A 72089-nucleotide genomic window follows, 5' to 3' on the forward strand; every position below is an offset into this window, starting at 1 on the left:
CGCACCCTGCCCACAGACAGGCCTCTGCAGGCTTTACACCCTTTGTGCGAGGAGAATTCCCAGATGCCCAGTTCCACTCCCCAGGCTGCCCCAGGACTGGAAGAATGGAAACTCTGCAGCGCATGCAAGAACCAGGGGAATTCATAAACTGGTTATCCTGAGAAAGTTGATTTTGTCCACAAGTGACTTCCACCCTGTGCTGGGCATGGGACGAGGGCAGGGAACAATGGCAGGTGGCATTTATATTTTTCTTTGTTTACCAGGAGACTTATAAATGGAACTCTTCCTTTCTTATATGCCATTGTTAATAAGTACAGACCTCGGAAAACAGTAGCTTAAGGAAGATAGAAGTTTATTTCTCTATCATATAATAGAAGTCTAGAGGTAAGCAGTCCAGGGCTGATATAGCTGCCTGTGGTCATAAAAACCTCAGGCTTCTTCTGCTGCATTATCCTAGCTCTGGCTACCATCTTCAGGGTCACCTCTTATTCCTAGATGGTGGCTGGAGTTGCAACTATCACATTGCATTTCTGATGGAGAAAGGGTGAAAAATCCACCCCTCCCAATTGAGTCAACAACTTTTAATCATCCTTTCTGGAAGTCCCACACATTTCTTATTAAATCTCACTGGCTAGGACTTTCCCCTGTGACTGCACATAGTTGCAAGAAAGTCTGAGATGTGATGAATTATCCCTTCCCCCCACAAAAAATAAGGGTTCTCTTACAAAGAAAGAGAAGAGAACGGATACTGGATATTAACTCACAGTCTCTATTATATGCCTTTCCCCTCAAAAACAAACAAACAAACAAACAAAAAACAGGGTCTTTGAAAGGGAATTGGTTAGAATCGAATGTAGAGGTACATACCTGTGTAAGAGGCTGTATAGTGGGGAAATTCAACCTTGTTTCATCATAAATAACCAAGTAAATAAGTTTCCATTAATATCTTTAAATAATTAAACAGCAATTAGCAAAGTCAAAGATTTCAAGTGTATTATATATTTATGTATTTTACATATGTGTGTGTATATATATATATAATATATATATATATATACACACACATATGTCTATATGTGTAGATTAGCACATTCTGTGGCATCTATCAGTGTAAAGGAATAAGAGCTACCTTTCTCATTTCCAAATGTAAGTGAAATGTACTTTTTTGGAAAGCTTTAAATTTTTTTCCCAAGTGATTTTTTTCTTTTTGTAGGAGTCTTATTTTTGATGTAAGAAAAAAATCTTAATTAACATAAATCTTGGATGGAATTGCAGCACTAAATAGACAATTCAAATTGCTATAGTCTTATTTAATGGAAGAATAAATTCCTGTGAGTGGCATAAAAAATGTGCTAATCTATACAGTATATATATATATATATATACATACATATATACACATACGTAAAATATATACACACTCTGTGGAAGAAGAAAAGCATGTGGTGTGGAAAGACACTGAAACACATTTTGTTGGGAAGCCTGTAAGTAGCCCAGACACCTCTTCCAAGACTGTGGATGGTGTTGTACAGGGACATCTTGATTTGTGTCTAAGCAAAAAGAGCTGCTTTGCCAATGGCCTTGGGAGAGATCAATGTCCTGGCATCCAGAACTAATTTACCAGCTCCAGCGAGAAGTTGGAGTGAATAACCTGCAACATTTTTTAGGCAATTATAAAGGATGTAAGCAGCAGTGACTAAGAATCATGGATATCACTGTATCCAGGGAATTAATAATTAATACTTATAGAGTGTTTACTATTTGCCTGGCCCTGTTATGACCACTTGACTATTTAATAGGCACAGCAACTCTATGGGAACGTACTATTATCACCTCTCTTTTATCAGTTAGGAAACTGAGAAACAGAAAAGTTTAGTAACTTGCCTATGGTATGTTGCACAGTTAACCTTGGCAGGGCCAAGCATTAAACCAGGTGGGTGCTCTGTGGGCTGCACTCTGAACCACTGCCTTCTCGTTTTCCTAACACAATCATCAGGATGGTGCTGACAGTGGAAAAACTGAAATGTCTGAAAATTTTAAAGAAATTCATAAGCATTATTTTAAAATGATGTCAGAGAGACCAATGAAATACTGCTTTTCTGAGTGGTGGGCCATTTCTATTCCAGTTTCAGAAATTTCCAGTTGCTTCAATGTGATATATGAACCCCCATGTTTATGGCAGTACTGTTCACAATAGCCAAGATATGGACACGACCCAAATGCCCATCAACAAATGAATGGATAAAAAAGATGTGGTTAATATACACAATGGAATATTACTCAGCAGTGAGAAAGGAAGAAATTCTGCCACTTACAACAACATGGATTGACCTTGAGCACGTTATGCTAATCGAGATAAGTCAGACAGAGAGAGACAGTACTGTATAAGCTTACTTATATGTGGAATCTAAAAAAACCAAACTTGTTAAAAAAAAAACAAAACCAGAGAGTAAACTGGTGGTTACCAGGGAAGGGGGGTGGGGGGATAAAACTGATGGTGTTTAAGCGTACAAACCAGCAATGAGTACTAAAATAGGCATAGAAATTTAATTTATTGTTTATTGAACATAGACAATAATATTGTACTATAAGTATGTAATGTGATGAATATCATTACAATAGTAATTATATTACAATATATAAATGTACCAAAGTAACACAGTGTACACACCTGAAATTTACACAATGTTATGTGTCAAATTTATCTAATAAATAAATAAAAATGGGAGGGTCACAATTTAAAATCAGGTAGAAAGCACACTCATTCCCACATCCTAAGACAGAGGGATTCAGTAAACTTCAATTTTTACCAAATTAAACAACAAGGTATGACTCTTAAGTATCAATATTTCTATTTTGATGCATTAATATAATTACTAACCAAGTGCCAATATATTTTTTCAAAACAGATTTGTATTATAAATTTCATAGAATTTACAAAGGAACCCTGCATGCCCTACTTCATCAAACTCTGTGGAAAGCTCCAAGGTGTTTTTCAAGGACGTGAATGCAAGTGTGTGCATGGAATTTTTTTATGTAGCTTCTAAAATGAAAGAGATCAGTTCACATATGGGAACAAATTGCACACAGCAGAAGTCTAAATGTATTAAAGAAAACTTTGCTCAGCATTTAACATTTCTACACATGGGCCTGAAAAAAAAAAAAGTAAGAGCAAAGTTGAGAGAAGAAATCTTGGCCTTCCATTAGACGGTAAGCATGCATCCAACTATGGAAGAGTTATTATGGATCCAGTGGTTTTTGTGAGAAAATAGAGACAAAAATTCTTGGTCACTATTATAGCCCCAGTGCCATCAGCCTTCACTGTAATAGAATAAGTTGTCAAAGAATGCTTGTTGATAAATGTACTAGAAAGCCTGTTTCACTATGAAAAATTCTGAGATGGACAACAACAAGAATACTATTCATTCAACAAAGCAATGATATCCTTAGTGGAATCTGTGTGGACATGCGTTGGTACCTTCCAAGACATTCCTTTGCTAAAACAGCTTCCAAGCCATTGGAAAGGAAAGTTTGGTAGAGAATTCTGGAGCTAAGATTTGTCTTTTGTTGTCCACACTCCTCATCCATTCACTTTCATCTCTAATTTATCTCCCTCCACCTTTAAATCCAGACCTTCAGGAGGAAACAGTTTTCATACTGCATCATGTTATGGATTTCTTAAAATGCATTTTCTGCCAAAATTTATGAAAATTTTAAAAGGGTTCAAGCAGTTTTGCTCCTGGCAAGTAAATGAAAATACCCAAATCTGAATCTTAACATTTTCCAAAACAGTTTCAGGAGGCCCCAGGTAATTCCATAATGCTGAATATTTGGGTGTCTGGTAGTAACTCCTAAAGCATGTGACAAAAAGAATGCTCCAGAAGCCTTCTCTATTCATCCACTCCTAGAGAGCCCATAACCCCAGGGTGCCTAGGTGAGGCCCATTTGGGTGAGGCATGATAAGAACAAAGAAATATCATTCAGGGCTTCCCTGGTGGCGCAGTGGTTGAGAGTCCGCCTGCCGATGCAGGGGACACGGGTTCGTGCCCCGGTCTGGGAAGATCCCAAATGCCACGGAGCAGCTGGGCCCATGAGCCATGGCTGCTGAGCCTGTGCGTCTGGAGCCTGTGCTCTGCAACGGGAGAGGCCACAAGAGTGAGAGGCCCACATACCGCAAAAAAAAAAAAAAAGAAATATCAGTCAAACCATAACATGTTCCAAACACAAAATGAAGGCAATGGTATTTTAAGAAACATAGATGACGAGCCCACCATGACCCTGACACCAAAAGCAGACAAAGATGTCACAAAGAAAGAAAACTACAGGCCAATATCACTGATGAACATAGATGCAAAAATCCTCAACAAAATACTAACAAACAGAATCCAACAGCACATTAAAAGGATCATACACCATGATCAAGTGGGGTTTACCCCAGGAAAGCAGGATTCTTCAATATAAGCAAATCAATCAATGTGATACACCATATTAACAAATTGAAGAATAAAAACCATATGATCATCTCAATAGATGCAGAATAATCTTTTGACAAAATTCAACACCCATTTATGATAAAAATCCTCCAGAAAATAGGCATAGAGGGAACTTAACTCAACATAATAAAGGCCATATATGACAAACCCACAGCTAACATCGTCCTCAATGGTGAAAAACTGAAACCATTTCCACTAAGATCAGGAACAAGACAAGGTTGCCCACTTTCACCACTATTAGTCAACATTGTTTTGGAAGTTATAGCCACAGCAATCAGAGATGAAAAAGAAATAAAAGGAATCCAAATCGGAAAAGAAGTAAAGCTGTCACTGTTTGCAAATGACACGATATTATACATAGAGAATCCTAAAGATGCTACCAGAAAACTACTAGAGCTAATCAATGAATTTGGTAAAGTAGCAGGATACAAAATTAATGCAAGAAATCTTGCATTCCTATACACTAATGATGAAATATCTGAAAGAGAAATTAAGGAAACACTCCCATTTACCACTGCAACAAAAAGAATAAAATACCTAGGAATAAACCTACCTAAGGAGACAAAAGACCTGTATGCAGAAAACTATAAGACACTGATGAAAGAAATTAAAGATGACACAGATAGAGAGATATACCATGTACTTGGATTGGAAGAATCAACATTTTGAAAATGACTATACTACCCAAAGCAATCTACAGATTCAATGCAATCCCTATCAAACTACCACTGGCATTTTTCACAGAACTAGAACAAAAAATTTCACAATCTGTATGGAAACACAAAAGACCCCGAATAGCCAAAGCAATCTTGAGAAAGAAAAACGGAGCTGGAGGAATCAGGCTCCTGCACTTCAGACTATACTACAAAGCTACAGTAATCAAGACAGTATTGTACTGGCACAAAAACAGGAATATAGATCAATGGAACAGGATAGAAAGCCTAGAGATAAACCCACGCACATATCGTCACCTTATTTTTGATAAAGGAGGCAAGAATATACAATGGAGAAAAGACAGCCTCTTCATTAAGTGGTGCTGGGAAAACTGGACAGCTACATGTAAAAGAATAAAATTAGAACTCTCCCTAACACCATACACAAAAATAAACTCAAAATGGATTAAAGACCTAAATGTAAGGCCAGACAGTATAAAACTCTTCAAGGAAAACATAGGCAGAACACTCTATGACATAAACCACAGCAAGATCCTTTTTGACCCACCTCCCAGAGAAATGGATATAAAAGTAAAAATAAACAAATGGTACCTAATAAAACTTAAAAGCTTTTGCACAACAAAGGAAACCATAAACAAGATGAAAAGACAATCTTCCGAATGGGGGAAAATATTTGCAAACTAAGCAACTGACAAAGGATTAATCTCCAAAATTTACAAGCAGCTCATGCAGCTCAATATCAAAAAAAAAAAAAACAAAAAAACAAACCCAATCCAAAAATGGGCAGAAGACCTAAATAGACATTTCTCCAAAGAAGATATACAGATTGCCAACAAACACATGAAAGGATGTTCAACATCACTAATCTTTAGAGAAATGCAAATCAAAACTACAATCAGGTATCACCTCATACCAGTCAGAATGGCCATCATCAAAAAATCTACAAACAATATATGCTGGAGAGGGTGTGGAGGAAAGGGAACCCTGTTGCACTGTTAGTGGGAAGATAAATTGATACAGCCACTATGGAGAACAGTATGGAGGTTCCTTAAAAAACTAAAAATAGAACTACCATACGACCCAGCAATCCCACTACTGGGCATATACCTTAAGAAAATCATAATTCAAAAAGAGTCATGTACCACAACAATGTTCATTGCAGCTCTATTTACAATAGCCAGGACATGAAAGCAACCTAAGTGTCCATCGACAGATGAATGGATAAAGAAGATGTGACACATACATACAATGGAATATTACCCAACCATAAAAAGAAATGAAATTGAGTTATTTGTAGTGAGGTGGATGGACCTAGAGTCTGTCATACAGAGTGAAGTAAGTCAGAAAGAGAAAAACAAATACCGTATGCTAACACATATATATGGAATCAAAAAAAAAAAAATGGTCATGAAGAACCTAGGGGCAGGACGGGAATAAGACACAGACCTACTAGAGAATGGACTTGAGGACACGGGGAGGGGGAAGGGTAAGCTGGGACAAAGTGAGAGAGTGGCATGGACATATATACACTACCAGATGTAAACCGATAGTGGGAAGCAGCCGCATAGCACAGTGCTTTGTGACCACCTAGAGGGGTGGGATAGGCAGGGTTGGAGGGAGGGAGATGCAAGAAGGAAGAGTTATGGGGATATATGTATATGTATAGCTGATTCACTTTGTATACAACAGAAACTAACACACCATTGTAAAGCAATTACACTCCAATAAAGATGTTAAAAACAAACAAACATAGATGACGAAGGAGTCCTGTCACAGCCTTTTTTATTCATGTTGCTTCTCATATTAGGCAACCAGTTATGCTGAAAATGGTAAAACACAGAAGGAAAGGGACAGGTTGGGCAACTCGCGGTTCCTTTTCCTTTCAGGCCTTCCCTACTCATCAATAAGCCAAAGACAGAATGTTGGTAAGATGTGCATGTATTAAGAAATGGAAGAAAAACAATTGAGTTAGGTTTGTTCAGAGTTTCCACTGTTTGGTAAGAACAAAATATCTGTGCACATATGAGTTATGAAATACAAAGCGTAATTTTGGAGATTTGTCATATGAGTTAAATACTCATATTTGCATTTAAAATGGGCATAGTACAATATAAAGGTGAAGGCTAAAATTTATCTTAATAATTTTAATTTTTATTTTTTACTTAGAATGACATTAAGTAGCAAATTTTAAAAACAAATTATAAGAAAGAAAAAAGCTTTATATTTTAGTATCTATTATTAATGGCACTTTCTTCCTGTTTTGTAAACAGCAGGATCTGCATTTTCACTTTGCGCTGGGCCCCACAAATTACATAGCTGACTGTGGTCTTAAGGATTATGAGTTAATATATATAAAATCACTTGGACTAATTCCAGGCTATATGCAAGTGTTTTATGAGTGTTTGCTTTTACTGTCATTATTGTTTAAAAGACACAGACATTCAGATAATTTCTTTTTACAAAGGTAAAATTCATCCCCATGCTGCTTATAAAGGTATTACCTGTAATAATATGCTGAAAGAGGGTTTATTTTAATAAATGCAAATATTTCCTAGTTATTTGTATTTCTTGAATGGCTATTTTGATATACCATAATATCCCTTGCATGTAACTTCACGCGTTTGCCCATTTTCTGGAAGTCATATATTTCTTTTACCATTTTGTTTCCTAATTTCTAACTTATGTTAGGTAAACATCCCTGCTTTGTACCATTTGTAATACAGAAATGTTGGAATGGCTCAAATGTACAACTGGAAATTTAAGAATTCTAAAATAACTTATGATCTTTCCTCTAAACATGTTAGCTATCCTTGAGCAAATATTTTTTAAGGTTTCTGAAAATAGAGTTTTTTCACCCAAATGTCTATTAACTGATGGATGGAAAAGTGTATATCTGTACAATGTAATAGTATTCAACAGTAAAAATAAATGAAGTGCTGACACCTGCTACATCATGATTAAAATGTTTTAAAATTGATTGTGGTGATGATTGCACAACTCTGTGAATAGCTAAAAACCACTGTATTGTATATTTTAAGTAGAGGTATTGTATGGTATATGAATTACATCCCAATGATGCTGTTTTAAAAAGGGTAATTCAGCAAAATAAGGCCCATATTAACTTTTTCCAATCCTACATTTCATCAAGCATGATCAGTATTTTAAAATTATCAATCAAAAATATTGTCAAACAAGCAGAATAGTATTAAAAATTTTTGATATTTTAAAGAAAAGATAACTCTAAAATAAACCCTTCTGTTTCCTGAAATGTTTCAAGTGTCCTCAAACATTTAGGTTTTTCCAACAGATTCTCCTATTGTTAGATATTAAGGATGTTCCACATAATCTCCTTTTATGAAGGGGGAGAAATTTACACTGTTGCACCTTAACTCATTTACAAACTAAAGAGAAGGAATAACTGGATTCAAAGAATTTAAGATACAAATGCAACATAAGTTGTAGAAGACTTCACTGTCATTGGGCTGTCTACATGAAAATGGGGAGATCTATATATATGACCCAGGAATTTTATTGCTAGCTATTATCTTATAGAAATACATCATTATGTACAAAAGATCAATGATATGAATTCCAGGACAGCTTGCAGTAACCAATTAAAAAAGAAAAAAATATATTTCTTCAAGTAGTGTAATATTTAAATGAATAATGACATGCTCACACTATAGAATACAAGATCATTAAAAACAATGAAGTAATGTACAAATACAGGGTGGGGGAAGATCCTAGTACATTGGTTAAGAAAACAAAGCATACCTCAATAGGTATAGTGTGATGCCATTTATAGAAATCATGTCAGTTTCAGTTCGGGCCACTGTAACAAAAATACTATAGACCTGGTGACTTAAAAAACATTTATTTCTCACAGTTCTGGAGGGTAGGAAATCCAAGATCAAGACACAGTGTACGGTGACGGCCTGCTTAGTTGTTGGTTCATAGATGGCCATCTTCTTGCTGTGTCCTCACCAGAAAGTTCTCAGAGGTCTCTTTACAAGGACACTAATCCTTTTCATAAGGGCTCCACCCTCAGAACCCAATCACCTCCCAAAGGCCCCATCTCCTAACACTATCACATCCTGATAGAATTAGAGGGGGTTAGAATTTTGACATATGAATTTTGGGGAACTCATTCAGTCCATAACATTCTGCCTAAATACAGGTGTACCAATAAAGCCTATATATATAAATATATATATATATATATGGTGTGTATGTATACACACACATACATACACACAAGAATAGAAAAAATAGGCACATCAAATTGCAATGAAATATACTGCGCATTGCCAAATTGTTCATGAAATAACTATAACAACAAATAGCTTATGAGTGTGGCATTAATATAATTTGACAAGCAAAACATTTTTGGATTATATATATTTTGATTTAGGAGAGAAAAGTTTATTATTTTTTTCAAAATACTAGAAGAAAGGTTGACAAAATTGGGTTTGGCTGGGGTAAGCAGAAGAAAGCAGTGGTTTACAGTAAGTGTCATAAAGATCCCCCAGGGTAGGCATCTGTGAGTATTCATCTGTTTATCAATAAGGGCCATGGGTTCTACAAGGTTGAGACCCACTTCTCTATTCTTGCTTCCTGAGAAATCTCATCCATTAACCTGGCCTCAAATACACTTGGTTCTAACTTTTTCTTTGGTTTCAGTGTCTTTGAATGATTTCCCATTGCTTATGCATTATATGGCAGAATAAAAACCAAGTTCTTAACTGAGTATTCAAGGCCCTCCTCCAATAAGGTGCTCTTCCCACAGGACCAGACTCAATCCCCATCCCGCATCCACACATCATCTTTACTCAGCTGCACCCAACATAGGCTATTCTCAGATTACACTGCAGGCTTCCTCACTTCTGGTTTTGATCTCATTGTCCATCTGGGAATGTCTTTCCCTTTCTTCCTCTTTCATCATGCAAATGAAGTTCCATTCGAATGCCACTCATTCTGTAAAGGGCCCCTGATCAGAATGAACAGTCCTTCTTTCACATTCCTATGGCATTTCCAAGTGGACCTCCAGTGTGTTACTTGTTTTATGACACCTCACATTCACTTATCATTGCTATTTTTTGCCCACTCCCAAAAGAAGCAGTGAAAATGTTTGAGCGCCAAAGTAGGCAACCAAAAGCATGGATAGAAAGAAATTAACCAAGATGCACCTTCGTATTTATAGGTATCTTAAGCTAAATTTCTACATCATTCACATAAGAGGTTGCTGGTTATTTACTTACAGTCTGTTATCCCCAGACCCCTCATTCTATCCTTTGCTCTGTAACTGTGATTAGGGGCCAAAAACCCCAACATTTCCTAGGCTTTTTTGCCATCTGGCTTCCAGTTAGATTCTGCTAATAGGACACACTGTTAGGAACTCACAGGGCAGGGAGATGGGAGGAGCCAGTGTTTATTCTCTCTACACCTCTCTCCTTCCTTTGTAGAGAAGCATTCCTGGGGGGGGCGGTGTCCATTCCAAGTAAGGTTGCCCGATTTAGCAAATAAAAGACAGCCAACTAAATCTGAAATTAAGGTAAGCAATGAATGCTTTTTTATTATAGATATATCCCATATATTTGGAACACTCTTATACTGAAAAGTTATTGTTTATTTGAAATTCATGCTTATCTGGGTGTCTTGTATTTTAACTGTCAACTCTAATGACGAGGCCACAGCATTTTGTGTAATTATCTTCCTTTACCCTAGTTTCTGGTTCGATACTGTCCATTTCTGAGTCTTTGAGGATTGATTCTGCTGCATGAAGGAAGTAGGTTTCCCTTTTTAGCTTCCCTCATTGACAGCTTAAGATTCAGCTTTCTCCAGTGTATTGGTTACCACTTGTCTACATGCCTTCTGATTTCCAAAATTTTATTCCTGTTTTTTCTCTTTGCTTATTCCTATCCTTGTGGTTTTATGACTAAAACAAACAAAAACAATTCTACTGTCATTTTAATGAGGTTTTGGGAAGAAGTAAAAGTAGATGTATATATTCAATCAACCACCTTTATATTTATTTAATAGATTCCTGTGTTTTTTTTCTATCTGTTTTGGCCATTTTTCTTATATCAGCATGTTTAAATCTACTTCATTTTTTTTAATGGCAGCATAGTAGTCCCTGTGCCACCATCTCCATGCACCAGAAGTTACTACTAAACTAATTTTTATTGAATGAACTTCGAGCTCTCTTCGAGAGCTGGGAGATAAAGACACATGTGGAAACGCTCTCCGTGAATGTGTCTGGATGTGGAACAGTTATGTATGAGTGAGGAAATAACTAATGGATGTGATTATCTGGTTGATATTTTCTATTTTGACTGGAAGTAGTAGTTACATCCAATGAAATGGAAAGTAAAAGATTTACCTTAGCTTCTACTTTATACTCCTGCTAAGGGTTTAATGGATGTCATTCTAGATTTATATCAATACCTATGTTTTATTAAGATCATGCTATATATTCTGTTCCTCACATTTTCCCCAATATTCTGTGGCTATCTTTCTACATCAACATTAATGTCTACTACATTCTTTTTAAAAAAGGCATGTTATTTATTTGGTACTGAAAAATGTGTTAACCAATCCTCTATTCATGGGAAGATGCTCTGTATACCAAAGAATGTACATTAAAAGAGTGTATCATCTAGCATCAAAAAGAATAAAATAAAATATTAGGAATGCATTTAACCAAGGAGATGAAAGATCTGTACACTGAAAACTATAAAACATGGATGAAATAAATTGAAGAAGACAAAAACAAATGGAAAGATATACCATGTTCAAGGATCAGAAGAATTAATATTGTTAAAATATCCATACTACCCAAAGTGATATACAGATTCAGTGCAATCCCTATCAAAAGTCCAATGGCGCTTTTCACAGAAATAGAAAACACAATTCTAAAACTCATATGGAACCACAAAAGACCCCAAATAGCCAAAGCAACCTTGAAAAAGTAGAACAGAGTTAGAGGGCTCACACTTCCTGATTTCAAATCATGTTACAGATCTGTATTAGTCAAAATTATATGGTATTGGCATAAAAACAGACACAGAGACCAATGGAAGAAAATAGAGCCCAGAAATAAACCAAAATATATACAGTCAACTATTTTCAACAAGGGTGCCAAAAATACACCACAGGGAAAGACAGTGTCTTGAATAAATGATGCTGGGAAAACTAGGTATCCACATGAAAAGAATGAAATTGGTTCTTTATCTTATATCATAAACAAAAAAGGTAACTGTGAGGAGATGATACATGAAGTACCTGACTGAGGTAGTTATTTCACTATGTATATATATAAAATATGTATAAAATAAAATAAAATCATCATATTGTATGCCTTAAAAAAAAAAGTGTATCATCTACCCAAGACCCTATTCCATTTCAGAAGGTATCAATGTTTAGTTTCTTAAATGTCCTTCAACATACATGTCATAGAATTTATATTAATAAACTTTACATTTAGATAAGTATAAATAAATCTTAGACTAGTGCCCAGCTTTTTAAATTTTAATAAAATACTGGGATTTTTCGATATCAGAGCCCTACTAAATTTCCATATATAACTATATCTGTTTCTGGGCTATCTATTCGGTTCTCTTGACTTGAATTTTTATTCCTGCATTAATAAACAACTCTGACATAACTATATGTTTTTTATACCTGGTGCCCCTACCTCTCGTGATTCTGATCTTTTGAAAGTTTCTTAAATATTTGGTATCTTTTATTTACAACATAAACTTGACCATCAATTTGTCAAGTTCTTCCAACAAAACTCATTGGAAGTTTGATTGGGATCATATTAAATTTATGTGTTAATTTTCATGGAAACAGCATAGTTAAAAGTGTCTTTTCTTCCACGGTCAAGGTGTGCATTTCCATTTAAAAACCTTCAATCGAGTTTTACAGTTTTTCGTTCCTTTACATAGAGTTTCCACATTTCCTATTAAAGCTACTCTTAAATATTTTATAGGTTTTGTTCATAGTGTGAAAGTGGTTATTTTGTAGACATGAAACAGCTAGCTCACTGCTGTTGTCAAGAAATACTAATTTTCAGGTCCCATATTCATCTTGTATGGAATCATCTTATAAGGCATTTTCACGTTTTAACAGATTTTCTACCTGCTTCCTTTATATGCCTTACCTACAAATCATTACAATTTGACTTTTCTTTTCTTATCCTGTTAAAACTCCCAGAAACATACTGAATTAAAAAATGAGTGCAGATATCCCTTTATTATTCCTGTGCCTGCCTCTGTGTTCCACCACAAAGAATAATTTAGTATATTAAATACTTCCTAATAATTACTCTTTAAGAAATTTTGACATATATCCCCATTCTTTCTCTCAGGCCTGGTATTTTTCTTGAATTCTGTCAAATGACTTTTCTGCATATATTGGTTGATAATCTTGTTTATCTGAATTATTTACAATAAAATGTTGTCTGACATTTAACCAGTTTTCAGATAATTCTTTTTCCAGATACATAGTTGACTCATCTGCTAGTAAGTTTATTTCCTACTTCCCAATTATTATACTTCAATTTCTTACTTGAATCTAAATGTAGTGGAAAGTTCTTTTAAAAAAAAGTTAAAAGTAGTGATGGTGGACATCCTTGTCTTGTTTCTGATGCTAATAGGAATGCTTCTAGTGTTTCCCAATTAACAACTGAGGTAGTTATACTTCATCAAGTTTTAAAAGTATCCACCTGTTCCTATGTTTAGTAAGTTTTTTATTTAATGAAGAATGGATTTTAAATACTGAAATGCCTCTATCTTCTATGAAGACGCTCATGATTTTTCTCCTTATATAAAACAATGTGGTGAATTACATTAATTTGTTTCCCAATAGGAAATTTTTCTAATGAAACCTTCCTTGCACTATCAGAATAACTTCCACTTAGATATGTGAAGCTTGATTTTTTTATTAGACTTTACTAATGATTTTTGCATCAATATTCATAAACAAAATCATAATTTCCTTTGTGCTTTATGGAACTTGGGTATCTTTGTTATACTTACATTTTAAAACATGAAAGCTTTCCTTCTTTATCTAGGTCCTAGAAAAAATTAAAGTGCATTGTAATTAGAATTTCATTCTGAATCTCCATGAGATTTATGATGTATGCAGGTGGTTTTGGTAGGAATTGACAATTCTATTTCTTCTATGGTAATCTATGTAGGGTTTTTTGCATGTTCTGCAGTCATAGGAATTTATAAAAATAAATTTAAGAAAACTTAACCATTTTATTTGACTGTTTAAATATAATGACATGGATTTGGACATAATTGTCTCCCCTCTCCCCTTTATCATTTTTATTAGGATATCTATCATTCTTCTGTTGTTTTTTTTTGTTGTTGTTGTTTTGTTTTGTTTGGCGGTACACAGGCCTCTCACTGTTGTGGCCTCTCCCATTGCTAAGCACAGGCTCCGGACGCGCAGGCTCAGCGGCCATGGTTCACGGGCCCAGCCGCTCCGCGGCACGTGGGATCTTCCCGGATCGGGGCACGAACCCATGTCCCCTGCATCGGCAGGCGGAATCCCAACTACTGTGCCACCAGGGAAGCCCCTTAATTGGTTTTTATTTACTTTATTTTTGCACCAAAAAATTAACATTTAGCTTTATATACTAACTACATCTTTTTTATTTCACTATTTCTTATCAACTTTTATACTATTTTTTAAAGTTTCTTCTCTTTTTATAAGACTTATGTTTAACACATTTGTTTTCATTACTTTTGGATTAGTCAGTTAAGAGAAAGGGAAGTGAGGAGTCAGAGATGAGGTTAGAAGGTTATAAAAGGGAACAGAGAAATGGTGCATATCTAGAAGGGAACATTACATTTAGTGATTTTTTTTTTAGACAGTCATATTTAAAAACATATATTAAATACTTATTTAAATACAACATATTTGTTGATGAGAATCATTTGGCAAAAAGGGAAGGAATTTATGGTGCAGAAAAGAAAGGGGGGGGGTTGTGGAGGCAAAGTTCTTGAGTAAGCGAGAGTATAAGGCTACGATTGTACACATAATCAGCAAAGTTGTTCTTAGGTGGGTAGTTCATCCTTTGTTAACAGGAGGCAGAAGGCGTAACTATGGAAATGTGTGTGGTCACTGTTGATGGCTTACCTGAGGTGTGTGCTCATAAGCCAAAAATGAGTCCAGTTAGCACAGCTGTCTTTCTCTAACATTATTTTACAGCTTGAGTGTACTCAAGGCATAGGCAGAGTAAGAAATACTTGGGGTTCTGCCAAGTAAATTTTCAAAAGGCACATGCATGAAATTCTGCTTAAAATTTCATGGGGTTCATGACCATACATGGTGGATGAACTTTTTGCAAGAGGATTCAAGAACACCATAATACAGGACAGCATTAAGCAGGGAAATGGATTTTTTCATGCTCTTCAGAATTTGATACTTGTGTCTAACAAACATAATAGTTGAAGTTCTGCTAGGCAGGATAACAGGAGCTATCATTCTCACCACCTTGTGCTAGTAATTTCTGACTGGGCTTTGGGATACTATTCACCTCTATGATTTTTCTTCTTTTAGAAGGCATATTAGAATCTCCCAGGGATGCAAGTCTAGTGGGGTTTTCTTCTTTATTTAAGTTTACAAAATACATGCTTATAGAAAATTAAAACATTATAGAAATATATAAAGCCAATCATGAAAGTTCTCCCATAATCCCACTCTCACAAAGCCACTGATAACAATGTGGTGTTACTTCTCCAGTATTTTTTAGAGCATTAACAAGTTACTCTACCAAAAAAAAAAAAAAAGAAAGCTTGCACAGCTTCCTTATTATATATAAGGGTAAAATTTGGACATCTTATTATTCCAGAGATATTTCTTACTCTTAATGGAAACTGCATGAAGATACCATAATCTGTTATACCAGTCCCTTATTGTTAGAACATATGGGCTAGTTTTAATTAAAGACAAAGGTGAAATAAGTATGCTGTGTACAGTTGTCAGATTATTCCCATTAGGCAGTTTCCTAGTAATTTCATTTCTAATGAGGAGTTAGCCAAAGATTCCAAGCATCTTCAATATACTCTGGAAAACTACCCTCCTAAAGGTTGTAACAACTACACTCCCACCTACAGCATGCAAGATGGTTTATGTATATTTGGAAATGCTTATTCAAAATTATGGTATAATTTCTTAATTTGAAACAAATTTTAAACTGATCTTTCCTGTAATTTTGTTTTCTAACTGTAGAAAGTGAAGTGTGACAAATTTTCTTGCCTGATAGGGAATCAGGATCCTAAGGACCGGGTTTGTAAAACTCGGTATATGCTAGAAAGAGGCACAGGCATCAGAAACCTAAGTAACACTTTTCTATGAAGTCTTCACAAGAGACTGCAGCCCTTGCTATAGCTTCAAATACGTCCATTGGTATCTCCAGTTATTTGTCCAGGGTTTGATACCTATATTGGTAACCTACTGCTTGTGGAATACAATTGAAACTCAAAACATAAGCTTTCCCTGCCACCACCAGCTGTTCTCATTCAACTGCAGCAGACAACTCTGTACTCCTGGGACACACACCTCTCACATGTCTGGCCTGTCACTTCACACCTCATCTTAGAGTACACTTTTTCTTCTCTGACCTCTTTCAAGGCTCAGCTCAAACACCGCTGACTCTTAAGAAGTCTTCCATAATCCTCCTCAGGGAAAATAAATGGGCTTTTCCTCTGTGTTGTCTATACCTCTATAACAGCATTTCTGTAATAAGCTACTAAAGTGGAAGTCTTAAAGCAGCGGTCTCCAACATTTTTCGCACCAGGGACCAGTTTCAAGGAAGACAATTTTTCCACGGACTGGGGATGGGGTCAGAAGGATAGTTTTGGGATGATTCAAGCGCATTACATTTATTGTGTACTTTATTTCTATTATTACTACATTGTAATATATAATAATTATACAAGTCACCATAATGCAGAATCAGTGGGAACCCTGAGCCTGTTTTCACTTGACACTCACTGATAGGGTTTTGATACGAGTCTGCAAGCAATTGATTTATTATGGTCTCTGTGCAGTCAAACCTCTCTGCTAATGATAAACTGTATTTGCAGCCACTCCCCAGTACTAGCATCTCCCCCTCAGCTCCACCTCAGATCATCAGGCATTAGATTCTCATAGCGTGCAACCTAGATCCCTTGTACGCGCAGTTCACGGTAGAGTTCGCACTCCTATGAGAATCTAATGCTGCCGCTGATCTGACAGGAGGTGGAGCTCAGGCGGTAATGCCAGTGACAGGGAGTGGCTGTAAATACACATGAAGCTTCACTCGCTTGCCCGCTGCTCACCTCCTGCTGTGCAGCCTGGTTCCTAACAGGCCACGGACCTGTACTGGTCCGTGGCCCAGGGGTTGGGGACCCGTCTGAAAAGACAGACACATCTCATCTGTCTACTTCCTGAACAGTATCTAGTGCAGAACTTTACAGAACACGCACTCAAAAACTGTATGTGGAATAAACATACAGAAGTTAACGCTTCAAATCCTTTAATCCCAAATTATCAGTCACAGACACCAGTTTTTAAAGGATTAAAAAGAAAGACTGCTCCCCTCAAAACATGTCCTACTACAGTAAGCAGTTCTGTAAGTTAAAAAAAAAAAAAAAAGTGTGTTTTAATAAAAGTGATAAATCATTCTATCTTTAGGATAGTTATGTTCAACAAACCCACATATGCTTGATATCTGCATCTTACCTCCTAGGATCTCAAACTGTTTATTTTAGAAATAAAAACATGGGGAGAGGACAGTTCATTGTAAAATATGAAAAAGCAATGATTCAAGCATGTGAGTTTTTGCTTTATATTCCTAGCCAGAGCACAAATGACTGGATATTCCCATCAACACCAAGCTAAAAAAAAAACAAACAAAACTGGAACCACCATGAAGACAACGCCACATTAAAATCTCTTTCTTTTGATAATTTCTGGCTTCCAGCTGACTGGATGAGTTTCTTCTGTCTAAAAATAGAAAAGTAAGTAAGTTAAAGTATTTCTGGCCTGCTTCATATTTAATAGGTTCCTTTCTAACAAAAATACGGCACTTATTCAAAATTATATTACTTAGCATTATATATTTAGCAGTTCTTTAACAATTTTAAGATAAGTGACAAACTTTTGGCATTATCTGAATCTAATAAAGGATGAATGCATTTGCTACAAATTCAGTTTATGGTTTTTCATTTTAAATAAAATTGCTATTTAGACATTCTAATAACACCAAAGCTTATGATTCTAGAATTAATTTGCATAGTAATCAACTTATTTGCTGTGATTCTTAGTGTAAGATTTTCCCAATAACTCTAATAAGGAACGTTGAGATAAAATCAAAACTATTGATTTGCTGTCATCAATGAAACCAATAAAGAAATCTATGAGCAGACACTATTCAAGATGACAAATACTTTAATATTATGAAGATTACTTTCCCTTCTGATAATTTCAGTAACTTTAAAATGAGAAAACGCTTGCAAAATTGGCATGGCTGATTTTATTATACTTTACAATGTATATGAAACAGAAATCTTACCGCTGTATCATCCTCTCTGTACACTTTAATGGTTTTATCAGCTTCAGCTGTTAATAACCGACTTTCAGACTGATCAAAAGCACAAGCAAATATTCCCGACTCACTGTCCAAAGACCCAGGCTGCACTGCTGCATGAACTCTCTGGAAATTGTAGCCAGTTCTCCAGTCCCAAAGATGCATAGTGCCATTGTCAGCTTAAAGGGAAAGATATAGTTAAACCTGGTGTCCTCTCAACAATTCAGCTTGACAAATGTTTATTAAGCACCACAGTAGTAACTGCAGTCACTACTACAAAGATATATAAGATGCAGGCACTCAAGCTCCTCTTAATATCAGTTTGTCTACTTTCATCTGTACTTAATTCAGAATTTATTATAGATCTCAAAAAGCACCACAAAACGACATTCAACTCCAGAACACACAACCAAACTTTAGGCGATTTCTGGCATAAACCCCTAACTTAGATTTATCAATGTGGGAACTTAAAGAGAGCTAAACTATGAAATATGCTACGTGCATTATGAATATGCATGAACACACGTGAACATTCAAACAAACGTTAAAACAGGCAAGTTCTGCTATAATACTTAGGTGTGATGACTTAGAAATTTTACTCACTAAAAGAAAAAGATGACAGACTAAAACATATTTATCATAAAAATCTTATTTTACCTCCAGATACAAGCACTCCATCAGAATTTACTGTCAGTGTATTAATAATAGCATTGTGACCAGAAAGATTTTGAATGAAACTTCCATCGGGGAATTTCCACTGTTTTATGTTATCTGGAGAACCAGATGCAAATGTGTAACTGAAATGAGATAAAGAATTAATGATAAAGTAAACCAAGTTAAATACAATGGTGGATTTTATAAAATCTGATTATGGTTGTATTTTGCATGTGTAGTCAGGATCTATGCAGTTTTAGCAAAATATTATCATCATACCAAGAGATAAAAATATCAAGATATTTGTTCCAAGTTAAATCAGATTTTTAAATTATTTTAAATGTACGTTAAGTCCTAGGTTGAAGTTTTATTTTCCTCTCATTTCCCCGATGCTCTACACTAAGCTAAAGCAATAAACATACAAACCCCTAAACTCACATAAAGGGCAAGGGGTGATGTAACTATTTTCAAGAAAGCAAGAGAGAAAGCCAGAGAGAGAGGAGAGAGACAGAACAAGAAGGGAGAAAATGGAAGAAATAGAGGCAAGAGGAAGAGAGAAAGGGAGGGGGAAGAATAAAAGGAATGAGGAAGACAGGGAAAGGGAGGAAGGACAAGAGTGAAAATAAAGGTAAGGGAGAGTGGGAAAGAGAGGAGGAGAGGCAAGATATGACTTGTGACCAGAAAGTGCCAGGTGATATAGTTTCATAGACAACAGGGTGTGATATTATGCTCCATCTCTTGGGATACTCTGACTATAACGTTCATGATCACTACTATTTTTTCCGATTATATTAACTTCCTCCTTAAGAATTAACTATTCTATGTATAGCTCAGTGCCTAATAATATTTATGTCCAAAACATTAAATATAGCTACTATTAGCTTCGATTATGACATGCAACTTTTAACCATGATTTATTCGTGTTATCTCATTTGACATCATTTTCACCATGCAGAAAGCTTTCCTTGTCTTATAGAGGCCATGAAGCAAAATACTACGCAAGGAAAATAAAAGAAATGCATGTTCATATGTGGCACAGGTGAAAAAATGACAGTGGCTAAATGACTACCGAAGTAGTATTCATGTTGGTATTTCTGTATTATACTAAGAACTGAAGAAAGAAGAGAAGCTACTTAGGAAAACATACTTACTGTCTTGGATGTAAAACCACAGCCCTAACTGATTTTTTGTGATTTGTTAATGTGACTCTTGTTTTTCCAGCCACCAAATCCCATAATCGTATTGTAGTGTCATGGCTTCCTGTAAGGAGAATACACACACATCCCCAAGATACACATAGATCAGAAAAAAAGAATGTGAAAATTAAATATAATAAAATTGGAAGCATTCCTCCACAGACATATATATATGAAATAAAAGTCATATTAACCCTTGGCTAATTGTTTTCTATAGTTCCAAAATATTTGGTTGATTTTAAGTTTAATTCTTAAAAGAATGTAATAAACGCTTGTTGCACTGTCATCTGAATAACTAGAACAAATGTGAATAACAAATAAAACAAATACATGATGTCATCCCCTAGTGGAGAGGAAGAAAAAAACTCTAATAATCATTTAGTTAATGAAACATACGGGAAGGAATTATTTTCTAGTCTTGAAGATTCAATGATATTAACCATATTTTAAGCAAAACAAGACTCAAACCAGCTCTAAAAGTCTGAGAGTATTTTGTCTTCTAACTTTAATTTCCTAGACCGGTAATTTTGATACTATAAAACAATGCTTAGTTGTATCTAATAGCACTATTTTCTAGTCAGACATTACCTGATACAAAGATTCTAAGATATGTAAAAAGTATGAGATAAAAACAATGGGATGAAATGTTACCACAAAAAATTTCAAGTGCACACAGAAACACTGTATATACAACACAAAGCAAGAGTCATAGTAAATATGAAAAGTATATAATCATAATGCACTCTGATATGAATATACTGTAAACTTGAAAAGTATCAATCGTACCAGTAATAATTTGTGGTTCCGCAGCTTGACACCTCACTGTAGCCACCGCATTAGTATGTCCAGATAACGTGTGTACACTGGCTTTAGTTCTCACATCCCAAATCTGTCAAAACACAACAGACATACCATCAAAGAGAACAGGTATTCATATCTCAGGCAGGTAACTAGATCAATGCAAGCCTGGGAATCTACTCGACAACTTTGTGTGCCTGCCTTGAATATAATGAAGAAAGTGAGTAAATGAAATAATCACCTGTAAGCTGGCTGGGGAATGTATATAGGAGGCAGCCAATGGGGAAAAAAGCTACAAGATCAGGGGACCTACTGACTACAATGGGTATAATGGGGCTACTGAATGAAACAGCTAATGGACCTCAGCTGTGGTGACAGACTGGCATGCGAGAGGTCGCATATCAGGGGCGGGGCCTCCCAATTATAGACATAGTGGGGCCACAGAACTCAGAAGATGAAGACTAGGTAGAGCATTGATGGGTCAAGGCAACTATCTTTAAATTCTCTATCAAAAAATACATGACTTTAGGACCAAATAAGCATACTGTAAGATGCAATATATGTACAGATCAGCTCTATTCCATTTACCCGTGCAGTTGAGTCTCGGCTACAGGTCACCAGCACATCGATTGTTGGGTGCAGATCTAAACCATACACTGCACTCAGATGTCCATGATAGTGCCTTATAACCTAAAAAATAAGAAAGTTAAAATCTCTACAATTAGGAAGATAAACAGGGGCCCATAATGTCTCCAATCCTTAACTTCATGCTTACCTTATTATACTCAAGATCCCAGCATTTGACTTGTTTGTCTTCTCCACAGGAGAACAGGTACGGGCTCCTCGTGCTCACTATCACACCACGCACCGTACTGATGTGCCCAGTTAATGACAGTTTTAACTTGCCACTAGCCAAGTCCCAGATCTGCAATCAAAAAATATTTAATTTTTCTTCTTTATTATTCCAAAGCAAATTTTTAGAATCTTGATGTTAAAATTGTCTTCAAAAAGTGAAAGATAAAAACACATAAAAATATAAAAGTTTGCAAAATGACCCCATCAACAAAAATAAAATCAGGGAAAAGAGAATTAAAGGGCATGATCAAACTGGGAAAATATCTGCACAGATTACAAAAAGTTAATATTCTTAATATATAAAGGATATCACTGATAGTAAAAGTATGAATACTGAGGTATTAAATTAGTCAAGGATGGCATCAACTTAAAAAAAAAAAAACCTAAACGTAGCAAATAAAGGTATCAAAAACTTCAACATCACTATAAATTTTATATACACAGTTTTTGAAAGATTAGATATTCACTTCTACTTATCACAATAGTAAATATTTTTTAAAAAACACAAGCAATGTGCTGAAAAGGATCCTCTCACATGCTGCAAGTATCAATTCACCGATTTTGGAAAATAATTTTTAACTTTGGGTGTCAACTTCAAGAATGCCTGACCTTTAATACTTTTTTCTGGGAAACTATCATAACAAAACACTTTAAAATACAGAAAAAGCTTTAGGCACATATTAACTACAGCATTACTTATGTTAGTGAAAAATCAGGAAACTAAAAAAACTTTAATGCCTAACAGAAGGAAAATAGATTATAGAATATCTAAATGACATAATACTATGGAACCATTTAAAAAAATGTTCAGGAGAGGAAAAGATAGGAGTTTGGGATTAGCAGATGCAAACCATAATACATAGAATGAATATGTAACAAGGTCCTACTGTATAGCACAGGGAACTATATTCAATACCTGTGATAAACCATAATGGAAAAGAATATGAGAAAGAATGTATATATATGCATAACTGAATCACTTTGCTGTACAGCAGCAATTAACATATTGTAAATCAACTATACTTAAAATAAATTTTTAAAAAAAGATGTTCAGTTTTTGACAGGAATATGCCTTTGACACAATATTAACTGAAAAAAAGCTGGGAACAAAATTACATATCAAACATGATTTTTAAAAGATACACATTTATATACACAGGAAAAAAACTCAGAAGAAAATGCAGATACACATACACAGAAATAAATGTTAAAAAGAAAATTCAAATAGCTGACAGTGGTAGGATTATGCATGGGTCTATATTCTTTTTCTTTTCTTTCTTTCTTTCTTTTTGGCTGCATTGGGTCTTCATTGCTGCACGCAGGCTTTCTCTAGTTGCAGCGAGTGGGGACTACTCTTTGTTGTAGCGCGGGGGCTTAGTTGCTCTGCGGCATGTGGGATCTTCCCAGAACAGGGCTCGAACCCAGGTCCCCTGCAATGGCAGGCAGACTCTTAACCACTGAGCCACCAGGGAAGCCCTGGGTCTATATTCTTTTATACTCTTTTACATTTTCCACATTTTTTATAGATAAGCATGCTTTAATTTTGTAACCAGAAGGAGAAAAAATATGAAGAAATTAGTTGTAAATAGTCAGCATGTACTGTTTGGAAAAAAAACTGTTGCTTAAATACCACTTTTCAAACAGATATTTATTTGAGACTTTTTTTTTTAATTTATTTATTTTATTTATTTTTGGCTGCACTGAATCTTCATTGCTGCACGCTGGCTTTCTCTAGTTGTGGTGAGCAGGGGCTACTCTTCATTGCGGTGCACGGGCTTCTCACTGCGGTGGCTTCTCTTGTTGCAGAGCATGGGCTCTAGGCACACGGACTCAGTAGTTGTGGCTCGTGGGCTCTAGAGCACAGGCTCAGTAGTTGTGGCACAGAGACTTAGTTGCTCCACAGCATGTGGGATCTTCCCGGACCAGGGCTTGAACTGATGTCCCCTGCATTGGCAGGTGGATTCTTAACCAATGCACCACCAGGGAAGCCCTATATGGGACTTTTAACTGGTATAGATAATAAATTTTACTCCACACTCGGGTCTAAGAAATCAGAGAACTAGAACAGCAATTCCCACCAGAGGAAATAAAACATTAAAATTACACGGCAAACACAAAATCATGTTTACATTTTTCTTCCTTCCTTATTACCTTTATAGTTCTGTCAGCAGATCCAGTAACAAACCACTGGTTTCCAGGTTCCACAGCAATACATCGAACCCAGCCAAGATGCCCACTGATCACCTGTATTTAAAAAGGTAGAATGAGCAGGCTCACTACACAGAAGCTAAAGTTTATTCAATTTCAACTCATCACACTTATGTTAAATATGATACAACTGAAAAGTACAACTACAGTGATCGAAAAAAGATGAATGGTTGGCAGGGGTGAGAAAGGATATGATTATAAGAAAACAGCACAGGGGTGTTTTTGAATCAATGGAACTTCTATTATCCAGATTGCGGTAGTGGTTACCCAAATTTATATATCTATTAAGATTTATTAGATCTATACATCAAAAGAAAGTCTATTCTAAGGTATGATAATTTGTCTAGCTGTACGTTTCCTACTATTTACATTTTATTTTAGATTTGGTACATTTTGAATCATTCCAATTTACTATAATTAAAAAGATAACTGGTAGGGCCACAGAAATGTCCTGACGTATGGATTTTCTCCTTGGCCTTCGCATAGAACACCTCGAACACTTTCCTAAATTTATTTTGTCTGCTCTCCATTTAGTAGCCTTCTATCAATATTTTATACTGTATCTTATACAATATACAAGTATAACTTCCATTTAATGAAGTCTCCTTCCCAAAGTATCTTTTAAGATACTGTCTAAGCCCCTCCCTCCACCCCACCTCAGATCACTCTACCAGCTCTCATATTCACTGTTTCCTCCTTATTCCATTCCTCGGCTCTTGTTTAACTGGAAAGTAGTGATCATGTTTCATGTAGTGGAATAATATACAGATTCACTCACTCTGTAGAGTTTCCACGGTGGGTGCCACTGAGGTTTCGGCATTGTAGGGGCTTTTTTAGCCATCAGTGCGGAGTTCTTGGCATTGCCACTGTCCATAACAACCTAGATATGGAATAGATTAATTATTAAAGATATCTTACCTAAGGTTTCATGTTATCAATTCAAAAATGGAAAGTCAAAGGGATTTATGAAAGTTCTTTTCCTTAAGTAAAGAAAAAAAGATATCTGAAAAATATCTGCATACCTAGAAAATGAGTCTAAGACTTCCAATCAGAACTATATTTTCCGTATGTTAATTTTAACTTTAAAAAACAATTAAAAGACCTCAGAGAGGCAGAACCTTAACATTGAGAGCACATATCACTGTGCACGGGTTCAAAACCCAACTCTGTCCATTACTAGCTAATGACCTTGGGTATAAATTATGTAACCTCTGTGCCTCATTAGTAAAATGGAAATAACAGCAACTATCTCATACAGTTATCATGAAGACTGTAACAGAGTAGTAAATGCTAAATGTAAGCTCCCATTATTATTTAAGTAAATATATGTGGATTAATGCCGTTGCTTTTGTCATATTTTAACATTATTGATTTCATACTACAAAGGAGAAACTGAAAGTTCCTTCTATTTATCTCCCACAAAAGTATTTCAATACTATCTTAAAGGGTATACTAGCTGATATAACCATATACTGATAGCACCCACCCGTCCAAAAAACACTGAGGCCTGTAAAGTTACTGCCCTCAAGAAGCTTATGTTATATCCTAAGGAGGCAGAAAGCCTGGGCAGATGCTGTGAATGGAGGCTAAAGACCCTGGTAGGAGGACTACAAATTCATTCACTTCACAAAGCAACTGCATAATAAACTGAGGAAGTAAAGACTGCACTCACTTCAAGTAACAGCATAATAAAGCAAACTGCATATTTTCAGTTATTCTTTCTATAACTACTTTCACCAATAACAACAGTAGCTGCCATTTACTTACAAACAAATAATATATTTCTAAATGCTCATTTGTAAGATGTTAGTTGTATAGCCTGTGAATATTACGATACTAATAGCACTCAACTCTAACTGTACAAACCAAATGAGAGTTTAATAAAAAAACACTTTCATATCTAACATGTACTAATAGAAGCTTCAGAATAACCATGCTTGCATTTTTAATAGTGGGTAATAAAGAGCATCATCACATTATCTTCATCAAAATAAATGTTATGTCCAACGTGCAAGTAGACACAGAATTAACAGAACTTTAAATTATTCTGTCAATCCACTAGCAACTTAAATTTTAGGGCTATGAAATATTAGCAACTAGCTCAGGCCGCTATTTACTTGAACAAGTCCAAGGAAAATGTTCATTTATTAATATTTAAGGTAAGAATCTTGGAATAAATGGAAATAGGCAACATGTTAAAGTTAGAAACCCACAGCGTGATGTGATTTGACACAGACAACTTACCGCCCCTGCAGGCTGTGACCGGTCAGAAGCCCCAGGGTGTCGGTATTCACCTCCAGCAGGTGCACTACGGTTTGCATCAACCCTGAGGCAAAAGAAACACCATATTCTAAGTAATTAATGTCTCCAGTCAGGTGTTCTGCAGGACTGACTCTATATTTTAAGTTTTTGTAAGCACTGGTAAAGGAAAATGTCATACAATACGTAACTACAAAGAAACAAATTTAAAAATGAGAAAAAATGTGAACAGTAAACTATGCTTTCAAAATCTTTGTTATTTAGAAGCATAGTATCTCCTACCTGGCTTGAGAAGTAGGTAATGCCACAGCTAAGGACTGTGCAGCTGATTCACTTGGCATTCTTTGGATCTTAGTGTCCGCTGTCAAAGCAACCCCTGTTGAAATAAAAAAAAATCAACTCCTTTTAGTATCTATCTTTGCTTCCATTTACATGCATTTACAATAAAATAGTGGAGGAAAACATAACAAAAAGGTAATGGTGATTATCTCTAGGTGGTGATATTACAAAAATTTTTGTTACATTTTGTAGGTCTTTTGTTTCTAATTCTTTTACAATAAATATTGCCCAACAACATATATCTCAAATTTGTCTCATATATTTAATCAAAACAGCTTAATATTAACATAGCCCAAGATAGTAAAGTTAAATTTCTATTATCTTGGGATATTACCTTCAAATATAAAAATTAAGCAGTTCCCCAAATACTACCAGAATGTTTCGAAGGGTAAATGTAAATTCCTACAACAAGAAGCACCAATTCATCTATACTTGAATACAGTGAATTCCGTCCTCTAAAATTACTAGAACCTGGATATACTAAGCTTTTTGTCCTCCACCCTGTTATACTGGCCACTCCATTTGTGTGCTAATTCCTCTTCACATACAACACACCCAGGATATGTTTCTATCATACCTGCTTCAATACTAACACTTCTAACACTTTTATAAGCTTCATGATATTTATGTGTCCGACTAAACTTCCAGGTTTAATAAGCTTGTCTTAGCCTGGAGCAGTCTTATTGTCTTTGAATTCTTAGCACACTGCCTAAAAAAAATAAGTGCTTAAGAATGTTTGCTGAATGAATGCATGTGAAACTTAGTTAATTATCATCTAAACAGCTATGCCTGGATGCTTGGTTATTGAGCTTATCTTATATTTTACAGGCAATGGGAATCATATTATTGGCTCAGTCATGGAAACATAAGTGACAATAAGACATTTTCAAATATAACAGCTACTTACCAGGTCCTGGTGGATACGGATGTGTACCTGTCACCAAATATTCAACTTCTTGTCCTATTAAAAAAAGGGAGAGAGAGAGAGAGAAAATTCATTTGTGGCAAAATTACCTTATATACAAGTATCACGTCTTTTAATGAATTAAATAATATTAAATTATCAACTGGATATCTCAAATTTTCCCAACTAAGCCCAAGCCTCAGAAATAAGGTAAGTTGATCATTTTTGCTTTGCCTTCTGAAGACCATGTTCACAGGTAGTTCTTTGATCATTTGCTGATGTGGTGTCAAGAAAGCTTGTACATTTGCTATATAGCAATGGTGTGTAGAGAGGTCATCTTATCAAGTAATAATCCACTCAGGTTTATCTTCCAAACAAATGGTTTTCCTGTGGAATCTTGGATTATCTTTATTCACTACAATTTTAGTACTTAATATCATCTTTCTGAATTATAGCCAAAACAGATAGATGAAAGAAAAATTCCCCACAGGTTAGGAATTTTTCCTTTAGTCTCCACTATGACTATCTCCATATCCTAAGAATTTCTGCCATCATTATACCACTGTTTTAATTTCCTATAAGGGAAAAATCCACCAACCAATAATCTCACTCACTACTCCAATGAGGAAATCAAGCTGTTAAATAGGGTATGGCTCTAATAAGTCCTTCCAGAAGAAGCACTAATAAGACATTTCATTTTTCTATTTTTAAAATTCACATATAAATCCTGACATTTCTGACAATGCCATACTCACCTTGATTGGCAGGATATTGTTTGTGTCCATATGAATCTGATGCATTCTGAGGGCCTTTCTCTTTAAGATTTTCTTTTGAAGTAGGCATATGCAACACAGGACCATACTCATTACGCAGCTTGATTGCCATTTTTCGTTTGTGACTATTTAAAAATTATAAACATAAAAATGTATCTTTGAGTACTTTAAGTATATTTACCAATGTAAATATATTCACAGATATCCAGAAAACAAGAATTTAAGTAGCTTAAGTTTGCCTAATCATGTAGAAAAAGTTACTATTAAGATTTTAAAGTTAAACAATATTTTAAAAAATTTCCAAGTGCATTTCCACACTTTTGTTCACAATCTACCACATAGCATCCATTAAGTAATAGTTTAGTTTGTTAACCAATTATATAAAAACTTTCATGTTGATTTATCAAAGGTCTAACTCATTTTAAAATATATAGAAACTAATATATCCTTTAAAAAAAAACCTCAAAGTCAGTATACTTTCCTTCAAATGTCTAAATATAAAAATACAGTAAAAGCTTCTATAGTAACCTTTCCTGGATATACCTAGAAAGATTAGTTCAAACTAATCCAAGTACTTAATTCAGCATTTTAGAAACAAATGCACTTATTATGCTACTTTTAAGGATAGTCCACTTGGTAAATTAAATATAAATGCTTGTTTGAGGAATTAGGTAGATTTTTAAAGAAGGGTAAAGGACAAAGAAGGAACACTGCACATAATGCAATCCCAGACTGGAGCTGGAGATGTAGAACCAAAAATATGCCACCACTCAAAAATCTTCATCATACTAACGAGAAAAGATGGGAGTAGAGGTACTGGCCAGGTACAATTTCAGCTCAGCAAGGCTCTGAGAGCAGCAGGAAGCTGAAAGCACATACAAAGTGATTGATTATAAAATATAACGCCTAAAAGGGACTCTCCTAATTACTGGGTATTTGTAAAATGCAATTAATTAATGGGACTTTTACTGTAAAAGATAAGGCCAAAAAAAATAAAGTTAACTCAGCTTAAATTATGCCCAAACACAACTCATTACTGAATAGATATCCTATGAGTTAGTATTACTTACTAATCTTTAAACCTTCCCCTCTCCCTGCTCTCTTCCCCCAATATTATAAGTTGAAATATTCTAGCAATTGAAAAGGAACTATCCCTACCTCTCTTCATCCAAAGGCACAGGTTTTCCATTATCAGCCACAAACATGTCATGGGTTCTCTTCAATGACCTGAACACAAGTGTGTGCACAGAATGTTTCTGTACCTCCTAGAACAAAAGAGTATAATTACATAGCTAGCTACAAATTATATATACCATAACCTAAATTAAAGTGAAATTAGTTATACACTTTACATGTTTAAATATGTAAAAAGCTTTGTACCACTCACCACAGCTATCTGTAGCAAGCTATAGGAGTCAAGTTCAGAGAAGAGGAAGAAGCTCCTCTTGGGCCAGAGCCCCAGGTATACCAGCTGAGTGATGCCTGAGATTAGTCATTTACTCAATAAATATTTACTGAACTCCTACTAATTCAGTGGCAGGTATTGTGCTAGAAACTAACAACAGAATGATGAAAGGCAGCCACAGTCCCTGTGCTCAAGAGGAAACAGGCAAATAAAAACAAACAAAGTAACTCCACATTTTAATAAGTGCTATGAAGGAAACAAGCAGGGGGCTGAGACCGAGGACAGAAGAAGACCTTAGGGTGGTAATGAAAGATCTCTCTGAGGTGGCAGCTAAGCAGAGAGGGAGTTAGCCTTGCACAAAATAGAGGTAAGAACAATCCAAGCAGAGAGAAAAGGCCATGTAAATACAAAGGCGTCTGGTAACCGAAATAATGCCAGAACCTGCAGTACAGCTGTGTATGTTCGGTGAAAGGGTGGGTTGATGATGCAAAATGAGGTTGTAAGGATAGACAAGGTCCAGATAAGTTTTTTTTTATACCATTGCAACGGTCTGCATTTTTGCTCTAGATACATAGGACCACTAAAGGGTCTTAAGCAAGAAAAGCTCGAACATCCTACGTTTTAAACTGATCAATTTACTGGGGGTGGGGGAGGGGTGACAGAAACAGAAGCAAGGAGACCACCTAAGAGCTAATGCATCAGCGTTGGTGGAAGATGATGTGGTCTGAATTCAGATGATGGCAGTGGGCCTGGACAAGAGTCAAGAATTTTGAGATAAAACGAACAAGGCTTGCTAATAGTTGGTCAAGCTAGCGGAAAATGCAAAAATTCAAGAATGGCAGGTTTTCCCGGGGAAGAGCTTTAGTAAGACAAAAAATGAAGACCAGAGAAGACCGCTAGTTTTGTAAGACACAGAATCACCGACTCGACCCAGCAGGCAGCGAGTACCACTGGTCGAACATCGACAGAAACTCCGCCTCAGAGGACAGTGCAGCTCAAGTGCCCAAGGGCCAAATGAAAACTGGAGGAATTATCTCAGGCTTCCCGCCCAGACAGAACCTCCAACTTGTGCTCTCATCCGGCTTCTCTGCCTCCCTAAAAACCTTAAGAGACTACCCGGCCTCGGCCAAACAGCCTCCCCTCGCAGCCGCTACTCTCCCCTGACTCCCAGCACCCTCGATCCCTCACGCCCGCCGCCAAAGAAAAATAATCCAGAACAGATGGTCCCTGGGCACCCAAGTGTCACTTTACCTCGACCATGACGCCGCGGTCTACCCAGTCGCTCCAGCAAGGACGAAACACCAACCAACTGGACGGAAACCGCCGCCACAACTACTCGGCCGCTTCCTGAATCGGGCGTCCTGGCGCCGGATGTGACGTAAGACTCTGCGCACGCGCGCTGGTGGGCCGCAGGCAGTCTGGGGCCAAAGGGCGGGCCTTTCTCCTCGGGGGCCGCCTGTGGGGCGGAGCTTCGAGACTGCGGGGCAGAAGCTGTCGGAATCGCGGGAGTAAAGGTTTTACTCGCTTCTGCAGAAATCTTGAGATAATATCGTTTTCTACCTTACTCTCAGCCTTAAATATTTTGGTTTAGGGCTGTGGTTGTTTGCACTCTGTTCTCTGGAATCTTAATACTTTTTTTTCAGACAACCTCAGTAGTCAGTTCTAGGGAAGGTACGGAGAGCGCGAAGGCTCTTACCCCTCCTTGCCTTCTTCGGGGGTCGCCTCCGTTATTTTTGTCGCCTGATTCCGCTACTTGGCTCAATTTGGCTGGAAGCATTTAGAAATCTTTTTAGTCTTGGTGCCTAAAAAGCAATTCCACTTACACTGTCCATGAAACACTTGTTGAGTGAATATTGCGGAATGGTTTCAATTTGAGAGATTTTGCAAAAGATTTTGGCTTTAACAGCATATGGCAAAATCTCAAATTTATTTTCAGCCAGCATAGTTTTGTTTTTTTTTTCAATATCCCAACAATGGCATAACTCTTGGCCATTTCCTCGTTGTCTGATGATGAATGTGGCTTCAACAATGCCAGGGTACAGTTTGTCAAAGCTGGTGGAAGAAAAACACAACTGAAGACTTTAGCCATTTTTGTGTGTATACAGACTGGTGCCAAAGGATTGGCATTTTGTTTTATACCCAGGTAAAATCTGCAGTTTGTGATCAGTCGTGCCTATTTTTCCACATAAGAAGGAAAATGGATGAAACTGGACATTTGCAAACTTGAATAGACAAGCATTTTACTGGCTCTGCTTGTTCTTTAACCATAGTCAGTTTCCACAGATCTTGTCACCAGAGCATGTTGTGTATACTTTGAGAGGGAGAAAAATCTATCAAAAGTATAGCAATGTGAATTTATCATCTCATTTAGGAATTAATTTTTAATTCATTACAAAAATTAAGACCATCCTTCTATTTGAAAATACAATCATCTCTGAATTTGAGTGTAAGTTTGGCCTTAAGAATTGATTTTCTATAGCAGTGGCCACTGGTGGTAGGCCTTGCAAGGAAATGCCATAATTATAAAATATGTACTTGGGAAAATAAATCAGAGTATACCTTACCTATAGATAGAAATAGCTATACAAAAGAATGTGACCAGCAAAGGGCAATAAAATTATAGAAAGATAAGCAAGATTCTAATATATCTATGGCAATATAGATAAAGATGTGGTACATGTATACAGTGGAATATTACTCAGCCATAAAAAAACAAAATAATGCCATTTGCAGCAACATGGATTGTCATATTGAGTGAAGTAAGACAGAGAAATACAAATATCGTATGATATCGCTTATATATGGAATCTGAAAAAGATACAGATGAACTTATCTACAAAACAGAAATAGAGTTACAGATGTAGAAAATAAATTTATGGTTACCAGGGAAGGGGGAGGGATAAATTGGAAGATTGGGATTGACATATACACGCTACTATATATAAAATAGATAACTAATAAGGACCTACTGTATAGTACAGGGAACTCTACTCAATACTCTGTAATGGCCTATATGGGAAAAGAATGTTAAAAAGAGTGGTTATATGTATATTTATAACATATTCACTTTGTTGTACACCTGAAACTAACACAACATTGTGAATCAACTATACTCCAATAAAAGAAAAGAAAAAAAAAAAAGAATCCCTGTCCTGGCTGACACCTAGAGCTGCCTTATTTGAGCAGTAGGGGTCACTGCTGCTCTTCATAAGCGTAGGAGGATTGTTTCCAAAAGCACACATGGTAAATACTTTATTAATATATATTATTAAGTCTGTTTGGGTGAAACCAATAGTACAAATCTTAAGGAAAGTCTCCCTTCATTAGTTAAGCTAATTTTTTTTTTACTCACCAATGTAGGACATCTCTATATTCTCTTTCAAAAATCAATAGCTTTTATGTGTGCAGTTAAAACATATAATGGGGGAAAATCTCATAACAATAAATGAAAAGTATGCAAGTCATATGAAAAAAGCTTAAGGGACATAAAGAAGAAAATTTGAATCAATGAAAATTCATACCTTATTCTTGGATCAGAAGACTCAAAATTATAAATATCTGTTGTCATTAATCTAATCTTGGGCATATTTTACAGAAAATACTGTTAATTTAATTCAAGACATTTTTATTAAATAGTGAAAGATTTTTTAAATGAATGTTATAAAATACTCCAAATAAAAAGCTTTTATTTTCTACAGAGTTTTACTACTGGTACTATATACTTAATCACTTTAAGTGCTTTATTGCATTGTGTGAAAATACAGCTTCTGTTTCCAATGTGTGATTTATGCTTTTTTTAAAAACTCAGTTTGATTCCCAAACATTTGATCTTAACTTTCCCTTTGAAATAGTTCAGCAAACCCCAGAAGCTATCTCAGCCACTAATTAACTTACCTTTTAGAGTTTTTTTTTTAATTAATTAATTTATTTTTGTCTGCGTTGGGTCTTTGTTTCTTTTGTTGTTGTGTTTGTTTGTTTTTTGTTTTGTTTTGTTTTAACATCTTTATTGGGGTATAATTGCTTTACAATGGTGTGTTAGTTTCTGCTTTATAACAAAGTGAATCAGCTATACATATACATATATCCCCATATCTCCCTCCTGCATCTCCCTCCCACCCCTCTAGGTGGTCACAAAGCACTGAGCTGATCTCCCTGTGCTATGCGGCTGCTTCCCACTAGCTATCTTACATTTATTAGTATATATAAGTCCATGCCACTCTCTCACTTACCCTTCGTCCCAGCTTACCCTTCCCCCTCCCTGTGTCCTCAAGTCCATTCTCTACATCTGCCTCTTTATTCTTGTCCTGCCACTAGGTTCTTCAGAACCTTTTTTTTTAGATTCCATATATATATGTGTTAGCATACGGTATTTATTTTTCTCTTTCTGACTTACTTCACTCTGTATAACAGTCTCTAGGCCCATCCACCTCACTACAAATAACTCAATTTCGTTTCCTTTTATGGCTGAGTAATATTCCATTGTATATATGTACCAAGTCTTCTTTATCCATTCAAATGTTGATGGACACTTAGGTTGCTTCCATATCCTGGCTATTGTAAATAGAGCTGCAATGAACATTGTGGTACATGACTCTTGTTGCTGTGCGCGGGCTTTCTCTAGTTGCGACGAGCGGGGGCTACTCTTCGTTGTGGTGCGCGGGCTTCTCATTGCGGTGGCTTCTCTTGTTGCAGAGCACGGGCTCTAGGCGCCCGGGCTTCAGGAGTTGTGGCTCGCAGGGTCTAGAGCTCAGGCTCAGTAGTTGTGGCGCACAGGCTTAGTTGGTCTGCGGCATGTGGGATCTTCCCGGACCAGGGCTCAAACCCGTGTCCCCTGCATTGGCAGGAGGATTCTTAACCACTGCACCACCAGGGAAGCCCTAACTTACCTTTTAAATAGTACTCCCCTGCCATTAACTTACCAAAAAATAATGGGGGTACTATTTAAAAGGACAATCAGGTGTCTCAGATTTCGCTGAAGAATCAGATGATCAAGTTTTGGAAGTTTTGGTGGCTCCTGCTGCTGAAGTTGGTAGGCTTTCTCTCTAGAATGCTGCCATGAATATGACCTCAGGCCAATCAACCTAATTATTTCCTTTGCTTATTTCCTTTGCAAACATAAAACTGGGGAGAGAAGCTGATAGGGCTAGCTTGGATAAGGGATCTACCCCTACTCAGTCACCTGTGGCTAGAGGGTCAGGGTATCACAATACTAACAGGACTGCCGGAGCCCCACTCCTGCATTTTAGGGGTCATTCCAAGAGAAGGGAGCAGCACTCCAACTGGTGTTGGTCACACCCTTTGTGGTTTTGAGTCTAATGTGACAGAAGCAAAAGAGCATCTCTGTCTTTTCTCTAGCTCCTGTGATTGGCATTGGGTTGAAGGAGAAAATGTCCTATTTTTCTCCCTATTGCCGTGGTATCAGCTTCTGTAAGAAAAGCAAACTGATATCTACCAAGTCAATAGAAGGAGACTTTCCATAAGAGACAGAGCTAGCCCTACCCTTCTTCCCTGCAATGTGCTTTCCCATTGCAGATGCTAACCAGTTATGGCTGTCACTGTCACATTAGTCTCAGGCTTGCCCATCAAGCTCTGATCCAATCTGGCTTCCAACCCTTCAGTATTAATTTCCCCTTGGATAGTGGTTCTCATACTGTTGTTCAGGGTAAGACAAAAAAAACATACAGAGACTAACAATGATTTAATATGGTTCTCAAAACCTATGCCTTCTTAGACAAAGAGAATCAGTATTTCATTTTATTTATTCAATCATTCACTCATTCTATGTTCACAAACTAGTTCAACAGATATTTGTCAAGTACCTGTCATGTGGCCGGTGTCTGATATAAACCACACAGTCATTCAAACCACAAGTTTCAAGTCCAAAAGCCTTTTCCTTTCAAGTCATTTTTCCCCTGGAAGGAGGTTAGGGTCCCTAAGTTACTGTTCCCAAAGCCTCACCTTTCCTGGTTCAGCACAGGGTCTTAGGTTCAGCACATATAAGTAGTTTTTATTTTCTGTCTTCCCCTCTAGACACAAAGCTTCATGAGGACAGGGCTTTTGTCTACCTTGGCGACCAAAGTATCCTTGGCCTCTAGCACAAAGTAGGTGTTCTATAAATATTTGATGAACACAAATTGACTTGTGTGCTATAACTGGGCCTGACTTGAATTGTAAAAGTATCAACAACAAATGCTTGACAATCAGTGCTGGCAAGTCTGCCCTTCTTGCCAGAGAGCTGCTGGGAAGGACAGATAATTTCTGTTTTTTTCTGTCACTGATTTACTGCCCTTGACTTACATAAGAGGATCAGCTAATTCGAAGAACCCTGCACTATTGATCTAAAAACATAACTGAACAAATAGTACTCCCTTTCTCCTCCACCAGTGACAACAACATTTTAAAAATTTAAGTATTTTAGAGAGCAGAATCTCTGTAAATGCATTTCTTCTCTTTGAAAACATGGTAATTTACTTTGTAATATTAGGCATTTTAAAAAGTATAGCTGTATATAGCTCTATAAAAAATCTAGCAAGAAGTAGAATTAAAGAAACTCATAGTTATTATTCACTGCATCAACCATGCCTCTCACACAGACATGAATATCCAGCCCACACCCACATATTACAGTGAAAATGTAAGTGAAAATAAAGGCTAAGGATGGGAGTGCCTGTCTGAGACACTGTAGTCTCAAGAAAAAGAGCTGACCAAAACAACGACAACAAGCAAATCAAAAAGGTACAGGTTAATTCTTTATCATGTTTGCATTTTGTTGGGCAATATGGTCTAACAGGCACAGAGCATGAACTGTCTGGTCAGACAGACATGGGTCAAGTCCTGCTACCAGTACTTACTACTTGTATGCCTTGAGTACTTTACTTAACCTCTCTGAGTCTCTGTTTCATCATCTGTAAAACTTAAAGCAGATAAATGATTATCAGAGCTTGGAATCTGAAGCCTGTTTCAATGAAGGCTTGTTCACCCGTTCATTCTACGATTTTTTATCAAATGCCTACTATGGTCTGTCTTATTCACCAATGTATCCCCAGCTTCTAGCACACTGCCTGTCACATAGGAGGCCCTCAAGAACTATTTGTGGAATGAATGTTTAGTCTCTGGTGTTATGGAGTATAAATTCTAGTGATTTCCTTCCACCTTCCTGTTGATGATGGCAAGAATGCCTGTCAGAGTAGAAAAACAGTGAGACTTATAAGGGAACTTTCACGTTAATGTTGTACAATTTACTATAATATGCTAGAAGAAACAAAAAATTAACAAACTTCTGGGAATTAAATAATGGTTCTATTGCTAGTTGATGTAATGTCAGTGCTTGAAAATGAAGATAATATAATGTTACCTCAAAAGAAAATAATTTTTAGTTGTCTTAACATTGTCTGTCTTTTTAAATCAGCAAGAACCTGACATCATTAAAATAAAACCCTGCCCAGATGATTAAAATAAACTTTTCCTCAGTTACATTTTGAAGGGAAATATTATTGCATCTTCTTTTAATTGACACATGCATATACACATATTTGCTTTCTCAGTCAGAGTATGTATTCTTATAAGAAAAAATAAAACTAAGCTAATCATAATGTATAGTATTTACCCAGTACTAATGAATGAGATAAATTAGGAAAAATCCAATCAACTATTTTACTTAATTTAAACTCAACACTTTGCTTCTATAAATCTGAGTTAAAAGGATTTGGGAATGCAACTTATGTTACCCAGAGAAGAAAGAAATTTAGTGTGTTTCATACCATTATCAAGAGACTGCTTCAAAGCATTGTTTAAAACATATTCTCCTGATCCAAACCCGGATAACCTGCTATCTTTTTAAGAAAATCACTTAAAAAATTTAACAACAGATGTTTCACTTTGCATACCAAAAAAACCCAGGAAAATGCTGTAAAGAGCACACTTGCTGGGATTTTTGTTTTGGCTTTGGTTTTGCTATTGATTCTTGTAAGAGTTGTTAATCCTGATTGCAAAAAACAATGAAAAGACGACAAAGATGCATTTGTTAGCTTATAGGAAATTATGAAAGGAAATGGTATCTGAGCTTCTGTTTGAAATAGATATATGAAGGCTTCACTAATGTTAAAATAACATTGTCTTTATAAATATTAATAATATAAAATATAATATAAAAATAAAATGTTAAATATGTATCCAATCACCATAATAATGATTTTGATTTAGGAATCTGTAATCTACTAATTATTTTAATAATGTTTAGAATTATTTAAACATTTTAACATATTAGTAAAGAACAAAATATGGAAAGTGGTCAGAGCAAAAAAAGACTACATTTTCTTTTTCATGTTAGTCTATCATAGCATAAGGCATGAATATTATCGATAATTTTGTTATTCTGATTAATGTCTGAAAGATAAAATGAACACATGGTAATATTATTCTTGAGTTTAATGGCCTTTTTAAAAACTGAATTGCAGGATTACCCCAAAACAACACTTATGGTAAACCTCTAGTGAGTTCACAATGTTAGTGGGTGCCTTGTAAGTAGGTTGAATTTTTTTGTGCTTGGATTAAAAATATTTTTTTCCTCACACATTCTTTGGAAGCCTGTGTAGCATCCACGTTAATTTACAGGAAATGTGATACACAGCTCTTTTAGGAATGTCCCAATTTCTCATCATATTGTCCGATTAAATGAATTAAGGAACTTCGGTGTTACTAAACTCGGCCAACAGGGAACAGTTGTATGACAAGTAAATAAGTCTTGCTGGGAACATGTTGCTTAAGGGATAAAATGGTTCAGCCAACAAGTGAACCAAAAAATTAAACGTTAACTAAGGAAGGTAATCACTTGGAAAGGCATAGCTAACAGAGGTTTCAGGTATATATAGGATTGAAGATCTCTCAGTTAAGTCTATAGCAAAGGATGGTTTCTTGGAACTTCCAAAAATTTAAAACCATGAAACATCTACTACTGCTACTATTGTGTGTTTTTATAGTTAAGGGCCAAGCTATTGATGACTACGATGAGGTGACTTTTAAATATTATTGTATTCTTACTAATATTATTAATATAAAATATAACCAAAACATAATCATATGTGAATATTTATTATAATGAAATTAACATTGATTTTAATTATGAAATTGAATTGTTAATCTCTAAGGCCTATTTTATTTAAAGAATGTTGCATAGTATTTCTTACATAAAAACAAAATAATAATTTCTCATTTTCTGGTTTATCACCTTTATTTTCCCAGGAAGAAGATGTCAGAGCTCATGTAAGATGTGTTTTTCCGATTGTTGCTATCCTGAGTACTATCATTTCCATTGAGTTCTAGCAATATGTTATTACAATTTGAGAACAAATATCTGAAAATTTCCCAGACTATAAAATAATAGAAGAGCAGCATTTTAAAAGAAAAAAGCTGTAGTAGCTAGATGGCTCTTTGGTGAAGGAGGGTAATATAAAGCTCCTGAAATTACGGGCTATTTATGAATGAAAATTGTAAACTAAATCTAAAAGCAGAATAGAGCAAGTATGGTAATAGAAGATTAAAAATTGTTTTTTCCAAATGAGAAATTTATTTATTGTTATTATTAGTGGTTATCAAATATATCACTCCATTTAATTTATTCATTCGTAGAACAGTTTTTCCTCAAGAACTATCTTTCCTGATTTACTCCTACTGGTTTGAAGATGTCAAAAATACAAAAATACATTTAGAGAAATGAATATTTAAAGAATTAAAATTTTATTATCAGATAACTCCGGATCAAATTTCTTGTATATAGCATAGTATCACCATACTAGAAATAAAAGTACACAGTAATACATAAATGAAGTGATTCATTTTGGATCACTTGTTGAATTTGAAGGGAACCTAAGTTTTTTAATTATCAAACTATACATATAAAAAGATAGTTATTTGGTTAATTGAATTAGGTAAGAAAAATGTAAAGAATGTGTAAGAGTAAACTTTTACAAAGTACTTGGCTAAGCACTTTTACACTCCTGCTCACCAACTAATCTACACAGAGACAGTTTACTAGTTTAGCCTTCCAATTGGATTTTCTAGTTTTAGTTATTTCAATAAGTGGTCTTCATAAACTTCATATAATTTCTTTTAAGATGTTTAACGTTTTTCATTTACTTTTCTCTAGTAAAGCTAGATCACCAACACTACCTCTTTAATTATATTCTAAAATAGAAAGGAAATATTTTTCTTCTGTTATAATTTGATCTGTAGTAAACAGATGAATCACATTTCACAAAATTCCTGTCTGGCTGGGACCATGTCTTTGACACAAAATATGTATATTTCCTACAAATCTTCATACATTATTATTTTTCTTGCAGTCACACATAACATATACTATAGTTTAATTTCAGCAGTTAAGCAGGGGAATCTTGATCCAACTTGCCTGGGTTTAAAGCCTAGCGTTCTACCACTAAATGTTAAATATTATTCTAACTTATTGAATAAATGACAGTGAAATTCCAAACAGTCATTCGATGACTTCTAGGCCCACAAAATAGCTAGAGAGCTTAGTCTCTGCAGCAAGTCTAGTCATTTGTTAATTTGTAATTAAGTGCCAAAAGGTGCTGACGAAGGTCATATGATGATAATATAGTTAATCTAAGCCAGCACTTTTGTATTGCCTTGCATATTTTCCACTTCACTATCTTTTAATGTAATATTTTTTTCAATTAGCAAATAATTTTAATTGCAATGCACATACCATGAGAATTATTTTAAATATGAGAAAATCATGGTATTTGATAAAGGAAATCAAGTAGAAAATTTCATGGGAATGATTTAACAATTTTGTTGATAGAAGTTAAGGTTGAAGTTAGTAGTGGAAAAGCCACTTACACTGTAGTATCTGTTATGTGTGATTGCAATAAAAATAATAATAATAACTCAATATGTGCCAGGTATTCTTCTAAGGGTGTCATATGCAATAAGTCATTTAATCCTAACAGTCATCTTATATGGCAGATACTTTTATCATCCCTATTTTACAGATGAAGTAACTTGCCGAAGATCTTTTTTTTTTTTTTTTTTTTTTGAAGATCTTTTTAGCTAGTAAGTGGTGGGGGTCAAAACTTGAAACCAAGCAGTCTGGCTCCAGAATGCCTTATTCCTCTTCAAACGTGTTAGAGCCAATGGTTGTCTTATTACAAATAAATCCTAAGTAAATTTCGCTTTTAATAAATCTGTATTACCTCTTAAATATTATTATATAGGCGTTAGCCAAATTAATCGTCAATTCATAAAAATTGAAAGTAAAAAAATAATTAACAATAATTACAGGAATTTAGTAATCCAGTGCCTTGAGAACATTTATTCCTCCTGATGGTATAGATTTCTTACTATTTTGTGTGTTCCAACTTATAGGTTTCAGGAATCTGAGGTCATTACCTTTCATTATCTGATGCGACATTTTTTAAAGTCTCTTTTTAAAAACTACCCCGGGCACAATAGCTTTTTGCACTGTTTTTCTTTCTACTGTTACTGAAGAGACCTAAGGAACCTATTGACTTACGAACAACAACTACCTAGTTGATGGATCTTAAGCAAATCCTCAGTCATTTGATAACCTAAGTTATAGAATGAGAGTGTTGGAATAGCTGCATCTAAAATCTCCTATAACACTCTACATTTTATTTCTGCCTGGTTCCCTGAAGTTTCATTTGGATGCCCGTGGCCATCGACCCTATGACAAGAAGAGGGAAGAGGCTCCCAGCCTGAGACCCGTCCCCCCTCCCATCAGCGGAGATGGCTATAAGGCTCGTCCAGCCAAAACAGCTAACCGCCAGAAGAAAGTGGAGAGAAAACCCCCTGATGCTGACGGCTGCCTGCACGCTGACCCAGACCTGGTGGGTGGGCCTCCCATGCGAAGAAGGCCTGTATTCATCATGTCTTCCTGATGTTGTGTTGACCCACATTACCATCATTTTTATTTTGTTTGTTTCTTTTGGATGGAAATACAAAACATAAACTTATTGGGCCCTGAGCTAAGGGTGCCTTTCTAATTTTCTTTGGTCTGGGCCCAAGATTACAAATTAGGACACATGAAACATCATGAAACATCATCTCCTTTGTACTTTGCCCACTTTGTCTGTTCAGATGGTAACATTTTCATAGCCTAATTACCTTTGTTCTGTGGTAAAGATTATTTTTAATCTTCAGAGGAATATAATGATGAGCCTAGAATTTCTGGTCTCACATAAAGAAAATCAAATTGCAAGTTTTTATATTGGTGAATGATATCATTGAATTTTCACTATGTGCTATTTTCACAAATATCCATAACCCCAATCCTTCATCTAATGTTGGCTATTTTCTTTGTTTGCAGGGCGTGTTGTGTCCTACAGGATGTCAGTTGCAAGATACTTTGGTAAAAGAGGAAAGACCAACCAGAAAGAATGTAGAAGAGTTAATTACTAATATAGAGTCTGTTTCCCAGACCGCTTCTTCCACCTTTCAGTATATAACTCTGCTAAAAAACATGTGGAAAGAGAGGCAGAAGCAAGTAAAAGGTAGATGTCCTTGTGTTTCCTGTTTGATTCTATTATAAAATTGAAACTGTCAGAGTGCCATGGGAATGCACAATTCTGAGAAGATTCATGTTTCTAGATGAGTCCGAGTAGTTCAGTATGAGCCTGATTACCCCAAGGTCCTCACTTAGGCATCTTCACCTGCAATTTGTCTGACAAGCACTATGCAGCTCTTATTCCCAGTCTGGCATCAGCAAGGATGATTCTCTATGAAAATTTTCACTGTGAGTCCTTATTTTTAGTCTATAAAAAAAACTTGTGACTCCGAAGACAGTATATTCACAGAGTAAATAAAAATTTAGCATTTATAGATTTAACATTTGAGGTTTTGAATATAACTGTGTCCAGGATATACTCAATTGAATTGAAGATAATGATCTTACCCTTTGAATCCTGAGATGTGAACTTTGAGTGCTATTGTCTTGGTGGTTAGGAATCAACTAGTGAGCCAGCATGGCATAGGTGTTTCAGGGAGTAACAAACCCAAGTTTGGACATTTTTCAAAGGAATCATGGCATTTCTCTTGTATATTTCAAGGCTCTGCTCTACTTAAGTAAGATGAATAAATAAATCAAGTGTATCTACTCCATAAGATGTTGAACTTCTGAGATGGAAAGCCTAAGTCCTGCTTTCTCCTCTTTTCCTCACCAAAGTAATAAACAACTTATTGTATTTATTACTAGCCATAATTTTTAGTTTAATCTAAGGTAAATTACTATTATAGTAGCTAGACTATATGTTAATTTGTGTATGCCATGGGGAAAATAATTTCCCCTAAGTACAACTACATATCATGACTGCCCGATGTTCATTCGGGGTCTATAAGTTTATTCTCAGAAAATCAGCATCACAATTGTGTGGTTGAATACATTTAGTTTTTTTATCGAGAGAAAATGCTAACCATTCCTACATAATTTCATTTTTCCAGATAATGAGAATGTAATAAATGAGTACTCCTCACAGCTGGAAAAGCACCAGTTATATATAGATGAGACTGTGAACAGTAATATTCCAACTAAACTTCGTGTGCTCCGTTCAATTCTGGAAAACCTGAGAAGCAAAATACAAAAATTAGAATCGGATGTCTCAACTCAGATGGAATACTGCCGCAGCCCGTGTACTGTCACTTGCAATATTCCTGTGGTGTCTGGCAGAGGTAGCTAGTTAAGACACATATTTCTAGTAGGTTCCAGAAGAACTCACACTCTCTAAAAATAAGAGAACTAAAAGAAGTCCAGTGGATTTTCCCAACAGATCCTAATGACATCTTAGCACATCATGAAGATATCCCTAGCATGCCTAATACATTTGCCAGTTTTTGATGAGTAGGAAGCAGTGTAATTATGGTGGTAGCTCCATGGGTGTAATGTACATGCTTGCTTGAAAAGATGCTGGAATCATGGATACATACATGTAAGGATTTCTCCATCATGTGGGTTCTGGAAGTTTATGGATATCACAGGACACAAAAGGTAGAGAAGAGCTTTTTCACCCCCTTGGCAGATAGAATTCCTTGAAACTGAGTTCGATTTTTAGTAAAAGGAAGATTCAGTTTCTACAACATATTCTCAAATGTCTAAAATAAAATGTTCCTTAGTATCTATGTAATCAGTTATCTTACAAACTTAGTGACTAAAGACAAGGTAATGATGTTGTAATTCCTAAATATAATTTTATCTTATGGTTGCAGAATGTGAGGAAATTATCAGGAATGGAGGTGAAACATCTGAAATGTATCTCATTCAGCCTGACAGTTCTACCCAACCATATAGAGTATACTGTGATATGAAAACAGAAAGAGGAGGTAAGTGTTTGATAGCTTTTGACCTATTATGCTGAAATTATTTTAATGCCAGGAAATAAAACCTAGCTTTAATGTAGCTAACAATGAGCCATTTGATTTGGAATTCAATCTGATGTTTTAGAATATCTCTGATTCACAATTTGGGGTAAGATAAGGCACTTGCAGTTTCCAAAGATTTTGCGAGTTTTCCTCTCACATTTATTTCCTTATTATATCTATTTTGGAGCACTAAATATCAATGGGCATGAATTAAATGGACAAGGAATCCAGACATTGCCCTCAAAGTGACATTATTTGTTAGTGGTAATGTGTGTTATTTTGTTTCTTTCAACCAAAGGATGGACAGTAATTCAGAACCGTCAAGATGGTAGTGTTGACTTTGGCAGGAAATGGGATCCATATAAGGAAGGATTTGGAAATATTGCAACCAATGCAGATGGGAAAAAATACTGTGGTGTACCAGGTAAAAGCTAGGAGTACAAAATAAAATCATTCTTTTTTAGATTATTTTTCTTCATTTAAAAAACATAGTGCTGGTAGTCTGTTTTTAGGAGTTTTAGGAGGTTAAGAAGAATTTACAAAAAGAGTATAAAAGCTAATGATGAGGGGAAAAAGCCAGTTTTTTTTTAAATGTTTTATTTTTGGTGAGATTTTATTTTATTTTTCCTTTAGGTGAGTATTGGCTTGGAAATGACAAAATTAGTCAGCTTACCAGGTTGGGACCCACAAAGCTTTTTATTGAAATGGAGGACTGGAAAGGAGATAAGGTGACAGCATTCTATGAAGGATTCACTGTACAGAATGAGGCCAACAAATATCAACTCTCAGTGAGCAAATACAAGGGCACAGCTGGCAATGCCCTCATAGAAGGAGCTTCTCAACTGGTGGGAGAAAACCGGACTATGACCATCCACAACAGCATGTTCTTCAGCACATACGACAGAGACAACGATGGCTGGTACGTGCTGGTTCTTCCCTCCTGCTTTTAGCACCGCTGCTAACATAGCTGCTTGGAGTCATTAATGATCACTAATGTGATTAGTGACTCTCATTTCTTGGGTACTTCCTGTGTGCCAGCCACTGTGCTAAGCTCTTTCTGGGTCACTCTAAAGCACTCCAGCTATAACGTTGCCATTACTATCCTCATTTTACAAATGAAAATTAGAGAGATTAAGTAATTTACACAAAATCACATAACCATAAAAGATACAACTGGAATTTGAGCACAGTTACAAAGTAGTGCGTACTTAGACAGATTTCCCTGTCTCTAAATTGGACTGTGTATATCAAAACCTCCATTTTGTTTTCCAGGGATCTGTAACACTAAGGGATCTGAAAGCTATCATTTCAGGATAAAGTAACAAATATAGATTAATTTGCCACATAGGCCCAGTTCTCTCCCTTTCTTTCTATAGGGCAGAGAAGACCTTTGCTGTGTAATTGTGACTTTACATATAGAACCAGAGGGAAGGAATATTGCACCCAGCACTTCTCTGTGCGTACTTTGCAAAGAATTAACTTGAGGGCACTGCAGTTCTAATAACCCCAAACGAATTTCCTTTCAGGAAAACTACAGATCCCAGAAAGCAGTGTTCTAAAGAAGATGGTGGTGGATGGTGGTATAATAGATGTCACGCGGCCAATCCAAATGGCAGATACTACTGGGGTGGCCCTTATACCTGGGACATGGCAAAGCACGGCACAGACGACGGAGTGGTGTGGATGAACTGGCAGGGGTCCTGGTACTCGATGAAGAAGATGTCCATGAAGATCAGGCCCTACTTCCCAGAGCAATAGTCCTCCACACATAGATTATTATTCTTCCCTATGTGACAACATTTTTATATATCATGTCATCAGAATTTTTTTTCATACCTTATATCCCTCTAAAGCTATCAAAATGTAGTAAGTGTGACTTTTTGGAAACAGTATTTAGGCAAATGACATTTAAAACAGCACATGATTTTCTTTCATATTCATCATTTCTATTGCATACCAAGATGTAACTAAAAGGATGACTGTGGATAGTCAGTGTTCATAATTTCAGTGGATTGTGAAAAGTTTCAAATTAGGAAGAGAAATGTTCTATCCTTGTGGGAAAACTGAGGTGAACTAAAAACCTGTGTTTAAAAGTCCACTTTTAAACCTCTCTTTATTTATGTAAGATCTGTCACAGAAAACTCAAAAAGATTTATTCATTAAACTGGTTTCTGTTACAATAAATTAATGTTTTCTTATTTTGTACTCCACACGGCCACTGAGTTAGGCTTTGAACTTGTGAGAAAAGAGAAGCATTCACAACCTCAAGTAGCTAATGAAGTGGCAGTGAACCCCTGAAGGTTCAGCATCTCCCTCTGTACCATGAAAATCCACTGCTCTGCAGGGAACTAGACTTGCAGATCAGAGATCCCAAGAGGACAGTCACGGTCAAGGCTTCACCATTTGTTTTTTGAGGGAAACAGCAAGGCAGGAAGCAGCATTTGCCTGTTGCCTCTGGAAATTCGGCCTATTGGCCTCAACTGTGTTTTTGTTTTTCACATGGTCACACCAGAACTGAAGTAGAAGTGAATTTCTCTTCTTTCTACTTCTCCTCGGCAAATGAGTATATCAACTCAACTTTCTTTTACTCTGTATTCTCCATCTGCCCTGTGCAACCATCTGACCCTTAGTCCTCCTTCCCTCTTGTAGCGTCATTGCCACTGATTTTCATGGAAACATTGTCCTGATGCTCATCTTCTTAACCTTTGCATCTAAGCAAAGGTTATTCATTTCTATCATGGAAATACCATCACTCCTTTAATTCCTCATCATAGCCAACTTCAACTTTTACCTGGTTTCCCTGCCGTAGGTTCTGTCCCACCTATATTCAATTTGTCTGTTACTCTGCCATCATATATATCATCCTAAAAACAGAAAATTCTGACCAAGTTACTTTCCTGCTTAATGTTAGCTTGTTGTTATCTAAGTGTTAAAATACAGATTTCTTAGCTGGGAGTGAAAATGGCTTGTTACTTGGTCCCAGCACTATCTCCTGCCCCTGTCCCTCTTCACTATACATCTGTACTCTTGTCACAGTGAATGTTTCACCATTCCCGGAAAGGTCAGGCCCTTTTATATTGTGCTCCCATTGTAAACAACATCTTTCCTCCAACACCATCTGACAAAATTGCTGTCCATTTCAAGCTTCGCTTTAAATGCAATTTGTCTGTTCTACACATCTTTCTCCTTCTTTGATAATGAGCTCTTACTCATCTTTGATTCCAGAATCATCTGCCTGTCAGAAAGTCAGATTTTCATAAATTTATAAATATTCTATGACTAAACCCAATGATTATCAAGATCTTGGATAGCCCTTTTTTAGGTAGAACCCATTTTCCAATAAAGGCACACATAGAAACTCAATATGCAAGATACTGGAAATTAGAAATTTTGCAGCAAGCCTGAGTGTATCAAAAGCCCACGAAGTAAAGGATGGGGAGGTGGCAGGGGCCCAATCTAAGGGCAATATCCCTCAGATCTTTGCTCAACCCCCTTATGTACTCAGAGAGGACTAAGAGAATCCTAGAGTTTAAAGTAAAACCACAGATTAAAACCCACTAAAGTAGATAATCCGATGGTCAATTTCTTAGTTAATGTACAAGTAGCAGAAACACAGAGGCCACACCTGGGTAATATGTAATATCTATCTAGAAGGAAGTAAGCCTTCTTAAGGTATCAGTTGGTAAGAAATGTTACCTATCTGATTTTGCCCATTCAAGCTTCACAATTTCAAATACAATCAAAAGGTAGTGTCCCCTAGTTAGAATATATAAAACAGTATCTAAAAAGGTTAACTCATGACTTTTATGAAGATAATAAAAAGATGAGTTGAAAATTAATAATCCCACACTATGGCATGAGAACTATAATATATTTATTATACAATTAAGATTGAAAGTATGGAACAAACTATAAAGGATATATGCACTTGGGATGTAAACTTCCCATTCCTCTGCATTTAGGAACCAAGGAAAACAAGTAACCAATGTTAACTGAAGCCTTGTTTTTTAAGGTGAAAACACATGGGGCAAAAACGTAGATTATCTAGCATACCACGAGCCACAGTAGTTGAACTGACATTTCTGTTCAGCCATTACACACAGCGATCATCTAAACCTGCAGAGCTTATTTAGAAAAGAGAGTTCCTGGAGTCAACGCAGGTTTATTACATCAGAGCCTCTACATGGGAAGATCCTAAGAATATATATTTTTAATAAATGTCCCCAAGAGATTCTGATCACCAGCTGGATTTCGGAACGAGTGATTCAGGCTACATTTGCATTCACCTGAGACTCCCATCTTTCTTATCTAGCACTCTTCCCACTCAAGCGGTGACTATGAGGCAATATTTAGAGCAAGAGGTCATCTTTGAAATTACTGTAACTTCATACTGTGACCACTGCCTATCTTTAAGGCTCAACTTGGATTTAGCAGCTAGAACCACTATTTCTATTCTGGTATCTGTCAGTCTCAGCTGATTCTTTAGTTGGACTTTTAGTTTTTCTGAGGTGTAGAAACAAATGAAAGATGCTACCTACCATTTGTACATAGAGCTGAAGCTGTGATCTGAACACCATGCATTCCCCCACTGTGCCATGTGATCTGATGCTCCCTGCTTGATGCTCCCACTGTCACTCAGCTCTGCACCAAGTCACAATGTGTTGGTGCATAATTATGCCTAAACCTAGCAAATCGAATAAGTTCTGTTTATTTTAACATTAACTGTGGTTTTAAATAACGAAAGTAGTACATATTATGTGTAGACGTTTTGGGAAATACAGAGAAATGTAGAACAATTTATAATTTCAGCACTAAGAGGGAAGTAGCTAATATCTCGGTAGATGTTTTTCTTTTTATCCTGTGTGCATTTTAGAACTTGAATATTTCACATTGTGGCACGGAAAATTTTCCATGTTACTTAATATTCTTCTATAGTGTTATTTTCTATATGATTTATAATGACCATATAATATTCCATTGTGTGCCATGTACTCTTTTTTTTTTTTTGCATGGGGGCGGTTCGCGGGCCTCTCACTGTTGTGGCCTCTCCCATTGCGAAGCACAGGCTCCGGACGCGCAGGCTCAGCGGCCATGGCTCACAGGCCTAGCTGCTCTGCGGCATGTGGGATCTTCCCGGACCGGGGCACGAACCCGTGTCCCCTGCATTGGCAGGCGGACTCTCAACCACTGCACCACCAGGGAAGTCCATACTCTTTTTTAAGCAAGTGTCTCTCATTAGACATTTAGATTTTTCTGACCTAGTCCTAATAAAGACAATAATGCAATTAGCATCCTTATGCATAACTTTTTTGCATATATACCTAATCTATATTATCTATAATATAGGTTTTTATCTCTTTCTTTCTAGAATAAATTCCTAGAAGCAGAATTTCTAGAGGAAATAAAGGATTCTGGCATTCTAAAAGTTTTTAAAATAAATATATTACCAAATAACTCTCCATAAAGATTGCATTGATTTACCTGTAACACACAGAATTACAAGTGCTTGTATTTTTATTTTTCTTCTCCTTCATGAATGCTGAAAGTTGTGATTAAAATATTGACAATTGCTTTAATTTTCATATCTTTAATTACTGGTGCAACTAAGGGATTTTTAAATGTTTAATGATCATTTGTGTATCTTGTTTTGAGAGTTTCCTTTCAGGTCCTAGCCCCAATTTTCTATTAGGAGAATCATCTTTTATATGAATTCTTAACCATTCATTATGTATGTAGGATAGCAATCAGGAGCATGATATTACTCAACTATTTACTCAACTATTTTATTTCCTAGGTGATTACGCTGGGAGAGTCATATGCTTATGCAAATAGCCTTAACTGGTATGAATATTAACCATTGTACCCCTTTCTCTCCTCCCAACCAAGATGTGACCAACAGGTGATATGTTTTTTGGTTTTGTCTTTTGACTGAATTATATTTATTTCCCCAACAACTTTTTATTTGAAAAGTTTCAGTCTTACAAAGAAATTGTAAGAATAGCTTAATGAATACCTCTATGCATTTCACCTAGATTCACCAACTGTTTGTTACATTTGCTTTATCTCTCAAAAGGAGATACTTTTAATGCAGTTTTGCAACAGCCTATGTAGGCATATGACCCTGAGGTCATAGATCTATTGCAGATAGAGCCAAAGGTGGATTTAGCAAATATTTTCCAGAGTGCTCTGTTGCAATCAACAGAGCCACCTTCAGCAATGAGCTGATGAAGAGGCAGACCACTGTTTAATAGCTAAGCATTTCTCAGCTCAATCCTGGCAGGTTACCTTAAATTTCCTTACCTCTGTGGTTTCGAAGTGTTGCTTTTACAAGTGGAAATGGAAGACAAAATGTCTAACTCTCATATGAGAATATGAATCTCTTCCCTGGGTGCAAATTCCTCACCATACTACTTACTCCCTTCTATGATGTTTAAGGCCCTGGCACCCCCAACCTCAATTAATTAAAGATTTTTCTTCATAAATGAGATTTATAAAGTATTTGAGCGTCAATTAAAAAGAAGATATAGGTGAATTAATAAATGCATAAATAAATAAATATGATAGCTCCAGAATGCTTTCTATGTAAATTTCATTAGCTACAAGCAATTTGTATAATACTCACCAAAATCTAAATGTTGCTACTTCTCAAGTTGTTTCAGCAAAAATGGTATTACTTTGTTCAAGTATAACAAATACTTAGCTTATGGTTTTTGCATCCTGCATGTACTTATATTAATATGGTATCATTTTCTTTCAGGCATTTCTAGACATGATTTGAGATAAATAATGAACTTGGATGGATGGGTCTTGTTTTGATTCAACAGCTGCACCCCTAGTGTTGGCTAACTTGGAAATGTATTTTGTTGTTTATAAGGGGAACACATGACAGTATAATTAGATCAGTAATACTACTGGAAAAGTAATTAAAATTAAATACTATTTGCAATATGCTCATGTTTATCTATAAACTACAGTATCATTATCCTAGAACTTAGAATAAATTATGTGGGCAACTGAAGTGGTTAGAGCCTGTAAGAACACTGTTGTGAGCTTCATCCCCAGATGTGTTTCTTATCATCACATTATTTAACCTCCCTAAGCTACTATTTTCTCATCAAAAAATCAATTTATAGCATGTCCTCACCTTCATTAAAGGAACTCTAGTAATTATCAATTAAAAATATTCTTATAATATTTTCTGGAAATGTAATACTTTATTCTAAAAGGTTTCCAGACACTAAAAATAAATATGTAAATAGAATACATGAATCAAAATGTAAATAATTTCTTTTAATAAAAATGAAATATGACATCAATAGATACAGAAGGGATTTATGCATTCAGTAGGAGCTTGAAATGGAAGACCTTTAAAGTTCCTTTTAACCCTTAAATTTCTTAATTCACAAATATTTTATTGGGTCATTACTTTGTGCCATACCTTGAGTGAAGTAGTAGGGAAAACAATACAGTCTCTGCACTTAAGGAAAGAGTAATCAAGAGGTTTCTCATGCACCACTGCATGCTAAAGAGAGCATCAAGGTGGCTACAGGCTAACAGATGAAGATGGATCTATCTGGGTATAAAATTAAGATACAGCTGAATATTTTTTACGTTTCTTACTCAGGAACAAACTCCCTAATTCAGCATTTTCCTCTGTAGCAGACATATTTAAAAACCATGTACTTTCCTGGCAAAACTTTCAGGTTCATATCTATTTTATTAATGTATTGATTCATTCATTCAACTAGGGGTTATTTTGAAATGGGTAATCTAAACAGAACTTGCAGATTAAGAGGGGGTTTGGGTGGGTGGGCGGTGGGAGGAGGAGTAGCACCACGAGTAAGTAGCAGAAGTTAAGGAAAGAGGAAACAAAATAATTTAAAAAGTCAATGTAAAATAAAACTGTTTTTAAAAAATTCATCAACTGTAATAAAATCTTCTACATTGAGTGATAGAGAAAGTTTGGAAATAAAGGAACAACATGCAAAAAATTAAAGAAAGAGGAAACAATAATAAAATTTAAAAAATAAACTTAAAATTGTTTTAAAATGTATTTATTATTTTAGGAAAGCTTTTTGAATAAAGTGATAATGTTAAAAATAAAATGGCTTCTAAAGATATCTAGGTAAATGCAATAAAAGACAAACTAGGAGTAATGGTAATACTAATATTTAACAAGGGGAAATTCAATTCTAAAAGGATGAAACAAGTAAAAGAGGCACATTATATAATGACTAAAAAGTATAATCCATGGAGAAGATATAATAGTCATAAACTTTCATGCACTAGATAATAAAAGAGCCAATCACACAAAACAAAATTTCCAGAAGAGGAAAAGAAAACACACATACACAAAACACTGAGTGAGACCTTACTATATCCACACGGAACACACATAAAAGCATGGATGTGGCGCAGTGGTTGAGAATCTGCCTGCCAATGCAGGGGACATGGGTTCGAACCCTGGTCTGGGAAGATCTCACATGCCGTGGAGCAACTAGGCCCGTGAGCCACAACTACTGATCCTGTGCGTCTGGAGTCTGTGCTCTGCAACAAGAGAGGCTGCAACAGTGAGATGCCTGCACACTGCAATGAAGAGTGGCCCCCACTCGCCGCAAGTAGAGAAAGCCCTCGCACAGAAACGAAGACCCAACACATCCATAAATAAATAAATAAATAATAATTTTTTTAAAAAACATGTATGTGTATATAAATATATGTTCATGCATACATGCACATATTTTAAAATATGATACATCAATTATATAAAATAAAAAGGTACAGAATATTTAAATATTATCAACAAACTTGGTAACATAAAATTTTGTAATCTATAAATGTAAAAATATAATTCTCTTTGCCTATGAAACAATCAAAAAAATTAATCATGTACTTGTCCACAAAGAATATCTTAATTCTAAAACAGAATGAAAAAATTGGTTAAATTAAATAGTTGATGAAATACTTGGAAATTAATAAGTAAAAGATGACTCACCAATTCCACATCAGGTCAGGGTTATAGAAAAAAAAAAGATAACTCACCCGAACCCCCTAAAAAAGTAACTAATTGGAAACTAAGAAAGGCTTTTCTAAATAGCCCCTAGAACAAACAAAAGAAGAAAAAATTGAAATTAGAATATTTCTAGACAGAAAGAAAAAAAGTGAAGGGTAAGAGGGAGAATACTTCATCCAAAAGCTATACTTTAAAGATGACCAAGGCAGTGTAAGCACTGGAGAGAGTCTGTATATAGATCCAAAAAGACTTTTAATAAAGTTGGCATTTCATTTACCCTGGCAAAGAATGGTTTAATAAATGACCTCAGCATAACTGGCTAGAAAACAAAAGTTGACCTTCTTAATAACATATTAAAATGAATTCTAGGTTAATGAAATATTTAAATGTAAAAGAAAAAAACAATAAAACTATTTAAAGAAACTTTAAAAACCCGTCTGTGCCTCCCCTCCCGGGAGCCTGTGCAGCCTGCCACTGCCAGGGTCCCGTGATCCAGGGACAACTTCGCCGGGAGAACACACGGCACGCCTCAGGCTGGTGCAACGCCACGCCGGCCGCTGCCGTCACAGGCACTGCATCCGTAACCCCTCCCTCCCCACGGGCTGAGTGAGCCAGAGCCCCCGAATCAGCTTCTCCTTTAACCCTGTCTTGTCTGAGCTAAGAACAGACGCCCTCAGGCGACCTACATGCAAAGGAGGGGCCAAATCCAAAGCTGAACCCCCGGAGCTGTAGGAACAAAGAAAAGAAAGGGAAATCTCTCCCAGCAGCCTCAGGAACAGCAGATTAAATCTCCACAATCAACTTGATGTACCCTGCATCTGTGGAATACCTGAATAGACAACGAATCATCCCAAATTGAGGAGGTGGACTTTGGGAGCAACGCTATATAAATTTTTTTGCCTTTTTCTCTTCTTGTGAGTGTGTATGTGTATGCTTCTGTGTGTGATTTTGTCTGTATAGCTTTGCTTTTACCATTTGTCCTAGGGTTCCATCTGTCCATTTTTTCCTTTCTTTTTTTATTACTTTAAGAAAATTTCTTTCTTAATAATTATTTTTTATTTTAATAACTTTATTTTATTTTATTTTATTTTATCTTCTTTTTTTCTTTTTTCTCTCTCTTTTATTCTGAGGCATGTGGATGAAACACTCTTGGTGCTCCAGCCAGGGGTCAGGGCTGTGCCTCTTAGGTGGGAGAGCCAAGTTCAGGACACAGGTCCACAAGAGATCTCCCAGCTCCACATAATATCAAATGGTGAAAATCTCCCAGATATCCCCACCTCTACGCCAAGACCCAGATTCACTAAACGACCAGCAAGCTACAGTGCTGGACACCCTATGCCAAACAGCTAGCAAGACAGGAACACAACCCCATCCATTAGCAGAGAGGCTGCCTAAAATCATAATAAGGCCACAGACACCCCAAAACACACCACCAGATGTGCACCTGCCCACCAGAAAGAAAAGGTCCATCCTCATCCATGAGAACACAGGCACTAGTCTCCTCCACCAGGAAGCCTACACAACCCACTGAACCAACCTTAGCCACTGGGGACAGACAGCAAAAACAACGGGAACTGCGAACCTGCAGCCAGAGAAAAGGAGACCATAAACACAGTAAGTTAAGCAAAATGAGGAGACAGAAAAACACACAGCAGATGAAGCAGCAAGGAAAAACCCCACCAGACCTAACAAACGAAGAGGAAATAGGCAGTCTACCTGAAAAAGAATTCAGAATAATGACAGTAAAGATGATCCAAAATCTTGGAAATAGAATAGAGAAAATACAAGAAACGTTTAACCACGACCTAGAAGAAATAAAGAGCAAACAAACAGTGATGAACAACACAATAAATGAAATAAAAAATTCTCTAGAAGGGATCAATAGCAGAATAACTGAGGCAGAAGAACGGATAAGTGACCTGGAAGATAAAATAGTGGAAATAACTACTGCAGAGCAGAATAAAGAAAAAAGAATGAAAAGAATTGAGGACAGTCTCAGAGACCTCTGAGAAAACATTAAACACAGGAACATTCGAGGTATCAGGGACCCAGAAGAAGAAGAGAAAAAGAAAAGGACTGAGAAAATATTTGAAGAGATTATAGTTGAAAACTTCCCTAATATGGGAAAGGAAATCGTTAATCAAGTCCAGGAAGCACAGAGAGTCCCATACAGGATAAATCCAAGGAGGAACATGCCAACACACATATTAATCAAAGTATCAAAAAATTAAATACAAAGAAAAAATATTAAAAGCAGCAAGGGAAAAACAACAAATAACACACGAGGGAATCCCCATAAGGTTAATAGCTGATCTTTCAGCAGAAACTCTGCAAGCCAGAATGGAGTGGCAGGACATATTTAAAGTGATGAAGGAGAAAAACCTACAACCAAGATTACTCTACCCAGCAAGGATCTCATTCAGATTCGATGGAGAAATCAAAAGCTTTACAGACAAGCAAAAGCTAAGAGAAGTCAGCACCACCAAACAAGCTCTACAACAAATGCTAAATAACTTCTCTAAGTGGGAAACACAAGAGAAGAAAAGGACTTACAAAAACAAACCCAAAATATATAAGAAAATGGTCATAGGAACATACATATCGATACTTAACTTAAACGTGAATGGAATAAATGCTCCAGCCAAAAGACACAGGCTTGCAGAATGGACACAAAAACAAGACCCATCTACATGCTGTCTACAAGAGACCCACTTCAGACCTAGGGAGACATACATACTGAAAGTGAGTGGATGGAAAAAGATATTCCATGCAAATGGAAACCAATAGAAAGCTGGATTAGCAATTCTCATATCAGACAAAATAGACTTTAAAATAAAGACTATTAGAAGAGACAAGGAAGGACACTACATAATGATCAAAGGATCAATCCAAGAAGAAGATATAACAATTGTAAATATTTATGCACCCAACATAGGAGCACCTCAAATTATAAGGCAAATACTAACAGCCACAAAAGGGGAAATCGACAGTAACACAATCATAGTAGGGCACTTTAACACCCCACATTCACCAATGGACAGATCATCCAAAATGAAAATGAATAAGGACACACAAGCTTTAAATGATACATTAAACAAGATGGACTTAATTGATATTTATAGGACATTCCATCCAAAAACAGCAGAATACACATTATTCCCAAGTGCTCATGGAACATTCTCCAGGATAGATCATATCTTGGGTCACAAATCAAGCCTTGGTAAATTTAAGAAAATTGAAATAGTATCAAGTACGCTTTCTGACCAGAATGCTATGAGACTAGATATCAATTACAGGAAAATATCTGTAAGAAACACAAACACATAGAGGCTAAGCAACACACTACTTAATAACCAAGAGATCACTGAAGAAATCAAAGAGGAAAACAAAAAATACCTAGAAACAAATGACAATGAAAACACAAAGACCCCAAAACCTATGGGAAGCAGCAAAAGCAGTTCTAAGAGGGAAGTTTATAGCAATACAACCCTACCGTAAAAAACAAGAAACACCTCAAAGAAACAACCTAACCTTACACCTAAAGCAATTAGAGAAAGAAGAACAAAAAAAACCCAGAGTCAGCGGATGGAAAGAAATCATAAAGATCATATCAGAAATAAATGAAAAAGAAATGACGGAAATAATAGCAAAATCAATAAAACTAAAAGCAGGTTTTTTAAGAAGATAAACAAAATTGATAAACCATTAGCCAGACTCATCAAGAGAAAGAGGGAGAAGATGTAAATCAATAGAATTAAAAATGAAAAAGGAGAAGTAACAACTGACACTGCAGAAATACAAAGGATCATGAGAGATTACTACAAGCAACACTATGCCAATAAAATGGACAACCTGGAAGAAATGGACAAATTCTTAGAAATGCACAACCTTCCGAGACTAAACCAGGAAGAAACAGAAAATATGAATAGACCAATCACAAGCACTGAAATGGAAACTGTGATTAAAAATCTTCAAACAAAAAGAAGCCCAGGACCAGATGGCTTCACAGGTGAATTCTATCAAACATTTAGAGAAGAGATATCCTTCTCAAATTTTCCAAAATATAGCAGAGGGAGGAACACTCCGAAACTCATTCTACGAGGCCACCATCACCCTGATACCAAAATCTGACAAAGATGTCACAAAGAAAGAAAACTACAGGCCAATATCACTTATGAACATAGATGCAAAAATCCTCAACAAAATACTAGCAAACAGAATCCAACAGCACATTAAAAGGACCATACACCATGATCAAGTGGGGTTTACCCCAGGAATGCAAGGAATCTTCAATATATGCCAATCAATCAATGTGATACACCATATTAACAAATTGAAGAATAAAAACCATACAATCATCTCAATCGATGCAGAGAAAGCTTTTGATAAAATTCAACACCCATTTATGATAAAAATCCTTCAGAAAGTAGGCATAGAGGGAACTTTCCTCAACATAATAAAGGCCATATATGACAAAATCACAGCCAACATTGCCCTCAATGGTGAAAAACTGAAACCATTTCCACTAAGATCAGGAACAAGACAAGGCTGTCCACTCTCACCACTATTATTCAATATAGTTTTGGAAGTTTTAGCCACAGCAATCAGAGAAGAAAAAGAAATAAAAGGAATTCAAACCCAAAAAGAAGAAGTAAAGCTGTCACTGTTTGCATATGACATGATACTATACATAAAGAATCCTAAAGATGCTACCAGAACTACTAGAGCTAAAAAACTACTAGAGCTACTCAATGAATTTGGTAAAGTAGTGGGATAAAAAATTAATGCACAGGAATCTATAGCGTTCCTATAAACTAATGATGAATTATCTGAAAGTGAAATTAAGAAAACACTCCCATTTACCATTGCAATAAATAGAATAAAAAACTAGGAATAAACCTACATAAGGAGACAAAATATCTGTATGAAGAAAATTATAAGACACTGATGAAAACAATTAAAGATAATACAAATAGATGGAGAGATATACCATGTTCTTGGATTTGAAGAATCAACATTATTAAAATGACTATACTACCCAAAGCAATCTACAGATTCAATGCAATCCCTATCAAACTACCACTGGCATTTTTCACAAAACTACAACAAGAAATTTCACAATTTAGATGGAAAAACAAAAGACCCTGAGTACCCAAAGCAATCTTGAGAAAGAAAACAGATCTGGAGGAGTCAGGCTCCCTGACGTCAGACTATACTACAAAGCTACAGTACAAAGCTACAGTAATCAAGACAGTATGGTACTGGCACAAAAACAGAAATATAGATCAATGGAACAGGATAGAAAGCCCAGACATAAACCCACACACCTATGGTCACCTTATCTTTGATAAAGGAGGCAAGAATATACAGTGGGGAAAACACAGCCTCTTCAATAAGTGGTGCTGGGAAAACTTGACAGGTACATGTAAAAGAATGAAATTAGAACACTCCCTAATACCATACACAAAAATAAACTCAAAATGAATTAAAGATCTAAATATAAGGCCAGATAGTATAAAACTCTTAGAGGAAAACATAGGCAGAACACTCTATGACATAAATCACAGTAAGATCCTTCTTGACCCACCTCCTAGAGAAATGGGAAAAAAAACAAAAATAAACAAATGGCAACTAATGAAACTTAAAAGCTTTTGCAGAACAAAGGAAACCATATACAAGACCAAAAGACAACCCTCAGAATGGGAGAAAATATTTGCAAATGAAGCAACTGACAAAGGATTAATCTCCAAAACATACAAGCAACTCATGCAGCTATATATCAAAAAAACAACCCAATCCAAAAATGGGCAGAAGACCTAAATAGACATTTCTCCAAAGAAGACATACAGATGGCCAACAAACACATGAAAGAATGGTCAACATCATTAATCATTAAAGAAATGCAAATCAAAACTACAATGAGATATCATCTCACAACGGTCAGAATGTCCATCATCAAAAAATCTACAAACAATAAATGCTGCAGAGGGTGTGGAGAAAAGGGCACCCTCTTGCAATGTTGGTGGGAATGTAAATTGATACAGCCACTATGAAGAACAGTATGGAGGTTCCTTAAAAATCTAAAAATAGAACTACCATACGACCCAGCAACCCCCCTACTGGGCATATACCCTGAGAAAACTATAATTCAAAAAGAGCCATGTACCAAAATGTTCATTGAGGCTCTATTTACAATAGCCAGAACATGGAAGCAACCTAAGCGTCCATCAACACATGAATGGATAAAGAAGATGTAGCACATATCTTCAATGGTATATTACTGAGCTATAAAAAGAAACGAAATTGAGTTATTTGTAGTGAGGTAGATGGACCTAGAGTCTGTCATACAGAGTGAAGTAAGTCAGAAAGAGAAAAAAAAATACCATATGCTAACACATATATATGGACTCTAAAAAAAAAAAAAAACAAAACCAAAAATAACTTGCTCCTGAGGAACCTAGGGGCAAGAAGGGAATAAAGACACAGACCTACTAGAGAATGGACCAGAGGATGTGGAGAGGGGGAAAGGTAAGCTGTGACAAAGTGAGAGAGTCGCATGGACATATATACCCTTCCAAACGTAAAATAGATAGCTAGTGGGAAGCATCCACATAGCACAGGAGATCAGCTCAGTGCTTTGTGACCACCTAGAGTGGTGGGCTAGGGAGGGTGGGAGGGAGGTAGACGCAAGAGGGAAGAGATATGGGAACATATGTATATGTATAACTGATTCACTTTGTTATAAAGCAGAAACTAACACATCATTGGAAAGCAATTATACTCCACAAAAGTTGTTTAAAAAAAAAAAAACATCTGTGCAATCATGGGGTAGGTGAGACAATTTTTTTCTTTTTTGAATTTTTTTTTTTTTTTTCCTGCACGTGGGCCTCTCACTCTTGTGGCCTCTCCCGTTTCGGAGCACAGGCTCCGGACGCACAGGCTCAGCGGCCATGGCTCACGGGTTTAGCCGCTCCGCGGCAGGTGGGATCTTCCCAGACTGGGTCACGAACCCGCGTCCCCTGCATCAGCAGATGGACTCTCAAACACTGCGCCACCAGGGAAGCCCCGTTTTTGAATTTTATTTTATTTTTTTATACAGCAGATTCTTATTAGTCATCAATTTTATACACATCAGTGTATATATGTCAATCCCAATCACCCATTTCATCACACCATCATCCCCACTCTCCTGCAGCTTTCCACCCTTGGTGTCCATACGTTTGTTCTCTACATCTGTGTCTCAACTTCTGCCCTGCAAACTGGTTCATCTGTACCATTTTCTAGGTTCCACATACATGTGTTAATATACGATATTTGTTTTTCTCTTTCTGACTTACTTCACCCTGTATGACAGTCTCTAGATCCATCCACGTCTCAACAAATGACACAATTTTGTTCCTTTCTATGGCTGAGTAATATTCTATTGTATACATGTACCACACTTCTTCGTCCATTCGTCTGTCAATGGGCATTTAGGTTGCTTCCATGACCTGGCTATTGTAAATAGTGCTGCAATGAACATTGGGGTGCATGTGTCTTTTTGAAATATGGTTTTCTCTAGGTATATGCCCAGTGGTGGGATTGCTGGATCATATGGTAATCCTATTTTTAGTTTTTTAAGGAACATCCATACTGTTCTCTATAGTGCCTGTATCAATTTACACTACAACCAATAGTGCAAGAGTGTTCCCTTTTCTCCACACCCTCTCCAGCATTTGTTGTTTGTAGGTTTTCTGATGATGCCCATTCTAACTGGTGTGAGAAGATACCTCATTGTAGTTTTGATTTGCATTTCTCTAATAATTAGTGATGTTGAGCAGCTTTTCATGTGCTTCTTCGCCTTCTGTATGTCTTCTTTGGAGAAATGTCTATTTAGATCTTCTGACCATTTTTGGATTGGATTTTTGTTTCTTTAATATTTAGCTGCATGAACTGTTTATATATTTTGGAGATTAATCCTTTGTCCGTTGATAGTTTGCAAATATTTTCTCCCATTGTGACGGTTATCTTTTCTTCTTGTTTATGGTTTCTTTTGCTGTGCAAAAGCTTTGAAGTTTCATTAGGTCCCATTTGTTTTTTGTTTTTTTTTAAATTTCTGTTACTGTAGGAGGTGGATCAAAAAAGATCTTGCTGTGATTTATGTCATAGAGTGTTCTTCCTATGTTTTCCTCTAATAGTTTTATAGTGTCTGGTCTTACATTTAGGTCTTGAATCCATTTTGAGTTTATTTTTATTTATGGTGTTAGGGAGTGTTCTAATTTCATTCTTTTACATGTAGCTGTCCAGTTTTCCCCTCACAACTTACTGAAGAGACTGTCTTTTCTCCATTGTATATCCTTGCCTCCTTTGTCATAGATTAGTTGACTATAGGTGTATGGGTTTATCTCTGGGCTTTGTATCCTGTTCCATTGATCTATATTTCTGTTTTTGTGCCAGTACCATATTGTCCTGATTACTGTAGCTTTGTAATATAGTTTGAAGTCAGGGAGTCTGATTCTTCCAGCTCCATTTTTTCCCCTCAAGACTGCTTTGGCTATTCGGGGTCATTTGTGTCTCCATGCAAATTTTAAATTTTTTTGTTCTAGTTCCATAAAAAAGGCCATTGGTAATTTGATAACGATTGCATTGAATCTGTAGACTGCTTTGGGTATTATAGTCATTTTCACAATATTGATTCTTCTAATCCAAGAACATGGTATGTCGCTCCATTTTTTGGTATCATCTTTAATTTCTTTCATCAGTGTCTTATAGTTTTCTACATACAGGTCTTTTGTCTCCCTAGGTAGGTTTATTCCTAGGTATTTTATTCCTTTTGTTGCAATGGTAAATGGCATTGTTTCCTTAATTTCTCTTTCAGATATTTCATCATTAGTGTATAGGAATGCAAGAGATTTCTGTCCATTAATTTTGTATCCTGCAACTTTACCAAATTCATTGATTAGCTCTAGTAGTTTTCTGGTGGCAGTTTTAGGATTCTCTATGTATAGTATCATGTCATTTGCAAACAGTGACAGTTTTACTTCTTCTTTTCTAATTTGTATGCCTTTTATTTCTTTTTCTTCTCTGATTGCCATGGCTACGACTTCCAGAACTTTGTTGAATAATAGTAGTCGGAGTGGACAACCTTGTGTTGTTCCTGATCTTACAGAAAATGCTTTCAGTTTTTCACCATTGAGAATGATTTTTGCTGTGGGTTTGTCATATATGGCCTTTATTATGTTGAGATAGGTTCCCTCTATGTCCAGTTTCTGGAGAGTTTTTATCATAAATGGGTGTTGAATTATGTCAAAAGCCTTTTCTGCATCTATTGAGATGATCATATGGTTTTTATTCTTCAATTTGTTAATATGGTGTATCACATTGATTGATTTGTGTATATTGAAGAATCCTTGCATCCCTGGGATAAATCCCACTTGATCATAGTGTATGATCCTTTTAAAGTGTTTTTGGATTCTGTTTGCTAGTATTTTGTTGAGGATTTTTGCAGCTATATTCATCAGTGATATTGGTCTATAATTTTCTTTTTCTGTAATATCTTTGTCTGGTTTTGGTATCAGGGTGATGGTGGCCTCATAGAATGAGTTTGGGATTGTTCCTTCCTCTGCAACTTTTTGGAAGAGTTTGAGAAGGATGGGTGTTAGGTATTCTCTAAATGTTTGATAGAATTCACGTGTGAAGCCATCTGGTCCTGGAATTTTGTTTTTTGGAAGATTTTCCATCACAGTTTCAGTTTCATTACCTGTGATTGGTCTCTTCACATTTTCTGTTTCTTCCTGGTTCTGTATTGGAAGGTTATACCTTTCTACGAATTTGTCCATTTCTTCCAGCTTGTACATTTTATTTGCATAAAGTTGCCTTTAGTAGTCTCTTAGGATGCTTTGTATTTCTGGGGTGTCTGTTGTAACTTCTCCTTTTTCATTTCTAATTTTATTGCTTTGAGTCCTCTCTCTCTTTTTCTTGATGAGTCTGGCTAATGGTTTATCAATTTTGTTTATCTTCTCAAAGAACCAACTCTTAGTTTTATTGATCTTTGCTATTGTTTCTATTTCATTTATTTCTGCTCTGAATTTATGACCTTTCCTTCTGCTAACTTTGGGTTTTGTTTCTTTTTCTTTCTGTAGTTCCTTTAGGTGTAAGGTTAGATTGCTTATTTGCAGTTTGTCTTGTTTCTTGAGGTAGGCTTGTATAGCTATAAACTTCCCTCTTAGAACTGCTTTTCTGCATCCCATAGATTTTGGATTGTCGTTTTTTCATTGTCATTTGTCTCTAGGTATTTTTCGATTTCCTCTTTGATGATCTGTCCATTAGTGTAAGTTAGGTTTTAAAGTCCCCCACTATTATTGTGTTATTGTTGATTCCCTCTTTTATAGCTGTTAGCAGGTGCCTTATGTATTGAGGTGCTCCTATGTTGGGTGCATATATATTTATAATTGTTATATCTTCTTCTTGGATTGATCCCTTGATCATTATGTAGTGTTCTTCCTTGTGTCTTGTAACATTCTTTATTTTAAAGTCTATTTTATCTGATATGAATAGTGCTACTCCAGCTTTATTTTGATTTCCATTTGTATGGAATATCTTTTTCCATCCCCTCGCTTTCAGTCTGTATGTTTCCCCAGGTGTGAAGTGGGTCTCTTGTAGACAGCATATAGATCTGTTTTTGTATCCATTCATCAAACCTGTGTCTTTTGGTTGGAGCATTTAATCCATTTGTGTTTAAGGTAATTTTTGATATGTGTGTTTCTCTGACTGTTTTCTTAATTGTTTTGGGTTTGTTTTTGTAGGTCCTTTTCTTCTCTTGTGTTTCCCACTTAGAGAAGTTCCTTTAGCATTTGTTGTAAAGCTGGTTTGGTGGTGCTGAATCCTCTTAGCTTTTGCTTGTCTCTAAAGCTTTTGATTTCTCCATTGAATCTAAATGAGATCCTTGCAGGGTAGAGTAATATTAATTGTAGGTTCTTCCCTTTAATCACTTTAGGTATATCATGCCATTCCCTTGTGGCTTGTAGACTTTGTGCTGAGAAATCAGCTGTTAACCTTATGGGAGTTCCCTTGTATGTTATTTGTCATTTTTCCCTTGCTGCTTTCAATAATTGTTCTTTGTCTTTAATTTTTGCCAATTTGATTACTATGTGTCTCGGCATGTTTCTCCTTCGGTTTATCCTCTGTGGGACTGCTTCTTGGACTTGGGTGGGTATTTCCTTTCCCATGTTAGGGAAGTTTTCAACTATAATCTCTTCAAATATTTCCTCTGGTCCTTTCTCTCTCTCTTCTCCTTCTGGGACCCCTACAATGTGAATGTTGTTGCATTTAATGTTGTCCCAAAGGTCTCTTAGGCTGTCTTCATTTCTTTTCATTCTTTTTTCTTTAGTCTGTTTCCCAGCAGTGAATTCCACCATTCTGTCTTCCAGGTCACTTATCCGTTCTTCTCCTTGAGTTATTCTGCTATTGATTCCTTCTAGTGTATGTTTCATTTCAGTTATTTTATTGTTCATCTCTGTTTGTTTGTTCTTTAATTCTTCTAGGTCTTTGTTAAACATTTCTTGCATCTTCTCAATCTTTGCCTCCATTCTTTTCTGAGGTTTTGGAACATCTTCACTATCATTATTCTGAATTCCTTTTTTCTGGAGGGTTGCCTATCTCTACTTCATTTAGTTGTTTTTCTGGGGTTTTATCTAGTTCCTTCATCTGGTACATAGCCCTCTGCCTTTTCATCTTTTCTATCTCTCTGTGAATGTGGTTTTTGTTCCACAGACTGCAGGACTGTAGTTCTTCTTGCTTCTGCTGTCTGCCCTCTGGTGGATGAGGCTATCTAAGAGGCTTGTGCAAGTTTCCTGATGAGAGGGACTGGTGGAGGATAGAGCTGACTGTTACTTTGGTGGCCAGAGCTCAGTAAAACTTTAATTCACTTGACTACTGATAGGTGGGGCTGGGTTCCCTCCCTGTTGGTTGTTTGGCCTGAGGCAACCCAACACCAGAGCCTACCTGGGCTCTTTGGTGGGGCTAATGACAGACTCTGGGAAGGCTCAAGCCAAGGAGTACTTCCCAGAACTTCTGCTGTCAGTGTCTTTGTCCCCACGGTGAGCCACAGCCACCACCTGCCTCTGCAGGATACCCTCCAACACTAGTAGGTAGGTCTGGTTCAGTCTCCCCTGGGGTCACTGCTCCTTCCCCTGGGTCCCGATGCACACACAACTTTGTGTGTGCCCTCCAAGAGTGCAGTCTCTGTTTTCCCCAGTTCTGTCAAAGTCCTGCAATCAAATCCCACTAGGCTTCAATGTGTGATTCTCTAGGAATTCCTCCTTCCATTGCCGGACCCCCAGGTTGTGAAGCCTGACATGGGGCTCAGAACCTTCACTCCAGTGGGTGGATTTCTGTGGTATAAGTGTTCTCCAGTCTGTGAGTCACCCACCCAGCAGTTATGGGATTCGATTTTACTGTGATTGCACCCCTCCTACCATCTCACTGTGGCTTCTCCTTTGTCTTTGGATGTGGGGTATTTTTTTGGTGAGTTCCAGTGTTTTCGTGTCGATGATTGTCTAGCAGCTAGTTGTGATTCTGGTGTTCTCACAAGAGGGAGTGAGAGCATGTCCTTCTACTCTGCCATCTTGGTTCCTACCAGCTTAGGTCGTTGAGTCATTCTTGTTCATGGCAGGAGACACTAGAAATGAGCACTGGCTTAAAGGAGTCCACAATCTGGTGCCATAATAACATAAACAAATATGGCAGAGTTATAGATGGACTGTGTTATTTTTGAGATGTGCACAAAAACTATGAGGGTTCAGAGAACAATTCCTGTCCTATGTTCTGTAGTGGGCATTAAGGAAAGGGTGACAGAAGGAACATTGCTGAGCTGTATTTTAAGCGATGAAGGGGAGGCTTCTAGGAAGCATAGGGAAAGGCACAGAATCTTTAAAGGAGCTGGTACCCCAATACCAGTGAGAAATTCAATGTAATTGAAGTGTAAAGTGAATGATTGTAGAGGCCTAAGGAGATCAATTTGCGAAACAGCTTGTATGCAAAAATAAATCCTTTTAACCCAACCTTGAGATAAGTCCTTAAGCAGGAGAAAGACCTGTTTGGATCTATTTTTTAAGGTAATTTGTGGAGGAGGAATGAGCAAAAGAATGGTGGTGAAAGACAACGTACAGATTGGGAGAAAATATTTGCAAACTATGCTATCAACAAGAGATTAATTTCCAAAATATATAAACAGCTCATACAGCTTAATATCAAAATAACAAACAATCCAATCCAAAAAAATGGGCAGAAAACCTAAATAGACATTTCTCCAAAGAAGACATACAAATGGCCAATAGGCACATGAAAAGATGCTCTATATCGCTAATTACCAGAGAAATGCAAATCAAAACTACAATGAGATATCACCTCACACCAGTCAGAATGGCCATTATTAAAAAGTCTAAAAATAATAAATGCTGGAGAGAGTGTGGAGAAAAGGAAACCCTCCCACACTGTTGGTGGGAATGTAAATTGGTGCAACTGTTATGGAGAACAGTATGGAGGTTCCTTAAAAAACTAAATATAGTGTTACCATATGACCTAGCAATCCCACTCCTGGGCATATATCTAGAGGAAACTAACTCAAAAAGATACATGCACCCCAGTGTTCATAATAGCACTATTTACAATAGCCAAGACATTGAAGCAACCTAAATGTCCATCAACAGATGAATAGATAAAGAAGATGTGGTATATATATATATATATATATATATATATACACAATGGAATATTACTCAGCCATAAAAAAATAATTAAATAATGCCATTTGCAGCAACATGGGTGGACCTAGAGATTAACATACTAAATGAAGCAAGTGAGATGGAGAAAGACAAATATTATATGATATTGCTTATATGTGGAATCTAAAAAAATGATACAAATGAACTTATTTACAAAACAGAAATAGACTCACAGACATAGAAAACAAAGTTATGATTACCAAAGAGGATGAGGGGGAAGAGATAAATTAGGAGTTTGGGATTAACATATACACACTACTCTGTATAAAATAGATAAACTACAAGGTCCTATTGTATAGCACAAGGAACTATATTCAATGTCTTCTAATAACCAATGATGGAAAAGAATATGAAAAGGAATATATATATATATGCATATATATCTATCTCAATCACTTTGCTGTACACCTGATACTAACACAGCATTGTGTAAATTGACTGTACTTCAATAAAAAAGTAAAGAATGGTAGTAAAGTGAGAGGTTAAGAGACTGTTAAACAGCTCAAATGAGAAAAGATTAACACAAGATAACATAAGAGCATAACAGTGTTGTAAGAATGGCCAATTTTAGAGTAGGAGATGGTTTGGGAGTAGATCAAATAGTTGATATAAAGGAAGAATAGAAGCTGAGAAGGAGCCCAAGTTTTCTAGATTAGGAAATAGGAGAGCTAATGAGGCCCCTGACTAGGATAAGAAATAGAGAGATACAATAGGTTTTGATGGGAAGGTAATTAGTTAATCTTAGATTAATGAGAAATATCTAACTGGATGTGTTCAGTATGAGTTGAAAATATGGATCTGAAGGTCAGGGCTGAAGTTTTAGATTGTTATCATCAACCTATTGATGGTAATTGGATCTGTAGTGATTGTCAAATCATCCAAGGAGAAAATATACTCATTTGCAGAGTGAGAAAAGATGGACTGCTAATTGCTTCCTTCAAACTCTATCCTCCATCTCCTCCTAATTTTAATCTTGTGTCTAAGAGAACAGGCAAGGTGTCTTGACTTCTTCAGCAGCTTGGCCTGTGTGACTTATGGGACATAGAGGATGTGCTCTATGGAATGTCCTAGAAAGTTTCTTAAAAGAGTCAAGGCACTCCTTTCTCTTCTGTCTCTCCTCTTCCAGATTGCACAGGACAGAATGTTTGGGACATGATGTAAACTTGAGGATGGAAGTTATTTATTATGATGCAGCCTTCCTAAAGACCATGGGAACATATTCTTGTAGAGTTTTCCATCTTATTTAAGCCACTTGTGTCAAACCTAATCCCAACTAATAAAAATGAGTACTAATGTTATTGCAGTGAGAAACTCCTACATTTAAGGAATGATCTGAGAAGGAATTGCGGGTTGCAAAGACTGAGAAAGGTGAGACACAAGGGCAGGGCATACTAGAAAGCAAGAGAGAAATATAGCTTGAAGAGGTAGATGGAGACAATAGTGGCAGATGTTTGAAAAAAATCAGGCAGAAGGGACTTGAATATAGGACCTTAAATTTAGAACTCCAAAATTCCTGTTGACTTTTAAGAGAGCAATTTCAAGAGAGTGGTAACCAAGTGAAAGCTAAGTTAAAGTGGGCTTCTAAGTGAATGAGAGTCAGAGAGGCTGAATTAGTATTTAATTTCAGGAATTAGGGAAATAGGGCAATAGGTTAAAGATAAGATAAAGTGGAAAAAGAGATGTTTGGTGTCTTTTCTCACAACTAAACTGTATCTCCAATTATCATGATTCTGCTAATATTGGCTATTGTTTATTAAATTAAGAGGTTGCTTATTCTTTGCTAATAAACTCAAAACCTTCAAAATAAATGAGAAATGAATGGCCCTTCACAATCAAAGTTGATTTCATTTTGGGACCCAATTCTGTCCCTAATATTGTGATATTCTGGAAAATAAAATACTTCCAACTCCAATTCTGTGGAGGCAGATGTGTGGGTGTAAAGGTGGTAGGCCGAGAAATACTATGGCACTCTAATGTCTGAAATGAATGAAAATCCTTTTAATTTTGAAGAAGTTCATATCCAGTTATACAAAGTTGTGGGGGACGTCACTTATTTGTATGAAGGGTTTTCAACAGCACATAAGGAAATGCAAGGATACTGGGGCTTCATATGTGACTCATTTGCAAGTTCTTTTACTCACCTTTTTTCTGCTCCCCAGGCACTGGACAAGAGCCCTGGTGTCTTTCCTTCTTCTCTCCCCTCCTCCCTACCTCCTTCTTCTCCCTCTCTTCCTTCCTTCCTTTGTTCCTTCCTTCCTTCCTTCCTTCCCTCCTTCCCCTTGTTTCCTTCCTAGGAGAAAGGATGCATTTACATTAGGATAGAAACTGTGCAAGTGAGGGCAATGTACTGGGATACCAATATGCTTGGAATATTTTAATACATTTCCAAGGGTAAGTGGCAAGTGGTTCTCACTAGAAGAAAATGTGAGTTAAAAATTGGGGCCAGGAGCTAAGTTCACCAAGATCAAAGATGATCTATTTTTAGATCAAATAGAATACTGACCAATGTAAACATGTTGAATTTATGGATATGGCATAGATCATATTTAGTGAGATGATTTCAAGCGAATGTCTTACTTTAATAACAAGTATTACATCACAGGATATACTTTATGATTGGTGAAAAATGAAGTCAAATGAATGCTGTGGGGATTTTTTATTAATGTGTAAGTTCAATGTTTTTGGACTACTTGTAAATATTTAAAAGATTTTAAATGCTTTTTTTTCGTGTATTTTTCTGAAAGAAATTGGTTAGACTCTAGGGAAAAAAATTCTATGTGCATTATGGTCTTCATTGGAAGACTTAAGAAGTAGATAGATCTCTATTTCTGTTAGGAAAGAATGCTTCTCCTGCCTTGCTGGATTTGCTTGCCAACAGAAGAGATGAATGTACTTAGTAATGTGTAAATTCCTATACAAAGTCCAGCCAGTGTTCAGTTCAATGATTCGCAACTTAAGATATTAGTTTAAAACCATTCAAGTAGAATGGATGAAATTACTTTTTTACTTTACAATGACCCCATGACTTTGGGTGGTGTGGGAAATGGAGACGTTCTCAGAACTCTACCCTTAAGTGTTGCAGAGAGGACCTTCCACTCAACACCCCCTTCCTGATGTACCGAATGTCCCTTGGTGCATTTTAATAAAAATTTTAAAACCCACAGAGCTATTTTAAAGCTTTAAAGTTCATATATCTTTATTTTTTAAAGCACTAATATGTCTCAGTTACATTTAGCTACAGTACAAAGAATAATAAAATAGCACCCAAGAATTTTTAGTAGGCTGTAAAGAATCTCGACTCCTATCTTCTCCTTAATTTTTTCTCCTCTTCACTAAACACAAAAACAGAGTGCTCTCACTGCCACTCCTTCAGCCTATTGTGTCCCAAAGGGCCGGATTTTCATGCGAACAGCCCTGAGGGAATAATCCGCACCTCTGAAGGGGACCCAGACCACTCCATTCTCAATCTCATAGGGACTGTTGTCCCTGGGGTCATAGGAGCCCCCGGGGTAGTAGATGCCATTGAGATTGGCTGCTTGGCAGTTGTTGTACCACCAGCCTCCTCCGTAGACTTCAGCACAATTGTCTTCCCACTTGTCTGCATCCCTGTCGAAGGTGCTGAAGCGCATGCCAGCATGAGAAGTGTACTCTGTCCCTTCCTCTACAGAACCCTCAATCAGAGCATCACCTGCCGTGCCCTCGTAGGAGGAGACCTGCAGGGCATAGCCTTCTGCCTCAGAGCCTACCCTCCAGTGATATTCTGCATAAGCCCCTTTCCCAGCCCAGTCTTCTAGTTCAACCCGAAGGATGGAGCCTCTCAGGGTTAGTAAGTGGAGGTATTCGTTGCCTAGCCAGAATTCTCCTTCTCCCTTGTCATTTAGGCTGCCGAAACCTTTCTTGTAGTCTTGCCAGGTCCGGTTAAAATTCAGTGAGCCATCCATTCTTTGCTGGATCAAAAGCCATCCTCCCAAACCGGTCTCTTGATCACAATAAACAGAAAAAATCTTACTGGATCCCGGTAGCTTGATATTGAAAATGCCACTTTGGGCACCTGAAGGATGTGTTTGGAGGGCATCATAACAGTCTAAAAAAAAAAATTAAGCTGGTTGGAAGAACTTACTCTCATTTAACTTTACAAAGTTAAATGGCCCAGATTAAATGAAGGCAGATACTGGCTTTCTTTCCCTCCCTCCCTTCCTTCCTTCCTTCCTTCCTTCCTTCCTTCCTTCCTTCCTTCCTTCCTTCCTTCCTTCCTTCCCTTTATAGAGAAAGGATGTGCTTACACTGGGATGGAACTTATGCAGGTAAGTAGCATTTATTCATACACATTGCAAGGGGGATTTTTCTCAATGAATTTGGAATTTCACTTGCACATCCTGATTAATGGCAAGTAACCAGCAAAGATATCTAAGCATCATTTAATACTAATATCACTTGTTTTTAACCTGATCTCAATGCCAACTGAGACACACACTAAAAATATGATTAATCAGTTGAGTGACAATTTCCAATGGCACACATTTTGAATGGTAAAAGAATTTGGTTAAACAAATTTTAAATTGAGTTCCAGAGGGATTCATTCATTCATTCATTTAACATGTATTTATTGAGTGCTGACTCCACACTGCTAGGCATTTGGGAATACAGACATGAACATGATAGACAAAGTCCCTGCCCCCATGGAACTTACAGTCTAACACAAAAAAATAAGCAAAAACCTGTAATTTCAATAAAGCATGATAGAGGGCTAAGAAAGAAGTAAAAGGTGCTATGGGAGACATA

At 36.4% G+C, this 72089-nt stretch overlaps 4 protein-coding genes across 7 annotated transcripts in view; 1 reads left to right on the forward strand and 3 right to left on the reverse strand.

The window, feature by feature from the left end:
- Nucleotides 1–17682: 17682 nt before the first annotated feature.
- On the reverse strand, nucleotides 17683–31495 carry PLRG1 (pleiotropic regulator 1). Of its 2 annotated transcripts, XM_029236119.1 has the most exons (16): nucleotides 31395–31473; nucleotides 29897–30003; nucleotides 29532–29603; nucleotides 28721–28863; nucleotides 27969–28022; nucleotides 27005–27098; nucleotides 26708–26789; nucleotides 25242–25343; nucleotides 24407–24499; nucleotides 22176–22325; nucleotides 21989–22090; nucleotides 21389–21491; nucleotides 20558–20666; nucleotides 19410–19549; nucleotides 18738–18931; nucleotides 17683–18169 (listed from the first exon to the last, which is right to left on the reverse strand). In XM_029236119.1, the coding sequence occupies exons 4-16, from the start codon at nucleotides 28848–28850 to the stop codon at nucleotides 18110–18112; spliced, it is 1413 nt and encodes a 470-aa protein (XP_029091952.1). In that variant the 5' UTR covers nucleotides 28851–28863; nucleotides 29532–29603; nucleotides 29897–30003; nucleotides 31395–31473; the 3' UTR covers nucleotides 17683–18109. The 2 variants fall into 2 exon arrangements, with proteins under 2 accessions (XP_029091952.1, XP_029091951.1); XM_029236118.1 differs by lacking the exon at nucleotides 29532–29603 and having other exon boundaries at nucleotides 31395–31495.
- Nucleotides 31496–39048: 7553 nt separating this feature from the next.
- Nucleotides 39049–46699, forward strand: FGB (fibrinogen beta chain). 2 transcript variants are annotated; one of them, XM_029235895.1, is made up of 9 exons: nucleotides 39049–39153; nucleotides 39384–39404; nucleotides 41816–42007; nucleotides 42487–42670; nucleotides 43617–43844; nucleotides 44379–44492; nucleotides 44830–44955; nucleotides 45165–45450; nucleotides 46058–46699. In XM_029235895.1, exons 1-9 carry the CDS (start codon nucleotides 39049–39051, stop codon nucleotides 46287–46289), a joined length of 1488 nt encoding a protein of 495 aa, XP_029091728.1. In that variant the 3' UTR covers nucleotides 46290–46699. The 2 variants fall into 2 exon arrangements, with proteins under 2 accessions (XP_029091728.1, XP_029091729.1); XM_029235896.1 differs by lacking the exon at nucleotides 39384–39404.
- A 23777-nt stretch (nucleotides 46700–70476) lies between these two features.
- Nucleotides 70477–71613, reverse strand: LOC114903099 (fibrinogen alpha chain-like). Its single transcript, XM_029235900.1, has one exon. The coding sequence runs from the start codon at nucleotides 71246–71248 to the stop codon at nucleotides 70682–70684; it is 567 nt and encodes a 188-aa protein (XP_029091733.1). The 5' UTR covers nucleotides 71249–71613; the 3' UTR covers nucleotides 70477–70681.
- Nucleotides 71614–71890: 277 nt separating this feature from the next.
- LOC114903097 (fibrinogen alpha chain-like) overlaps nucleotides 71891–72089 on the reverse strand; it is a 6427-nt gene continuing 6228 nt past the window's right edge. For both annotated transcript variants that reach the window (XM_029235899.1, XM_029235898.1), the window contains one exon: nucleotides 71891–72089. This exon is cut by the window's right edge. The gene's annotated coding sequence lies outside the window, so the exon portion shown is untranslated.

The sequence above is a fragment of the Monodon monoceros genome, unplaced genomic scaffold, assembly GCF_005190385.1.
Source record: "Monodon monoceros isolate NGI ecotype Baffin Bay Population unplaced genomic scaffold, NGI_Narwhal_1 Super_Scaffold_20, whole genome shotgun sequence".
NCBI classification, from domain to species: domain Eukaryota; kingdom Metazoa; phylum Chordata; class Mammalia; order Artiodactyla; family Monodontidae; genus Monodon; species Monodon monoceros.

What these genes read in the sequence shown, in the direction of transcription:
- FGB (XM_029235895.1), top strand. Translation starts at nt 39,049, where the DNA reads ATGGTTTCTTGGAACTTCCAAAAATTTAAAACCATGAAACATCTACTA. An exon ending in CTATTGATGACTACGATGAG is followed by an intron (nt 39,154 to 39,383) that starts GTGACTTTTAAA and finishes TTATTTTCCCAG; the next exon opens with GAAGAAGATGTCAGAGCTCA. An exon ending in TATGAAAACAGAAAGAGGAG is followed by an intron (nt 44,493 to 44,829) that starts GTAAGTGTTTGA and finishes TTTCAACCAAAG; the next exon opens with GATGGACAGTAATTCAGAAC.
- LOC114903099 (XM_029235900.1), bottom strand. Translation starts at nt 71,248, where the DNA reads ATGGATGGCTCACTGAATTTTAACCGGACCTGGCAAGACTACAAGAAA.
- PLRG1 (XM_029236118.1), bottom strand. An exon ending in GTGCCTTTGGATGAAGAGAG is followed by an intron (nt 28,864 to 29,896) that starts GTAGGGATAGTT and finishes ATTTTTAAATAG; the next exon opens with TCACAAACGAAAAATGGCAA. An exon ending in TTACCTACTTCTCAAGCCAG is followed by an intron (nt 26,790 to 27,004) that starts GTAGGAGATACT and finishes CTTTTGCCTCAG; the next exon opens with GGTTGATGCAAACCGTAGTG.